General features: G+C 36.1%; 5 protein-coding genes, 1 long non-coding RNA gene and 1 other non-coding gene across 10 annotated transcripts; 4 read left to right on the top strand and 3 right to left on the bottom strand.

The window, feature by feature from the left end:
- Positions 1–19,976: 19,976 nt before the first annotated feature.
- Positions 19,977–20,399, bottom strand: LOC113321311 (60S acidic ribosomal protein P1-like). The gene is made up of 2 exons (XM_026569207.1): positions 20,328–20,399; positions 19,977–20,246 (listed from the first exon to the last, which is right to left on the bottom strand). Exons 1-2 carry the CDS (start codon positions 20,397–20,399, stop codon positions 19,977–19,979), a joined length of 342 nt encoding a protein of 113 aa, XP_026424992.1.
- Positions 20,400–24,805: 4,406 nt separating this feature from the next.
- Positions 24,806–24,878, top strand: TRNAR-UCU. Its single transcript has one exon. It is a non-coding gene; the product is annotated as a tRNA-Arg (tRNA).
- Positions 24,879–25,156: 278 nt separating this feature from the next.
- On the bottom strand, positions 25,157–25,640 carry LOC113320931 (60S acidic ribosomal protein P1-like). Its single transcript, XM_026568833.1, has 2 exons — positions 25,533–25,640; positions 25,157–25,451 (listed from the first exon to the last, which is right to left on the bottom strand). The coding sequence occupies exons 1-2, from the start codon at positions 25,602–25,604 to the stop codon at positions 25,173–25,175; spliced, it is 351 nt and encodes a 116-aa protein (XP_026424618.1). The 5' UTR covers positions 25,605–25,640; the 3' UTR covers positions 25,157–25,172.
- A 926-nt stretch (positions 25,641–26,566) lies between these two features.
- On the top strand, positions 26,567–28,630 carry LOC113323874. The gene is made up of 3 exons (XR_003347889.1): positions 26,567–26,763; positions 27,547–27,806; positions 28,031–28,630. It is a non-coding gene; the product is annotated as an uncharacterized LOC113323874 (long non-coding RNA).
- Positions 28,631–36,431: 7,801 nt separating this feature from the next.
- Positions 36,432–38,744, top strand: LOC113323985 (zinc finger MYM-type protein 1-like). The gene has a single exon (XM_026572330.1). It carries the CDS (start codon positions 36,432–36,434, stop codon positions 38,742–38,744), a length of 2,313 nt encoding a protein of 770 aa, XP_026428115.1.
- Positions 38,745–47,230: 8,486 nt separating this feature from the next.
- LOC113322855 (pleiotropic drug resistance protein 2-like) lies at positions 47,231–53,650 on the top strand. 4 transcript variants are annotated; one of them, XM_026571025.1, is made up of 18 exons: positions 47,231–47,507; positions 47,897–48,053; positions 48,158–48,345; positions 48,477–48,692; positions 49,063–49,153; positions 49,271–49,389; positions 49,501–49,721; positions 49,860–49,987; positions 50,184–50,250; positions 50,618–51,038; positions 51,144–51,476; positions 51,593–51,883; positions 51,966–52,049; positions 52,156–52,289; positions 52,371–52,598; positions 52,710–52,881; positions 52,994–53,248; positions 53,333–53,647. In XM_026571025.1, exons 10-18 carry the CDS (start codon positions 50,970–50,972, stop codon positions 53,603–53,605), a joined length of 1,839 nt encoding a protein of 612 aa, XP_026426810.1. In that variant the 5' UTR covers positions 47,231–47,507; positions 47,897–48,053; positions 48,158–48,345; positions 48,477–48,692; positions 49,063–49,153; positions 49,271–49,389; positions 49,501–49,721; positions 49,860–49,987; positions 50,184–50,250; positions 50,618–50,969; the 3' UTR covers positions 53,606–53,647. The 4 variants fall into 4 exon arrangements, with proteins under 4 accessions (XP_026426810.1, XP_026426812.1, XP_026426813.1 ...); XM_026571027.1 differs by lacking the exon at positions 50,184–50,250 and having other exon boundaries at positions 53,333–53,650; XM_026571028.1 differs by lacking the exon at positions 50,184–50,250 and having other exon boundaries at positions 50,618–50,898.
- A 57-nt stretch (positions 53,651–53,707) lies between these two features.
- Positions 53,708–55,448, bottom strand: LOC113322856 (growth-regulating factor 3-like). Its single transcript, XM_026571029.1, has 4 exons — positions 55,118–55,448; positions 54,836–55,030; positions 54,416–54,746; positions 53,708–54,256 (listed from the first exon to the last, which is right to left on the bottom strand). The coding sequence occupies exons 1-4, from the start codon at positions 55,335–55,337 to the stop codon at positions 53,830–53,832; spliced, it is 1,173 nt and encodes a 390-aa protein (XP_026426814.1). The 5' UTR covers positions 55,338–55,448; the 3' UTR covers positions 53,708–53,829.
- Positions 55,449–72,089: the final 16,641 nt, after the last annotated feature.

Below are 72,089 nucleotides of genomic sequence, written 5' to 3' on the forward strand. Positions count from 1 at the left end.
TATCTATGTCCTAGTCAGAGACATCTATAAATAGGCTAGAAATCAAGACTTATAGTTTTGTCACTAACATTGACAAACATGCTTGAGATAGCAACGCATGCGAGTTCGACCGAGAAATGATTTAACACAAGGTACAACAAAAATGAGGCTCTCTCTCTTACCATTCATAGTAAGTGTTACCGTTTGGTGTGACTAGGACGGGTAGAACCAAAATAATATTCTACCATAAACACTTATTGGGTTTATTCAGTGTCAATATTATATTTATGATGATTTCCTTTACGTCTGGTCAATGTGTAAAAGCGTTAAACTAAATCTGTACGCTTGTTCTGTTAGCTAGATGACGGATTTCAAATTGAAATCAGTATGGTCGCATTGGTGATTTACACCATTTTATGTCGAATTATTTTAAGGGGTGCTTAAATTTTTTTTGACTGGTTGCATTATTCCCATTTAGAGTAATATGATAAGGGTTGTTCCTTTAATTGCGCAAATATAAATTGATTAGTTATTTTTATTTTATACTACCCTTACACCACTCGAGTCTAATTTATTTCAAAATTATAATTATTCTTTGTTTATTGTTTTCCGACATGATGGGACTTAGGATGGCAGCATGGCCATCGCTGAGCATAAACGAGCTAGACGACGGCCTAGGGACCCAAAAATATTTGATGTTCGCATATATCCTAGCTTCGATATTCAAAATTAAATGTTATTTTATCAAGGCAGTTACTTCTAATTGAATTAGAAAGAAACTCAAAACACACTCTCATTGACCGACTCACAAGAGAAGAAGTTCTTCTTATACAGACACGGGACACAGTACATGCTATCATTCACTGCACTCAACCTGTACGGGTATAATGACTAAAAGCACCCAAAATACAGACTCAGGGAAGACCATTCTATAAAAACAATTATTACACCTGACAGACATAGTTATTACAAACACTTGAACAGCTAAAGAAACCATGTATACAGTCACTAGTCCCCCTCAAGATGAAGTGGTTGCAACACCTTCAGCTTGTGTTTTAAGAATTCAAATCTTAGAGTACTTAGGCCTTTAGTGAATATATCTGCTGCCTATTATAAAGTTGGAAAATAAACAATTTACAAATTTTTGGACTGAACTAATTCTCTCACAAAATGAAAATCCAGAGCTAGGTGCTTGATCCTGCTGTGAAAACTGGATTTGAATCCAAGACAATAGAGATTTTGTTGTCACAAGCAATAAATGGAGGAACATAGACAAAAATACAGAGATCTTTGAGAATGTGACAGATCCAAAGAACTTCTGCAGAAGTAGATGCAAGTGACCTATACTCTGCCTCTATACTACTTCTGGACATAGTAGGTTGTTTCTTGGATGACCAAGTGATTATATTTCCACCAAAAAAGATACAATATCCACTCATCGATATTCTATCATCTGGATTACCAGCCTAGTCAGCGTCAGTGTAGCCTTGTAGAGCATTAAAACCTTTAGAGAATTGAAGACCATATCCATGAGTGCCTTTGATATACATGAGTATTCTCTTAGCAGCTTGAAGAAGTGCAGTAGTTGGAGCATGCATGAATTGACAAATATGATTGACTGCAAAACTGATGTCAGGTCTTGTCCATGTGAGGCACTGTAAAGATCCAACTAGAGACCTGTACTATGTAGGATTGATGAGAAGATCTCCATCTAAAGCAGAAAGTTTGAAATTTGCAGGACAAGGAGATGTGCAAGGTTTGATTCCAACAAGATTACACTTCTGAAGGAAATCAATGGAATATTTTGTTTGGCGGAGAAATAAACCTTTGGAGTTTCTGGTAACTTGTAATCCCAGAAAGAAATGTAGAGCTCCAAGATCTTTTACAGGGAAGAGAGTACTTAAATGAAGTATGACCTTGTTGCAGTGAGAAACATCATTGCCAGTAATAATGATGTCATCCACATAAACAAGTATTATAGTAAGCTTGGACCCAAATTTCTGAATAAATAAGGATGGATAACCTAAAGATGGTTTGAAGTCAAGAGATATGAGAGCATCTGCAAGCTTTTCATACCAAGCCCTTGGTGCTTGCTTCAAACCATATAAAGACTTGTTGAGTTTGCATAAATATTCAGGATGATCCTTATCTTCATAACCTGGAAGTTAAACCATATACACATCTTCTTTAAGATCTCCATGTAGAAAAACATTGCTTATGTCAAGCTGCTTAATATCCCAATTAAAATTCACATCCAGAACAAGAACAATTCTAATAGTTGTTGGCTTCACCACAAGACTTAAAGTATCTGTGTAATCAAGACCCTCGAGTTGATGATAACCCTTAGCAACAAGCCTGGCTTTGTGTCTTTCAATAGTACCATCAGCCTTATGTTTCACCTTATAAACCCATTTGCAACCTACTAAATTTTGTGAAGGATGTGGTGGTACTTTGGTCCAAGTATCAGCTTCAAAAAGAGCAGTATGTTTTTCATCCATGGCAACATACCGAACATGATTCTTCTTAGCTTGAGAGTAGCATGTTGGTGTAGGGGGAGTAATAGTTTCCATGTAAGCAGTTGGTAATGCATGCTTAGTAGAGAAAAGAACCTTAGGTTTGTAGATCTTAGTTCTTGCGGTCATAATATGAGTATTAGTAGTCATGGTTCCCTGAGTTGGTGAAGAAATAACAGGAATATAAGTGGAAGAAGGAATGTCTGAGGTAACAGGAGGAGTAGGAAGTGGTGGAGAAGATGGTGCAATGGATGGAGAAGATGATATTATAGATGGAGAGGAATCCAGTAGAGTAAGAGGAATATCAAACTTAGAGAGAACATCACTGAGAGTAGTAGTGGAAGTAAGAAATTTGTAGGAAAGACTTTTTCATGAAAGACAACATGTCTTGAAACATAAACTTTATGAGAAATAGGATCCAAACACCTATAGCCTTTAATTTGAGAGCTATAACCTAGAAAGATGCACTTAGTACTTCTAGGTTGAAGTTTATTGGAGACATAAGGATTAAGCCAAGGAAAACAAAGACAGCCAAAAGACTTTAGAAAGTGATAATCAGGTTGTTTGTTAAACAACTTCTCAAAAGGAGACAGTGAGTGTAGAGATTTTGTGGGAAGTCTATTGATAGTGTAATTAGCAGTATCTAGAGCATCAAACCAATAAGAAAGAGGTAGACTAGCTTGTATAAGAATTTTTTTGGTAATGTCAAGAAAATGTCTGTGTTTGGATTCAACTACACCATTTTGTTCTGGCGTATGGGGACATGTGAGTTCATGAAGAATACCATAATAGGAAAGAAACGAATCAAATTCATGGTTCACAAAGTCACCACCACCATCAGTTCTTATAATTTTGATAGTAGGAGATAGTTGATTTTCAATAGTAGTTTCGAATTAAAGGAAAACAACATGCAATAAAATATGATTTTGCAGTAAGTGGAAAGACCCAATAAAAATTATTGTAATCATCAATAATATTGACATAAAATTTGTAACCATTTACAGAGTTAACTGGAGCAGGACCCCAAACATCAAGATGCAACAACTGTAAAGAAAACATTGAAGCAGAAGATGACAATTGAAAAGGTAGTTTATGAGACCTTCCCAATTGACACTCACTACACATAATAGGCTTTGACATGACATTGTCAAGCTTTATTGTTCTACATATTTTACTAAAAGACTCAAAAAAAGAATGTGCTAATCTTCTATGCCAAACTTCAGATGAAGCAACAACACATGAAAATGATGTTTTGCAAGGAATGTGACTTTGTATTGGATAAAGACTATTTTCACTGGTCTGTTTAAAGATAATCCTCCCAGATCTCAGGTCCTTTATACAAAAAATCAGTGGAGGTAAAAGTTAGAGCACAAGAACTGTCTCTAGCAAACTTATGAACTGAGATGAGATTGTGTGAGGCTTTATGAACATGTAGAATTCTATTTAAGTGGAAATTTGTTGAAGGGAGAGATAAAGTGCTAGAACCATGACCAGAAATAGAATACCTGAAAAAGCGGGGGTCTAACAACCCCACCCAATATTTCGATTAGCAATCTGTATGGACTAACTCCAATATACTTTCTAGAGAATCAACCAGAAAGTCAGACTCAATCTAGATAAAAGTATATCAAAGAGTTAATATCTCAATCTCTCGATTTGATCTTTACTCAAGCAAAAGGAAATCTGTGAGTCTTTATCAAATACTAGAGAGATAAACTTGGATAGTACCAAAGACCAATATCCAAGTGTCAATCAATTTAAATCAACACCAAAGGTTGGATATTCTAATTGATTGATCTTAACGCACAACCAGTGAGATTTCAATTATATAACAAAATATAATGTGGAATAGAAATAACACAGACACCAGAAATTTTGTTAACAAGGAAACTACAAATGCAGAAAAATCCCGGGACCTAGTCAAGATTGAACACCACACTGTATTAAACTGCTACATACACTATCCTACTACAAACTAACTTCGGTCTGGACTGTAGTTGAACCGTAATCAATATCACACTGATTCAAGGTACAGTTGCACTCCTTACGTCTCTGATTCCAGCAGGATAATGCGCACTTGATTCCTTTAGCTGATCTCACCCACAACCAAGAGTTGCTACGACCCAAAGTCGAAGACTTTAATAAACAAATATGTATCACACAGGAAAGTATACGATGATAGATAAACCTGTCTCCCACAGATAGACCTAAAAGTTTTGTTCTGTATTTTAATAAAATCAAGGTGAACAGAAACCAATTGATAATCGGGACTTATATTCCCGGAAGAACAACCTAGAATTATCAATCACCGCACAATAATCTAAATCGTATGGTAGCGAAACTAGATATTGCGGAATCAAAAAAGATGAGACGAAGATGTTTGTGATTTCTTTTTATCTTTCCCTATTGGAGATATAATATCAAGTCAATTATTCAATTGAAATCGTACGATAGAAAATGGCAAGATCATATTGCTCAACTACAAGAGAAGTAGTTTCGTCTAGCTTCACAATCCCAATGAATTCTTTCAGTCGTTAACCTACAGGGTCTCGAGAAGAAACCTAAGGTTAAAGGAGAATTGAATCTAGAAAAACCAACTAGTATCACACAGGAGGTGTGAGGATTAGTTTTTCCAGTTTCTATATGTCTCCTTTATATAGTTTTCAAATCAGGGTTTGCAATCCAAGTTACCTTGGTAACAAAGCATTCAATATTCACCGTTAGATGAAAAACCTAATTTAACCCAGCTAATATCTTTCAACCGTTAGATCGAAACTTAGCTTGTCACACACAAATGAAATGTATTTCATTTAGGTTCGAGTAACCGTACCTAAACGTGTACACTTAGTTGGTTCACAAATAGTTAACCAATGGTTAGCCATATGAGCACTTCCATGTTAACCATATTCATCTTCTTCACATAACAGTTCAAATGACTCATAAGAACTAGTTGAAGAGTTGTTCAATTGCTTAGGTATTAATGAGTAGACACAACTGAAACAAAATCGGTTTGATTCACTTGAATCAATTCATGAACAATATAGCCACGGTTTGCAAAGATTGCATTCCTTATTGATTTATTGTTTAAGTTCATGAACTTCCGATTTGAGAAATATAACCAGCTTGGGTGCGCTTATGGGTACGTGTACCATAGCTACCGGATTTGAGCTTAGAAACTCAGCAGAAATTTTCGGTTCGAAAACTTCCGCGGGTACGCGTACATGTATGCGTACCTAAGTTGATTGGTTTAGTATTTTGCAAACTTACAAACTCAGCAGAAATTTTCAGTTTGAAACTTCCGCTGGTACGCGTATCCAACCTGTCTCCTTCACCAATACTGTATGCACACATATGCACACACTTGGTTTCCGACACATGGATTTATACACTAATATGCGAACACACTATATATGCTTATATCCATAGTTGGTTACGTAATCTCAACTGTACATTTCAATCATAGAAACATTCTTCTATAATGTTATAACAGTCGTTATTCACAACTATCATCGTCAAAGCTATTTTCAAGATTGAAACGTCATCATGACTTTCGTCACGGGTTAAGATGAAAAGTGGTTAAAGCGAAAGCTTACCAACACATATTTCGAGAAACAGATAGGCGAGTAAACTGGGCTCGAAATAACAAATGTGTATGTATGAAACTATCATACTTATACGACTTTGTCTCAAGAATAGGATATAGAGAGGTCGACTTTTGAGTGATAGATAAGTTCAAGTCTCCACATACCTTTTAGTCGTATGAAGTTTCACTGGTTCCTTTAGTAGTTCTTCGTCTTCGTAAGATGATCGCCATGGAGTCTGGCGCTCAACTACACTAAACTGTCCTAAACCGAGACTTATATATAAGTAGTCTAGAAATCAAGACATATTGTTTTGGAAACTAAACTTGACAAACATGCTTGAGATAGCAACTCATGCGAGTTCGACCGAGCAATGCTCTAACAATCTCCCCCTTTGTCAATTTTAGTGGCAAAACTATCAATACATATGGATTACAAACTAAATAAAACTTTGTAGCTTCTCGTCCACATGCTTGATCTCCTTGGTGCTTCAACATTACTCGAAAACTTCGTCTTTTCCAAGTACTCCCGTGATTCCGTAGATGTTCAATTCATCATCATAGTTGTTGAAGATCCGTAGCCATAATAATGAGAAAACAAAAGCTCTCGATCATTGTTATACAGTGTCATAGTATTATTACACGGTATCAAAGTTCTGATATCACAACTGCGACAACAATACTATGGTGATATGTATCGCTCCCCCTTAGTCAATACTTTCATATCAACATGAAAACCACTCCTCTTTACATAATGATCCGTAAAACACGTAAACCATATGTATTTGTAGTGTGAACTACATGTTAATTCTTCCCCTTTTTATCAATAAAATTGGCAAAGATACGAAAATGGGATCCTAATGAAATTTACACGGAGATGCATCAAAACCAAATAAAAGTATATATCAACTTGTTTAGATGCACTTATAAAGCCGAAGCTAAATGCATTCATCAAGGAGTTCATAAGGATACAAGATAACCCCTAAAATATTCCACAGCCGCACTCCCCACAAAGATATGGAAATTAAGCGCAATTCAAAAGAACTCTCCCCCATTGGATGTCATTCCCGAAAGAACAACAAGAGAGACCTTACTTTTACAAGAAAATAAGGATTTATTTGGACAACAAAAACCATAAGGAAATGATTTTGTATCCAAAATTTCTCAATCAAACTAATCACAAGAGAACCCACGATTAATTTAATTTGAACACACAACCAAATTAATCACAAACGAATCTATGATTTGTTTAGTTGGAAATGCTCACATAAGAAAACTTATGGAGCCGCACAGTATATATATAAAATATGGATCAGAGAAGATCAATACTGCGGAATATACAAAGATTCATTCTATCTTCATCACTATTTTCACAATGACATATAATAGACATAATCTTTGTAAACAAAAGATTTTAACTTATCTTCTATCAAAGAATTGACATAATAGGCTTAACTTTTGTTTGTCAAAAGTTCATCGATCCTGTATCAATACATGCCTATCGACATATGAAAGAGATAACTTTTGACATCGTATGGGACAATAATAGTTCACGGACGCAAACACACATATCTCATAACATATTACAATATATAAAACCATAAATATTAAAACTGCAAACATCATCTTCCAAATCACTTTAGAATTTAAATAAATAAATCTAAAAACATTGCAAGATGAAATCGTTGGATATAGCTATGTGTACTCACAATAATGGCTATTCCAAAACCTAATTATCCTTCTTAAACAAAAACAAGAATAAAATTCTTTTTAAGAAGTTTCCTAGACAAAAAGAATCTATCATCTAAAAACCAAAACAAGGCGAAGATACGAACTATCAACAGTTCGCCAATTTGGGATCCTCATGAGTTTTTGAGATCCTTGATCTTGCGATCAACAACATCCTCTGCATCTTCAGAGAGGATATCCTTGTTGGGAAGATCTTTTTCATGATTTTTCATGAGACCAAGGTCATGATTAACCTTTTTCAACTTAGATCTTATCATATCAAGACACTTCTTTGTATCAACAAGTTGTTGAACGTCAAGAACCACATCAGCTGGAATCTTCTCCCCAATATTTGAGTAGGAATCAGGAGATTGAGGAAAAGATCCTTCAACTTCAACAAAGGTTCCTTTCTTTTTATCGAACTCGAAATACACCGCATTATCAACAAAGTCTTCAGGTAAATCCCAAGAACATGAAGAAGAAGCCATTGATAACAGGAAGCCTAGAGTGATATATCTCAACTCAATATGAAGGGTATATAAACGATTTCGAAACGACTTAGGGTTTTACAAAACCGGTTTGTGCGGACACCCAGAAACCGTGTGTGTACCCATAGAAAGTAGGGTCCACAAAACCCTAAACAAAAAGGCTAATTGTGAAAACAGACTGCACAGTACCTGAAAAGAGTTTCCAAGATGCAGTGTAGAGTTTGTTGATGATTTCTTTATATCATTTAGGTTGTCATCCATCTGTTCAAATCTGCAATCTTCACTTGAAACATGATTCTCATCATTCAAACTTCCAGAATAACATACTGGAAACAAATGATTCAAGAAGATAAAGGAGTAGTAGGAGAATACTACAGAACGTTTACTGAAACAGGTTACAGATTCCCCTGGATACACATCATATCAACACATTACTTGCCCCATTTCAAGCTATATACATATGGGGAGGAGCCATCCTTTTATCAAGTGGCAGGATATGTAGAGAAATTCTCATGCATTTTTCCGGGTTGATATTTATGCCATGTACCAGATATATAATCATAGTAATGATGATACTCAGGGTTACTATAGTTATTTCGAATACTTTTTCTTAAGGAGTGACTTTTTCTGACATTTAGAGTCTACATTTAACTCACTAGAAGTCTTGTTATAAACTTCTAATGAGTTGGTATAGGAGCAAGTTCGTATATCATGTGCACATGATTCGATGGGTACAAAACATTTGTCATAACAATTCTTTTCCTCATTCGAATAAAGTTTTTCTAAGAGTATAAAAACACTTTAAAACGCTCTAGATAGAACTTTGTCAATTGATCCATTCTGAAAATATTCCTCAAAAATATTAAGAGTGAATCTAGTGATATTCCATTCCTTCGAGCGTTGACTACATTTTTTTAACCATATTTTCAGAGAAGAACTTTTATTTTTCCCATTGGACTGTTTTTCACCGTCTAGAATTTTAGATGGAATATGATTATTATGAGTGACCATAGGTCTAGAAAATGATAATCTCTGAACAGTCTTTAAGGGAATCTGGTGTGCGTTACAGATGCCATAAGAAAGTTTCCCAAAAAGGTTTCCCATAGGAATAGACTTTTAAGGATCAAAAAAACACAAACTTATGAGGTTTAAAGTGTTTGCCTGCTCTGATACCAATTGAAAAAGCGAGGGTCTAACAACCTCACATAATATTTTGATTAGCAATCTGTATGGACTAACTCCAATATACTTTCTAGAGAATCAACTAGACAGTCAGACTCAATCTAGATAAAAGTATATCAAAGAGTTAATATCTCAATCTCTCGATTTGATCTTTACTCAAGCAAATGGAAATCTGCAAGTCTTTATCAAATACTATAGAGATAAAATTGGATGGTGCCAAAGACCAATATCCAAGTGTCAATCAATTTAAATCAACACCAAAGGTTGGATATTCTAATTGATTGATCTTAACGCACAACCTGCGATATTTCAATTATATAACAAAACATAATGTGGAATAGAAATAACACAGACACCATAAATTTTGTTAACAAGGAAACCGAAAATGCAGAAAAACCCCGGGACCTAGTCCAAATTGAACACCACACTGCATTAAGCCGCTACAGACACTAGCCTACTACAAACTAACTTCGGTCTGGAATGTAGTTGAACCGTAATCAATATCACACTGATTCAAGGTACAGTTGCGCTCTTACGTCTTTGATCCCAGCAGGATACTATACATTTGATTCCCTTAGCTAATCTCACCCACAACCAAGAGTTGCTACGACCCAAAGTCGAAGACTTTAATAAAAAAATCTATATCACACAGAAAAGTATACGATGATAGATAAATTTGTCTCCCACAGATAAACCTAAAAGTTTTGTTCCGTCTTTTGATAAAACCAAGGTGAACAGAAACCAATTGACAACCCGGGCTTATATTCCCGAAGAACAACCTAGAATTATCAATTATCTCACAATAATCTAAATCGTATGGTAGTGAAAATAGATATTGCGGAATCACAAACGATGAGACGAAGATGTTTGTGATTTCTTTTTATCTTTACCCTATCGGAGATATAATCTCAAGTCAATTATTCAATTGAACTCGTACGATAAAAAATGGCAAGATCATATCGCTCAACTACAAGAGAAGTAGTTTTGTCTGGCTTCACAATCCCAACGAAGCCTTTCAGTCGTTAACCTATAGGGTCTCGAGAAGAAACCTAAGGTTAAAGGAGAATCGACTCTAGAAAAACCAACTAGTATCACAAAGGAGTTGTGGGGATTAGTTTTTCCATTTTCTAGATGTCTCCTTTATATATTTTTCAAATCAGGGTTTGCAATCCAAGTTACCTTGGCAACAAAGCATTCAATATTCACCGTTAGATGAAAAACCTGATTTAACCAAGCTAATATCTTTCAACTGTTAGATTGAAACTTAGCTTGTCACACACAAATGAAATGTATTTCATTTAGGTTTGATTAACCGTACCTGAACGTGTACACTTAGTTGGTTCACAAATGGTTAGCCATATGAGTACTTCCATATCAACCATATTCATCTTCTTCACATAACTAGGTCAAATGAATCATAAGAAATAGTTGAAGAGTTGTTCAATTGCTTAGGTCTTTATGAATAGACATAATTGAAACAAAATCGGTTTGATTCACTTGAATCAATTAATGAACAATATAGCCACGGTTTGCAAAGATTGCATTCCTTATTGATTTATTGTTTAAGTTCATGAACTTCTGATTTGAGAAATATAACCAGCTTGGGTACGTGTACCACAGCTACCGGATTTGAGTTTAAAAACCCAACAGAAATTTTCGGTTCGAAAAATTCCGTGGGTACGCGTACATGTATGCGTACCTAAGTTGACTGGTTTAGTATTTTGCAAACTTACAAACTCAGCAGAAATTTTCGGTTCGAAACTTCCGCTGGTACGCGTATCCAACCTGTCTCCTTCACCAATATTGTATGCACACATATGCACACACTTGGTTTCCAGCACATGGATTTATACACTAATATGCGAACACACTATATATTCTTATATCCATAGTTGGTTACGTAATCTCAACTGTACATTTCAATCCTTGAAACATTCTTCTATAATGTTATAACAGTCATTATTCACAACTATCATCGTCAAAGCTATTTTCAAGATTGAAACGTCATCATGACTTTCGTCACGGGTTAAGATGAAAAGTGGTTAAATCGAAAGCTTACCAACACATATTTCGAGAAACAGATAGGCGAGTAAACTGGGCTCGAAATAACAAATGTGTATGTATGAAACTATCATACTTATACGACTTTGTCTCAAGAATAGGAGATAGAGAGGTCGACTTTTGAGTGATCGATAAGTTCAAGTCTCCACATACCTTTTAGTCAGATGAAGTTCGACTGGTTCCTTGAGTAGTTCTTCGTCTTCGTAAGATGATCGCCATGGAGTCTGGAGCTCAACTACACTAAATTGTCCTAAACCGAGACTTATATATAAGTAGTCTAGAAATCAAGACATATAGTGTTGACAACAAAACTTGACAAATATGCTTGAGATAACAACGCATGAAAGTTCCACCGAGCAATGCTCTAACAATACCTTCACCATTTGTTGTAGTGACAATTTCAGTACCGTTATAAGATGTTGAAGAAGAAGTATCCAAATTAATAGCATTACCAGTTAAATGATTTGTGGCTCCTGAGTCCATGTACCAAGGATTTCCCCAAATATGTTTGCAGAGGCAAGCATAACTTGAATTTTTCTTGGTGGATCATTGCCTTGATATTAAAAATTGATACGATTTCAGCATTCACGAGCATCATGTCCATATTTACGGCAGATTTGTCATGTAGGACGATCCCTTGATGATAGGTCTGATGAAGCAGTTCTAGAGACAGATTGAGAAGAATGAGAAGGTAAGAAACCTTGAGATGAACCTCTCCCTGAGAAGAATTTACTTTTACCACGACCTCTGAAGGTATTCGGCTGATAACCACGACTAAAACCTCTACCAGAACCACGAAAGTTACCATATTCAGCAACAACAATGGATTAGTGGATTCTTCATGTAAAGATTTAGATCGTGCAAATAAAAATGGATTCCTCACTGAGAAGTAAATTGTGAAGTTCCACACTAGATACATGAGGAAATGTTATACGAATAAATATAGCAAATGAAGCATATTCAGCAGATAACGCACTAAGAGTAACTACAACTTATCCATCATCTGAAACTTTAGATCCAGCAGCTGCAAGTTGATCTCATAGTAGTTTAATCTCATTTAGAAGAGAATGAATTTACTTATCACCTTGTTTGATAGAGAGAAGTTAGGTGCGCAATTGAATGGAGTGATCTGAAGAAACTCGAGCAAATCGATCAGTAATATACTTCCGCAATTTAAAGGAAGAGGAAACTGAAGCAAGATATGCAATTACTGAGTCGGATATTGTTGAATTGAGCCACAAAATAATAGTTGCATTATCATCCATCCAGTCTGAGTAGAGAGGATTTTCAATGCCATTGATTTGATTTCTTGGAAAGATGTATTGAACAGGACAAGGAAAAGAACCATCAAGATATTTCATGATCTTGAATTTACGAATTACAGGAAGAAGAAGAGATTTCCATGTCAAGAAGTTTTCATCTTTGAGTTTGAGATGAACGATACTAGTTAATTGACCCATTGGAACTTTAGAGATCGAAAAAGCAGTTGGATTTTCCATAGCAGATGATGGAAATTATTGAATCATTCAAGATTTAGAGACAAACAAAAAATAGATCTGAAAAGAAAGTAAATATAAGATCGATCAAAAGAATCAGGAAGAGAAGATGAAGAATCGCAAAACCTGAAATCTGCAAACAAATTGTGAAGAGATCTGTTCAGTAGCGGAAAAACGGTGACCAAGATCCTACCAGAGAAACTCTGTTCAGTAATTGCATATCTTGCTTCAGTTTCCTCTTCCTTTGAATTAGAATGAAACTCAAAACACACTCTCATTGACCGACTCATAAGAGAAGAAGTTCTTCTTATACAGATACAGGATACAATAAAGGTTGTCAATGTCATTAACTGCACTCAACCTGTACGGACATAATGACTAAAAGCACCCAAATTACAGACTCAGGGCAGACCATTCTACAGACACAATTATTACACCTGATAGACATAGTTATTACAAACTGTAATACCCTGTATTTTTATTCACCTTTTTGGGTCGGGTTTCACCCTATAGCTAATTACATTGTTAATTTGGGTTGTTGTTGAGTACCTTAATCTTCCTTATCATAAGTTATGACACTTGAGTAAATATTTATAAATCCTTAGAAAATCCTTTTCCTATCATTTAGTAAAAATGTATGATGGAAATAGTCAACTAACTATGTTTTGACAAGTAAATAAATTTGAGGAAAATCAAAGGAATTGAAACTTGAAATATTAAATGTCAGACTTCTTAATTGAAATTTCAGTTTCTCCCTAAAATTAACTCTAAAAAATATTAAAGTAAAAATTACATAGCAGGCAAGCGAGCAACAAGTTGCGCCGCAAGACCTTTTTGAATTGCAAAACCTATTCTTTTAAAAACAAACTCTCTCGAGTCGGGATCATGACATTACTGTGCATGACTTTCTGAACCCTCGTAAGAAGTCCAACCACCTTTGGATACAAATACCCGAAAGTATCAAAAGCAAAAGGGATAAAAGCATGTCCATTATCGGCACATGCTTTCTCATGTTTTGATATCTTACCTGAAGCTTCCCTCAAAGCTTCTTGTCCAACCGTGAAAGAACCATGTCCAATGCCTACTAATGGTGAAACCCCAGTAAGGTCAACACATGCGTGTTTCCCATTAGCCCACCCAAAAATAAGAACATCCGCCGGCCTGAGTGTCGATCTCCCCTCAAGTGGGTCCGTCAAAAAATTGACAACGACTTCTTTCTTTGCTTGAATTAAAATAAGTAGAATGTGTTATTATTATTATTATGGTAGTATTATTATTGTCATTAGTGTGTATAGTTATAAAAGGAAATAGAGTAAAATAAAGGGAAGGGCTATAAAAAAAATGATAAGGAGTTTGAGAACCAAATGCTAGAAAAAATGAGAAGGAGATGGAACTTGGGTTTGTTTTAGAAAAGAAATCTATGGAGAACTAATAGGAGGTTGTAACTAAAAAGGTAGAATCTGAAACCCTTTCTCTTTTGGTGTTTATCTTTGGTGTTTATTTCGTATGCCTTTGTATTGTTTGGTTTTCTGAAATTTAATTGAATAAATTATATATCTCTTATTGGTGATCTGGCTTCTCCTACTGATTTATAACATGATTAGGTATCTCTTGGTAAAATTTGAGAATTTTCCTACGCAAATTCACCGTTGAATGTTCCTTGTTATTTGGATTGTGATTGCTGAAATTCTGGACCCTTTCGTTTTGTTGTGGTATTGATGTTCTTAGGCAGTCTTAATGATGTTAAAATTATTTTAGGTCTTCACAAAAGTTTTAGATAAATGCATTATATTTCATTGTGCTTTGGGTTTGCTTAATTTGAGACTAATATAAATTTATGGTGAATATTTTGGTAAAATGGTGTTATCTTCCTAGATTTTATAATCATTTGTAAAATCAATATCTTTTGATTGAGCCGTTAGTTTCATGTCAAATTTGGACATGTTATACAGGATGGTGTCAGGAATGTTCACTATCATTTTGAGGTAGATCGGACAAAGTTATCATTACGAAACCTATAAAGTAAAATTCTGTAGTTAGTGTGTTTGCTTAAATGGTTAAAAGAATTACATCGTTAGTTGGATTGTGATCTATTGAATTGTTGATGAAGTGGTTTGGAATATCAAAATGTATATTGTATGATAAAATTATTTTATAAATAATTGGAGATGCTTGTTTGGATGGCGGTGCCCGTACCGAGGATATACGGATAGGTGGGGCACGACCCAAGGATACTCGTGCAACGGTAGTGTGAATTTATAGACGAATGAATATATTTGTTTGAATGGAGGTGCCCGTTCCAAGGATATACGGATAGGTGGGGCACGACCCAAGGATACTCAGGAAACTGTAGTGTGAATTCATAAATGAACGAATATATTTGTTTGAATGGCGGTTCCCGTACCGAGGATACACGGATAGGTGGGGCACGACTCAAGGATACTCGTGCAAGTGAGGTTGGCGGTTCCTTTCCGAGGATACACGGATAGGCGGGGCACGAACCGAGGATACTCGTGCATTTAAGAGGATTTGATATATTGTGAGTTTAATTGATGATTATGTACATAATTAAATCCTTGAAGTTACACCATATACTCTTGTTGTGCGTATTCTATTTGATTGGTTGACATGTTTGCTTATATTTTGAGAAAGGAAATGCATTCTATAGAAAAGATAAAATTTTGGTTCAACCTATAATTAGGCCAGAACTTAATAGAATATACAAATCCTTTCCATATTACAAAGCGATGGTTCTTTGTTTGTCATTGAGTGTTGATATGAATATGTTTCTGTTGTGTTGGCAATGGGAGTTGATCGAGCAGTTGTACTGGAGATGTTCTTTGCATACGACAAGAATGAGGTGTTCTTTACACGTCTGTTTATAAAAGTTCATCTAAAATTTACTTCGGTAATTCTGAAAAATAATATATCCAAAAAAGATGAATGATTTTTTCTGAAGATTTGTTTTACTATATTTCCAAATATGATCATGTAAAATTTTATTATGCATCTTCATCTAGGGAAAGGAAATTCTTTACCCTTCTATCAATTGATATCCAGAACTCTCCCTAACTTTCTATCCTAAGACCCACTCTTGAACACTCTATAATTCGACTTTTGACTATCTCTAAACATTTATACTGCGTTGACTCTAGATGTTTCTTGATATCTTTTAGACTAAGTTACAAACTTGAACTTTACTAGACTCAAAATATTGAGACATATTCAACCTCGATAATAAGGTAACCCAGAAGCTGGGATTCAATGCACTACACTAAGACCTAGTAGGGAGGCGCCATGGTTTGATATGATATGATAGATAATGGAGTCATGCACTTAAAACATTTGAACTATTGATAGATTTACATATTTTTGGTTGATTAACGCGATATTTGTTATAATTTTCCCTCGGCAATGCCATATCATTTATTTTGCTATATTACTGAATAGTTCATAAGTTTCCTCCGATTACATTTGACCAAATGTGTTAGTTTCTTCTTCTAAAATCATGGATTTAATTTAATTTGCTTGGTTAAAGAAAAGATAATTAATTTATCTTTTTTACTAATCATTTTTTTTGATCGGTTCTTTTTAACTAATCATACATAATCATGGATTTAATTAGCTTGAAAAATTTGCATACATAATCATCTTCACTAAATTTTTTACTTGGAGCGTATTTTGTTGCATTTGTTTGTTGCTCCTAAAAATTTATAGCTTCGAAGAGGTACAAAACTTGCCAAGGCCAAGGTGCGATAAGATGTCCTTGGTGCTAGGTATTATAATTACAAAAAATCTAAAATATCACTGCAACAGAAACTAATGGTGAAATATATAAAAAAAAAAAGAAACTAATGGTGAAATACAAAGATTACATAAGAGGTTCATCTTATGGATTAATTTGGAACTCATTCCTAACATCAAAATCTATTCATACACGAAACTAATTTAGTTAAGTAGTTTGATCATTTGTACATAGAAATGAGCGTTTGAATAAGATAACGCGAAGTCGTGTTTGATTACACTGAACTTAAAGGAATAATAATAACAGGAGCATCAAGCGAAGGAAGTAAGTTTTTGTCATTTAAACAAGGTATGGGATATCAAACTTTTGTTTTGAACCAGATCTGTTGGGTATTCAAAAAGACAAGATCACAAAGATTAGACTGAAAGTTTATCATCTCAGTTCTCAGATTTCCACTTTTAATTTTTTATAATGTCAAAATTAAGAAAAGAAGAAGTAAAAGTACTTCTGCTTAATATGTAAACGACAACATGGAAAGTGAAATCGTGGTGCCAACTAAAGTTTGAGAGGAGGAGATAAAGATGGACAAGCATATATAAGCCGCATAACTCTGTAAAATTTGAGATCTTATTATCAACAACACATGTACAATTACTGATACGTGGTTCAGAGACAGACAAAGATCACTGCTTCTTGGATAACGGATTCTACCGGGTTTAATCCCGTGAGAGAATCTAAGGGATGTCCTTCAACGAATCTATCAATTAGTTGAGTCTTTTCCAATTGATATAATCCTGGCCGAGATCCAATCTAATACATCACATGGGTTTAGCAAATTACGGTATAAATTTTCAAAGCTAAATTTTCACATGGGTTTGTACGATCTTTTAGTCCAAATTTTTCATTTGATGTATTTAATCCGTAAATGTTAATTATTTCCAACTTGAGGAGATCTATCTGTGATGTAATTAATACGGTAACAAGGTAATTTATTTATGTATCTTGGGTATTTTTTGAAACAATTATGTTGTACTGAGTTCTAATTAATAATCCATGTAGGGAAAAACATTCTTCTACGAAGCAAAAGTAGTTAGTTTCGTTGAAGGATTGGTATTACATGAATTGATCTAACTGTAACAGGAAAATCGTACACAAGGATAATCAGTCATACTACATTGGATGGCACGGTCAACTAAACCATTATACCTAACTATTATACAAAAATGCTTAACATAAGAAAATAATGCCAGGTGCGAATGATTAACTTTACTTGTGCATGTAGGTACAAAATTCATTTTAGAGTGGTGGATCACACTTCCGATAAATTCTTTGTTCTTTTGGACTTGATAAACAACAGAAGATTTCATGGGCGATATCATGGAGGAGCTCTGTAAAAAGGCAGTGAAAGTGATTTATCCTAATAACTACTACCTTCAACGGTGATAGTGATATGTTTACAATAGAAATATACTGATATATATGCAAAAAAATGTCAAGGGGAATAATTTAGAATACAATTTTGGGTTGATTGATGATATGATGGACCAGACATATTTTTTTGATGTGTTATTTTTCAGGATTCCATATGAAAACTCGGTCAAACAGGTTCATGGTCTTGAAGGTCATTAGATGTATTTTTAATGTACATCTAAAACAACGATCGTTCCTTACCAAGACACAAAATAACGCTTCACGATCAGGACAAAGAGGATGTGGAGGAATATACTAACAAGAAGTTTCTTTTCATTACATCGTCTCCCGGAGTTTATATTTCTTTTACCCATTCTTTTTGTTTATTTTATTTTACATTGTGCAATAAAATATTTAAGATGGTGTGCTCAAATATTTGTTTTCTGAATTTTTTCTCCAAAAGCAACAAACAGACTCGTGCATCTCACGGGTGACAAACTAGTTTAGTTAAAATGTATGATAGAAATAGTCAACTAACTATGTTTTGACAAGTAAATAAATTGGAGGAAAATCAAAGGAATTTTAAAATTAAAATAAATAGAATATGTTATTATTATTATGGTAGTATTATTATTGTCATTAGTGTGTATACAGTTATAAAAGGAAATAGAGTAAAAGAAAGGGAAGAGTTATATAAAAAATGAGAAGGAGTTTGAGAACCAAAGGCTAGAAAAAATGAGAAGGATATGGAGTTTGGGTTTGTTTTAGAAGCGAAATATATGGATAACTAATAGGAGGTTGTAGCAAAAAAGGTAGATTGTGAAACCCTTTCGCTTTTGGTGTTCATCTTTGGTGTTTATTTCGTATGCCTTTGTATTGTTAGGTTTATGAAATTTAATTGAATAAATATATATCTCTTATTGATGATGAGGATTCTCCTATTGATTTATAACATGATTAGGTATCTCTTGTTAAAATTTGAGAATTTTACTACGCAAATTCACCGTTGAATGTTCCTTGTAATTTGGATTGTGATTTTATGAAATTCTGGACAGTTTCGTTTTGTTGTGGTTTTGATGTTCTTAGGAAGTCTTAATGATGTTAAAATTATATGAAGTCTTAACAAAAGTTTTATATAAATATATTATGTTTCATTGTGATTTGGGTTTTCTTAATTTGAAACTAGTATGAATTTATGGTGAATATTTTAGTAAAATGATGTTATCTTCCTAGATTTTGTAATCATTTGTGAAATCAATATCTTTTGATTGAGCCGTTAGTTTAATGTGAAATTTGGATACGTTATACATGACAATGCCAGGAATGTTCATTGAAACTTTGAGGTTGATCGGATAAAGTTATCATTACGAAACCTATAAAGTAAAAATATGCAGTTAGTGTGTTTGCTTAAATGGTTAAAAAAATTACATTGTTAGTTGGTTGTGATCTTATGACTTGTTGATGAAGTGGTTCGGAATATCAAAATGTATATTGTATGATAAAATTATTTTATAAATAATTTGAGATGCTTGTTTGGATGGCGGTGCCCGTACCGAAGATATACGGATAGGTGGGGCACGACCCAAGGATACTCGTGCAACGGTAGTGTGAATTTATAGACGAATGAATATATTTTTTGAATGGCAGTGCCCGTTCCGAGGATATACAGATAGGTGGGTCACGATCCAAGGGTACTCGGGCAACTGTAGTGTGAATTTATAAATGAACTAATATATTTGTTTGCATGGCGGTGCCCGTACCGACAAAAAAAAACATCAGGTAAAAATATGCCCTCTAGTCGAAGAGATTCATAATCATATCGTCGTCATCGCTCTCTTCTTTCTCTTCCTCCTTCTTCTTCTTCTCCTCGGCAGCAGGAGCTTCAACAACTTTTGCACCACCACCTGCGGAAGCAGAAACATCAACGACAGCAGCACCACTACCACCAGTAGCAGTGATCAAGTCTTCAACGTTCTTCTTCTCAGTAAACTTCGAAAATAGGCCAGGCCAGTAAGACTCACATTGGACATTGGCCTTCTTTACCAAAGTTGCAATCTTTTCATCCTGTTGGAAACAGGTTTAATGTCAAACCCAACATTAAGAAGCAACACAGAAGAAAAGAAGCAAAAAGTAAAAATAACTTACAGTGATGGGAATTCCGTCATCGTGAAGAATCATGATGGCGTAAGTGCAAGCGAGTTCTCCACTGGTAGACATCTTTGCAGCAGAGATTAATTTGAAACTAGCTAGAGAGACTCCTCCTGTACTAATTAGTTATGCAAGAGAAACAAGAATTGTTAATCCTTTATATAGAGCCCCGAGAAGAAGAAAAAAAGAATGTTTTCACTAGTTTCCGGTTTCCAAATTTGGGTCTTTTTCGGGAGGGAAAGGGCCTGACTTGTGCCACACGTTTTCCAACCGCCTGTTGGCGATTGCCTAAGTGGTCGTGGGGAGGGATTTGGAATGTGAATGAATGAGGTTTCCATATTTATCGGAAATATCGAATACACCATAGTGATTTTTTCTTTTAGGTCTTCATCTCCCTGGAAAAATCTCTTTTGCTCCTGAGTCGCATATTATTTTTGAAACTCTAACAAATCGATCTCATCTTGTGTAACCCTAAATCCCGATAATCATTGACGAAGTTGTAGTAAATATCCAGTTGGATTAAGTTGTTACATTGATTTCTTGTTGGAGAAACTTGAAGATCCTTCATCTGCTTAAAATCTACATACTACTTAGCATCTCTTTTTGGAGAAGGAGGTGTTATGGATACATATCGAGTCGGGTTCATCTGCTTCTATGATCGATTAAATTCGCAAGTGAAGGAACTGTCTGTTGAAGATTTTAGTCATGTATGATAGAACATGAGCATCAGAGGAAACTAAACAGGTTGAGAGAAAGATCTTTATTGTGTTTATAACTTAGGATGACAAGTCATAGTACATATACAAGATTACAACGAAAAAAAGGGGAAACAAAATATACAAAGATATGTACAATACTATGACATCATACAATATATATGCAGCTAATGAGAAGATATGTATAAGATACGTAGTATCTCATAACACCCCCCTCAGACTCAAGATGGTGCTGAACTCATCCTTCTGGAAATAAAAAACTTTAGTCGAGGAGCAGGATGTGTCTTGGTGAATAAATCCGCCAATTGAAATTCTGAGCTTACATGAGGAAGAGTAATTGTTCCACGCTTAAAGTGATGCCTTGTAAAATGACAGTCAATCTCTATATGCTTAGTTCTTTCATGAAAAACGTCATTATGAGTAATTTGAATTGCAGCTTTGTTGTCACAAAATAGAGGTGTAGGCGTAGAAATGACAACTCCCATGTCGTTGAGTAACCATCGAAGCCATATGATCTCAGAGGTAGTATGATCTAGAGCTCGATATTTTGCTTCAGCACTTGAATGAATAAGAAATGCATTTTTCACGTCCATTTGATGAAGATCCCACTGTCGAACAGCTGCAACTGCAATGAGTGTACGAACAGTTACCATGCGTGGAACAACAGCAAATGTTTCCTCATAGTTTATGTCGTATTCTTGTGTATAGCCCTGAGAAACAACACGAGATTTACATCGTTCAAGACTCCTATCTGACTTGGTTTTGACTTTGTATACCCATTTTCTTCCAACAACGTATTTTCCAGGGGGAAGATCTACCATTTCCCATGTACTAGCTTCTTTATGTGCGGCCAACTCATCTGTCATCGAATCCTGCCAATCAGGTATAGTTGTAGCTTCTCTATAGTTTCTTGGTTCATAAATGGACATAAATGAGCAATGATAGTCAGAGTACTTAGCTGGAGGTCTTCGATTGAGAGGTGGAAATGTATCAGCTTGAGAATCAGGATCTCTTTCCAAGGCAGCATTGTTAGGTGGAGGCATAGAGTGGTCGGACTCAGCTGGAATCTGATGAGTATCATTTGGGTGTGAGACAGTTTCAATACTATACATAGGCACTAGAGATGTATTTGTTCTAATTTCACTAGAAAAAGGATCAGTGTAAATGAAGTTCTCAAAAGAGGAGGATTTACTTTTTGGAAGAGACCAAAATGGAACTTTTTCCCATAAAGTTACATGTCTAGAGACTCGAAGTTTTCTACTGACAGGATCATAGCAGCGATATCCCTTTTGTTCAATACCATAGCCAAGAAACACACAGAGAACATTCTTTTGAGTAAGCTTATTGCGTTCACGCTCAGGAAGGAGAACAAAACATGTTGAACCAAAGATTTTAAGCTCAGAGTAATCAGGTTTCTTACCATAAAGACATCCATAAGGAGAAATACCTCCAATGATAGATGCTGGAACACGATTGATGGTATAAACTGTTGTAAGGACTGACTCTCCCCAGAAATTGGATGGAACTGATGCAGAAACTAATTGAGTCATAGCTGTTTCAATAATATGACGATGTTTGCGTTCTGCAACTCCGTTTTGCTCTGGAGTTTCTGTACAAGATAGTTGTAATAAAGTGCCTTGAGTTTTGAGAAAATCTTTGAAGGGAGTGGATATATATATTCTCCTCCTTGGTCAGCACGAAAGATTTTGATAGTTTTGCCAAACTGAGTTTTTACCATAGTTGAAAAGGTTACATACAAGTTAAGAAATTATGTTCTTGAACTAAACAGATAAACCCAAGTACATCGAGAATAATCATCAATGAAACTCACATGGTAAAATGCACCTCCTTTAGACATCACTGGAGATTTACCCCAGACATCAGAGTGAATAAGAGCAAAAGGTTCATTAGTTTTTGAAGTGATTACATTAAAAGAAATTGCTGGTTGTTTCGCCAGTTTACAAGAGATGCAACTAGGTTCTTTGTCTACTTGTGTATTTCTTAGTAGACCTTTATTGACCATATATGAAAGACGAGAAAATGAAACATGACCTAGTCTAGAATGCCAAGACATGAAAGGAGATGTGGAGTGGGATGTAGTAGTTGAAGGTGCAATATGATTTCTGAGTTTTGATGGAATAATCAGAGTCTGAATAAGATATAATCGACCACTCTACGGCCTATCCCAACTAGCTTCCCTGTTTTGAGATCCTGAATAGCACAACCAATAGGAGAGAAAATAATGCTAAAACCTTGTTCACATAGTTGACCAATTGAGATGAGATTCATTGTAATCTTAGGAACAAGAAGAACATCTGGTACACAAATGTTATTTGAATCTCTAACTACCCCAATGTGACTGGCAGTTACAACAGTTCCATCAGCAGTGTGAATCTTAGGAGCAACAACTGGACAAAGATTGTCATAAACTTTTGAATCATAAGTCATATGATTGGATGCTCCAGATTCTAGATACCATCCAATTGAGAAAATACCTGAAGAAGTAGAGAAGACAGATGCAGCTGCAGAATTGTTACTGACTGAAAGAGCTTGTTTAATCATCTCCTGTATGTCAGCAAGAATAGGTGATGATGTATCAACTGGAACTGTTGATTGAGATGGTGTAGATGACAATGATTCAGCATATGGAACTGGTGTAGTAGATAATCGACTTGAACCATTAAACCTGGTTGTACCATTATCATTCAATCTCCGCATATTCCTGGAGGTTGGAGAAGTACAGTTTCTAGTAGAGTGTCCAAGTTCTTTGCAGTAATTGCACTGGGTGGTAGGAGTATCTTGCGGTATTGCAGCAGGTGGTAAGGTACAGTTCCTTGTTGTGGGACTGGGTTTCTTGCAATTATGACAAGTAAGTTGTGAAGACTCACGCTGTGTTGAAAAATTATTCTTCTGATTGTTGAAATTTGGACGAGATGCGGGCATAGCAAACACTCTTGAGATCTCTGGCTAGATTCGTTTGTGTCTTTCTTCAGTAATCAGCTCGGATAAGGATGCTTCTACAGATGGAAGAGGTGAACGATGAAGAATAGCACCTCTAACTGATTCAAATTCTTCTCGGAGAGCCATCAAGAGTTGAACCATTCTTGTCTCTTATCTATATTTGTCCCATATTTCGAAGTCAGTTGTCCATTTTGGCTCCATAAGTGCAAGTTGATTCCAAATCACAGATATCTCAGAATGAAAATCAGAAATCGATTGATCTAGTGGTTGCTTCATAGAACGAATATCTTTTCCAAGCTTGTATCTTTGAGCAAAGTTAATTTTTGTGTACCTTTTTGCAAGAAAGTCCCAAGCATCTTTAGCAACTTCAAAGCTGGTAAGCTGCATACTGATTGAAGTAATCACTGTGTTGCCAATCCAAGTCAGAATCTTGTGATTATTTATCTCACAGGTTTCAACATCACTCGCCGATGTTACTGCTCCTTTATCTTTGATGATAGAAGTAGATGCTTTGAGTTTTGTTTATGTTCCATCTATGTAGGAAAATGTAGAACTGCAGTAGAGAGTTTCGATGTCGTGGCGGAAAAGCTAAATGTGAATCAATGAAAACCAACTATTCGAACTCTTTTAAGAGTCCCACTCAAGCCTTTAAAACCCCAACCCTTCTAGATCCTAGTGGTGGAGGGACTGCTTCATATCTGGACCATTTGTTTAGAACCCTCCTAGATGGACCCGGTCCTGGAAGAGAATGCTGACTATCCGGTATGTCAATTGTCGTACCAAGATTTGTAGGCAGATGCACCCGTGGCCTAATGGATAAGGCGTCTGACTTCTAATCAGGCGATTGTGGGTTCGAGTCCCACCGGGTGTGCTTAAAGTTTATTTTATTTTTTGAGGTCAGGGACTCGGGAGCTTTTCCTTTTAAGTTATTTTTTTTTATATCCCTCTCTCTGGTTGGACATTCAAGTGCTCGCACATCTCATTAGTTAATATGATTGATTTGAATTTAAATTAGAACGTATACGAGTAGTTTATCTCAAGTTCTAGTAGACGAAATTGCATAATTATTATTACGAATGAAAAACTTCCGTTGCTGTGTCTTTATGAAAACAATTATACTAGACAAAAAAAAACATCATGTAGCTTCCAGGTAACAATATGCCCTCTAGTCGAAGAGATTCATAATCATACCGTCGTCATCGCTCTCTTCTTTCTCTTCCTCCTTCTTCTTCTTCTCCTCGGCAGCAGGAGCTTCAACAGCTTTTGCACCACCACCTGCGGAAGCAGAAACAGCAACGGCAGCAGCACCACTACCAACAGTAGCACTAACGTTGGTGATCAAGTCTTCAACGTTCTTCTTCTCAGTAAACTTCGCAAAGAGGCCAGGCCAGTAAGACTCACATTGGACATTGGCCTTCTTTACCAAAGTTGCAATCTTTTCAGCCTGTTGGAAACAGGTTTAATGTCAAACCCAACATTAAGAAGCAACACAGAAGAAAAGAAGCAAAAAGTAAAAATAACTTACAGTGATGGGAATTCCGTCATCGTGAAGAATCATGATGGCGTAAGTGCAAGCGAGTTCTCCACTGGTAGACATCTTTGCAGCAGAGATTAATTTGAAACTAGCTAAAGAGACTCCTCCTGTACTAATTAGTTATGCAAGAGAAACAAGAATTGTTAATCCTTTATATAGAGCCCTGAGAAGACGAAAAAAAGAATGTTTCCCACTAGTTTCCGGTTTCCAAATTTGGGTCTTTTTCGGGAGGGAAAGGGCCTGACTTGTGCCACACGTTTTCCAACCGCCTGGTAGCGATTGCCTAATTGGTCGTGGGGAGGGATTTGGAATGTGAATGAATGAGGTTTCCATATTTATCGGAAATATCGAATATACCATAGTGATTTCTTCTTTTAGGTCTTCATCTCCCTGGAAAAATCTCTTTTACTCCTGATCGCATATTATTTTTGAAACTCTAACAAATCGATCTCATCTTGTGTAACCCTAAATCCCGATAATCATTGAGGAAGTTGCAGTAAATATCCAGTTGGATTAAGTTGTTACATTGATTTCTTGTTGGAGAAACTTGAAGATCCTTCATTTGCTTAAAATCTACATACTACTTAGCATCTCTTTTTGGAGAAGGAGGTGTTATGGATACAGATCGAATCGGGTTCATCTGCTTCTATGATCGATTAAATTCGCAAGTGAAGGAACTGTCTGTTGAAGATTTTAGTCATGTCTGATAGAACATGAGCATCAGAGGAAACTAAACAGGCTGAGAGAAAGATCTCTATTGCGTTTATAACTTTAGATGATAATTTTCCTTTTCCTGTATTATACCTTCTGATAATTTTCGTATTTATGAAGCATTGAAATGGACGTGCTGAATATATTTATCAATTTTAGACTGTTGTTGAACTTGGTTGTCTTAATGGTTGAATTACTTATGCTACATGTGGCTATATTGCTTTCATCCTTGACTAGACACATATGTCGTCAAGTGTGTATCGTTTGCTATTGCTTTCCTCTTTATCAAATACATATCCTTTTATCGTTAATTTTTGGCAATGTTGTATCTCCTGTTGCTTGTGCATATACTTTTTCCCCTGTTTTCTACTTTAAATCATTCTATAGTATAACTGTTTTATCTACAGTTGGCATTTCAGTATTGGACTTCGACATATGATGAATCGCATATCCATTGCATAGGAAAGGAAAGGAAGAGACATGCGAGCTATTGAAGATCTCATAATCAAAGGTATGCTTAAGAATTGTTTTCAAGGGGAAAGCTACTTTAGCTAAACCATGGGGTTGTTTTCGAATATTTAATCCGTTCATGGATAATTTTATCTTTTTCGAATTTAAGGAGAGTAAGTTTTTGAAGCTCTTGGGGTTTCTGTGGAGTCCATTCTCATGGGTAATAGAAGCTGGCTCAGCTATGGATATTTCTCAAAAATCCACTGTGCATTTAGATCAAATAAAACCCAGCTTGCATATCGTATAATTTATAATCTTATCCTAAACTGTAAACAATTTGATTATGCCTTGAATTTTGAACAGTTTCTTTACATTCTATTCTTTGTGCAACATGGTGAGTTTATTTCCAGTTTGAGCATGGATTAGTTATCTTATCTACCCTATACTGTTTTGTGCTTTTGCAATTTTTAGTTGGTTATCATGGTTTCTGAAGCATTTGAAAATTGTTTAGCTCAAAATTTGGGTCTGGCATCTATATATGATAGTTTAACTAATGACTGTGATTTCTAAAAAACTAAAATCTACCTTACAACGGTAAGAATTTCTTAACACTTGGTCAAGTAAGTTTTATGTACATCTCGCAGTTTGGACACATAAGTGGGCGTCATTAGTAGTAAAATCCATAGGTTTAACTTTAATGGTTGTCTGAATTGGTAATTTCATTTAGTTATTGCTTTGCATAAACATCAAACTCGCTAGACATGCTTGCTGTAGCTCTAGAAGTTCACTTTTGGGGTTTATCTTATTATGCCATTGGTTTTGTTATTTTGTTGTTTTTGGTTAGTGCGGAAGACAAGTTCAGGTTATCGAAGTCATGCAAGTGGAGAAAAAATTGGACGACCTAATGTTCATGAACGACATAGATGTTTAAAGTGAAAGAAAAAAAAAATTGGAACTGTTTCATGATTTAGAGCCTCTGTCTCGATTTCCAGTCGAAGACAATGCCAAAGTGGATGAAAGAGAGAGATTAAGATGTTTGGGAATCTCCAAAAAAAATAAAGAGAATGTTCTGTGGAACAAAGGCAGGAAAAAAATGCAGGAAAGGTACACAATTTGTCCGAACTTTTTTTTTTTTTTCTTCTCTGCAAGTTGTATATGATGAGACATTCTTCTTTCATTGGCTCGAGAAACTTCTAATATTTGACCACAGATTCTACACCATATCCTATCCAAATCCAAGATGGCTACACAAAAATCCTGACTTCAATATTGTTTGTGAAAAAACATTTAGTGAAGATGGCGACATAACTCTTTTTTCGTCTCTGTAGGCATACACAGACAACAACAATTTTGACGGTTGATAAGGAATGCATGTCTTTTTGTAATATTAGAAGGATGGTTTCTTCAAGAGGCTCCTTAGAGATAGTAAGGATGTGAGTCATATGACAAATCAGAGAGGGATGGGTTCCTTGAGATGCAATTGAGAGACAGTAAGAATGTTGATGAATCAGAAGCAGAGGGGTTCTTTAAGAGACTACTCAGAGACATTGAAGAATCATCGTTGTTCTGAAAGTTTAAGATCATTGAAGAGAGGAGTTACTGCAAAACCAATGGCAAAAGCCAGTGCAAGCAACAGTTGGAATTATCACCTCATAAAACTTCTTTTCCAACTATAAACTAAATTTAGATTTTTGTATTTTTGTTAGCAAGAGTTCAATCACCACCTAATCATATGAGATTCCCAGTTTACTCTAGATTTCTATTTTGATGGATTTAAAGTCATAAATAATGAGATTGTGAAAGCTCCTACATATCATTGGTTACAAACTGAGACTGATATATTAGCATTTAGCTTAGCTTAATCATGAGGTTAACAGATAATTTTGAAATTGCACGAGCAATGAGGATTGGATATTTTCAATGGCCGATATTGTTAGCTTGGATTATTTATATCAGTTGCAATAGCTTTCATCTGAATAATAATTTGTTTTTTCCTTAGTTTTCAGAAATTTACATCTCTGCTAGATAGAATTTGCCTTTAATATCCCATACAGGTTGTGAATTTTTAATATCTATTAGTATGTGGGTTACAGGTATCCCACACTATTTGAGCACGACAAGTTGCAGTGAGAAGTGGTAGGAAACAATTGTAGGCCGAAGGACTTTCAACTTAGTGATTTTGTTTTGATTTATTCATTTGAGTGTATATTGTGATCGGAGAATAAACAGTGGATTCACAAATTCCATGAAGAAAATGTCACTAATGGATTAGGAGTCTAATTTAAATTATCATTCATTAAATTATCATTCTTTACGGATTCGAAATTCCACCGAATGAAATCAAGAGAATCCCAGACCACTCAAAACAGACTACATCAGACCTTACATGCTTCGGTAGAGTGTCAATGACACTATTTGCATCTTTAATGAACGAACAAGCCCATCTACTAAGTTTCTTAGTAATATTATTCGTGGTCCACCTTACACCTCCAATATTCATTTAAAGACGGATTATGGTAATGGTAACAAGATGTGATACATGCTATCCCATGGCAATATCTCTCAATTTTGTATCATTATTTTACAATCTAAGGTCGTAAAATAGAGCATCACACAGATATGTGGTGTCTGTTATAACTTGGGTATATTTTGATTTTTTTTTTTTTGAAGCGTGCATATATTTAAAAAGCAACTAAACTGTTATTACACGTTAGAATGTGATTCCTCTGGAGTCTCTTAAAAGAATGTGACTCCGCTTAAAAGAATTTAGCTAATACAAGCCGGGTTCGTCTGGTCCCATATTATTGTTAGGTAGTTTTCGGATTGGTTACCATCTGTCACATAATTTGCTACACCGCCTGCTACTTGGTTTCCTTCCATATTTTGATCTAATCGCAGAGGAAGTTTTACCAAAAGCAGAAACGTATCATATAAAATTTTAAAAATACTAGAATATAAGTGTTTTTAAGATTTTATATGATATGTTTCTGCTTTTGGTAAAAATACTAGAATAGAAGTGTTTTTCTCTTTAGTTACGCTCATTATGCATAGAAGGATGATGGGCTAATTAAAAATTACGGTTTTGGTACAGAAACTGAAACAAGATAATGGGCTAATTAAAAGTTATGATTTTGGTATGGTACAGAAACTGAAACAATTTAGGGGTTTGTATTATGTTCTTTTAAGATCAAAGTCCTTCTTTGACAAGCCCTAATTTAGCAATCTATTTCTCTTCGTTTTTCTTAAACCCAATTTTGATTCTTGGTAATTCCGAATTTGAATTTTTTGTTTGTACGGTGAGTATTTTTATTTTTCTCCATTTAATTTTATCTTAGATTGTTAAGTTATGTTTGAATTTGATTTTGTGTAGGCGTGTTGTTCTTTGCATTAAAAAACATGGAAATTCAATTACGACGCTTTCTTAAACAAGAAGATCTTATCCCACTTCCTCTTCACAGGAATTATAAAGGTTGGTTATTTTTCAAGTTCTATATTTTACTCATGATCCTGTAATTTACATTTTGGTATGATTTCCACATTTTACAATAAGCGTGATTAGATTATTTTTTATTTTTTTATTTTATGTGATGATAACAAATCAGTTTCTCTTGATTAATCCTCTCAACCGAGGTAAGTTTATCAGTTCTCTTTGTATTTAATTAATCTCAAAGAAAAATTTAAGTGATGAACAAATTAGGAATTTGTACATTATGGGTGAAGATTTTTAATCTAATTTTTTCGTTGGTTCAAATTATCTCGGTTTTGCATGGTCTTCTTTTATCTTAAGTTCAATTTGTTCGTGACTCAAGGTTTCTATCCCAGCATGGATATTCTCATCTCCTAATCTGTTCAGTTCAATCTTGGTGACATCTCCTAATGTCTATGCATATACGACACTGGTTTTGATTGAATTAGGAAGAAATGAAATTTCTCCGGCTATCGACAAGCACATTACAAATTTGACGATACCATATGCAATTCAATTTGGTTTCCTTTTCTAAGGTAATGATGTTAGTTATAATGAATTTGGAAAATAATCCGTTTTTAATGTTTATGCAAATTTCAACCTATGTATTACGGAACAGAGGACCATCAGTACAATCTATTTTTAATTAGTATACAATTATTTATTCCATCAAAAAAAAAAACAATTATTTAGATGAATTTATGTCAAAAACGGTAACGTTCATTATTTGCTCCGAAAGAGAATCTATGAACAGTACCGAGGTGATACCTTATCTCTATTACAAGAAGGTTTTGTTCAATATTCATAAGCGTATGCATTGGCGCTATTTCAAATTATATTTACGGCAGTTCAATTACATACTCCGGTTGCACTTAAAGACTCAAATGATTTTCTTGGATAATGGTTAAACTCCCATGAGAGCTTTCCCTTTTGCATTCGTTATTATATGACAGAATAATATCAAAGAGTATCTCACATTAATTGAGAATACTACAGTTTAATGAGAGAATAAAGCTAAGTAAGGAAACAACATAATATCTAATCTATTACACCCCCTTAGTCGGAGTGGGAGAAGAGCAGACGCTCAGACTAGCACGGAAACGAGTAAACAACTGTGGTGGATTGCCCTTGGTAAAGGTATCAGCATATTGATTTTCCGAGGGGATGTGTAAGACATGAATGCCACCAATACAAACACGATCACGTACGGAATGTATATCAATCTCCACATGTTTGGTGCGTTGATGTTGAAACGGATCGCCGGACATATAGACTGCACTGACGTTATCACAGTATACATTAGTGGCACGTCGTAGAGGTAGATGAAGCTCAAGAAGTAAGTTGAGAAGCCAAGTATTACTATCTGCAACTATTGGACTGCATAAGAAATATCTGATCTAGTGAAGGCAGACAGAATAAAGACTGTAGATTGTTCAGTCAAAGTAGTAGGAGCCAGACTAGTAGAGGTGGTAGCGGAAGAAGTGGGAGGCACTGTAGGTCTGCACCTGTGGGGAGGAGTATATGGAATAGGGAAATTGAGGACAATAGACGAAGGGTCTGAGGGAGCTTTAGGCTTAATATTACGTAGATTTTAACTAGTGGATGATCCACTAACTGCAAGAAATAAGTAGAAAGAAATAGAAGATCATAAATCGGAAAAAAATGAGAATGAACTGATAAGCAAGAGAGAAAATCAACATTAACAACGACAAGAATTCATGAGATTCATAACAAAGAAAGGGGACGTTAGAATAAGAAAGTAATCCAAGAAGCACGAAATAGGAAACAACCAAGATTTAGAAGATAGAAGAGACCAACATTCTGAGAAAGATAAACGAAAAGATAAGAGGAATTCATTTTCTAAGAAATTGAAGAAGATGAGAAAGATAAGAAAAGTTCATGTAGAAAAAAAGAAAATAAGCAACGATGTGCATCTTGCAATAGTCGTTCAGTAGATTTAGCAGAGAGAAAAGATTTCTGAAAAAGATAAGAAAAGAAAAGTTCATGTAGAAATATAGAAAAGAAGCAACGATATGCATCTTGAAACAGTCGTTCAGGAGATCTAGCAGAGAAGAAATATGAGCAGAAATTGTAGAGAAAATATATCGAGTTTAGAAAACAACTAATATGGAAAGAAAGAATCATAGACGAGATTGGAAAGAAAAGAGATTGTAGATTTGAGAGAAAAGCACAAAACTGAAGAGAAAAGATCAATATTACCGGAAATTTGAACAGTAAAAAGAGAAATCACAATCCATAAAGCTTCAACAAGAATCTTCAATGAAAAATCTCCAACAGTTAATTCCAGATTATCGGAAACCAGATCTGAGATGCCAAACGAAAACAAAAACGAAGGTGGGTTGCAGCAGCAGAAAATAAAATTGATGATAATGGTGATGGTGTTGGAGGTTGTGGTTGTGATGGTGGTGGTGATGGAAAACCAGGCCTAGAATCTTACCTGAGAGATGCAGACATCTCTCAATCTGATACCATCTTGGATAATGGTTAAACTCCCATGAAAGCTTTCCCTTTTGCATTCGTTATTATATGATAGAATAATATCAAAGAGTATGTCACCTTAATTGAGAATACTACAGTTTAATGAGAGAATAAAGCTAAGTAAGGAAACAACATAATATCTAATCTATTAGATTTCACCTAATTTTAAATGTCTGCACTACGTTCTTGTTTCATTTTGAAGTTCAAGACCCTACCGGATCAAGTATTTTTGTATCCTTCGAATCTGAGGTCAAAGTGATTGTTCGCCACCCAGCAGTGTACATGGTGTTCATGCCAGAGGTGCACTACAAATTCCCAGAAGCACCTGTGTGTATCGTGTGTTTTTTCTCTCTTCTGATCCTGTGAAACTCAAACCTCCATTAATGGAGTTTCTTCATCTTCCGCTTCCACTCATTATAACAATCACTCCCAGTTCATCTTTACCATCATAAAATCAAAATGAAAAACATAAATCTGTAAATAACAACCAAACAACAACAAACAACAACCTGAAAGGGAATTTCGACTTACTCACACTATCTGTACAATTACACCCTGAAAAGGGACTACAATTGAAGAGGCATTTCGACTGTCTCAAACCTCTTTTCTTTTTTGTTTTCTTTATATTTTTTAGGTTTCAGATCTGAATTAGTCAGTTCTTGTTTCAATTCAAATGTCGAATCCAAGATCTCCTGCAGTTCAAATACGTTTTGGTGGTGATTTTGGAAATCAGATTTGGATAAACTTTACTTTAGATTTGCAGAATTGTCTCTGAGATTCTTGTTTCGATTTCTTTAAGTGTTACATTCGATTTTGGTTTTGGGATAGAGTAATGATTCAAGATCTACTGCTGTACATCAATGTTTATGGTAGTGTTTTGCCGAAATTGGGGATAATTTTACTTCATATTTCAAATACAGATCGTCATGTGCTGCTTGTATTTCAGTGATTTTTCATCCAATTGACGAAGACTCGTGTTCAATCTGTGACTTGTCATCACACTGATGACGACTCGGTATTGATTTCAGATAAGTGCTATCACCATCTCCTGTTCTTAATTGATTTCGTATTAGTCGGTGCTCACATGATGGTTTAACGACTCTATTGGTGAAGTTTTGTGCTCATATGTGTGAATTTCTTGTATGGATATGATAGTTAGCCAATTCTATATCCCTGTCTGATTCTTGCCCATATTATGCTGTATGAGACCTCGAGTATGCTCCAGCCATTACTCATAGTACATCAGCATTTTTGTTATACTTCTCGAATGGTGTCGGCGGTTGTTTACGCCTCTTGTCAAGACTTGTGTGCTGGTATTTGCTCACTAACAATTTATGGAGGTTTTGGTATTGGACGCCATACTTCAGATTTCATGGTCTTGTCAAGACTTTGCAGGGAAACTGGTGGTCCGCTGATATGATTAGGAATGTTCTTTGGTGTCTATTACCAGTCTCTTGTTCAGATTTTGGGTGTCTACATACTATAGCTACTGCAAGCATGAAAGTTGAAGATAATTTTGTTTCTTTTATCTCTGCTTAAGGTGTAGCTTCATCTGAAGGAATAAGTGTGCTTCTCTGCTCTTTACGGCGTGTGTCATTGGATGGCTCAGTTTGGGAAATTTTGTTTTGAGTGCTTGGATTGCATAGATCAGCTGTCGAACACCGGCCTTGTTCTACCTTTTGAGAGAAAAACTAATGCCTTAGTGATTAGTTTGAGGGGGAATGTCTCCAGGCATCATAGTAGATTGATTTTCATTTGATACTTACATGGATTTCTGATTCTACTGGTCATACAGGTTTGTCTCAAGCACAAGGTTGTCTTGCAGTCATAGATTAGTGATGGTTCACCAATGATTAGTGATAGCAGTTTATTCTACCATATTCAAGATGTGACTGGTATACATATGTGCACTTGAAGGCAAATTACTGCAGTAATCAGTTTGGGAAGATATTGTGCACGTCAGTTGAAGCTTCTTCAAGAGTGAGTTTATGGTTCAGCTGCTAGTTAGAGTAAGTATATTATTTTGTGCTTAAAGGTGATGGCCGAGTATGATAAAGCTTTACAGGCAATTATACAAGCAAACTGATGCACTATTCGACTGCTCAGTTTGAGGGGGAATGTTAGAGCAAGTATGACTGTGCTGCTGACTCATTTATACTCGACATGTGTTAACCATTCATTGGTTATTGACAGCACATCTCCAGCTCATCCCAGCTGTACTATTGTATCTGTAATCTCTTTTACATTCTTGTAATGAAGCTTATAAATAAGCTTCTCCATCATTGTAATCTTTTGAGTCTTTTTGAATAAATCATTTACCACAATTCACAGATTCCTTCACTGTAATTTTTGGGAAATGATAATTGAGTCTTGCATCTGTTTTTCTGTTTTTGGATTCTTTTTTTTTATTTGATGTACTATTGGGATTGTTCTTTTGTGTGAGCAATATTGGTTTATGTAATTTGAAGCCATCGTATCCATATATAATGTTTGGTGACTGACAGTGGCGAATCTACACTGGGGCCAGTGGGGTCACTGGCCCCCCTAAATTTTCTAAAAATAAAAATCTCGTGTAATATTCACCAGATTTAGCTTCGTGCCCCCTCTATATTAACGCCAAAAATTGGAATAGATATGCTTCTGAAACTAATTTCAGCCCTATTCCTGCGCATAACTCACTTCCATGAACTAAAACTGCCCTAGAATGAAGGAAAATTGGGAGAAAATCTGCTGAAATCACGTTGATTTCCTTATATTTGTGGTTCGTATATGGTTTATATGAACAACTAAACATTAATCAGTCTCCGTCTGCATCAATTCAGTTTCCAAGTAAGGGTTTTTACTCCTACCTCCTAGATACTCTAATTTTTGATATTTTTCTTCTTGAATCACTTAATTTATGTATATTTTCTTACTGATTGATGAAATTTGGGTTTATTATGATGGTGGGTTTTCGATTTTTCTTTTAGGTTTGACGAAATTGATCAATTTTAAGGGAAAAGTGATACTGCAATTTAACAAACAGTCGGTGGGTGTCATTGCTTTGTTTTGCTGTGGTAAGAAAATTAAGTTGATTAGTGATTACTACTTAAAATTGTGTTTCGTGGCTTATAATCATTATGTTAGTGAGTGAAACTTTGTCCTGATTTCTATAATTGTCATCCATTTTTGAGATACCGTGGATGCTGGCTTTGGAAATTAGATATAATGGGTTTTGATTTCAATTTTAGTATCCAATACCTCAACTCCTCAAGATCTGTTAATTAGGGAAGAAATGTGTATCCGATTTGTTTTATCTATTGTTGCTCTTTTTATTAAAACTTGTGTGAATAGTGTTTAATTTATTCCATTGTGTGAATAGATTTATGGATGTGTGTTGGAAGAGTTTAAGCTCAAGTTGATTGACAGTTCCTGTAAAAATCTAAGTTCGATGTTATAGTCATTTCTAAACTACAGCAGAAAATCGCAAATACTTTGGATGTGTGTAGGCATAGGTGTTATGATATATGAGTTTAGTTTTGGATTAACACATTTAGTTGCTTATTTTTCATGGTTCTGTAATTCCATAGTGTTTACAATAACATTTGATTCAATCTTTTTTTCTTCATCTTTAATAATCATATTACTGTAATGTTTTTTGTTTCCTGTTTGTAGTGACTAGTGAGGCTTAATAATCTTAGAGACCAATTGTATTCTTTGTAACTCATTGGTCTCTAATATTGTAGTGAGGCTAATGAAATTTTGTTTGTGGTTTTCAGAAAAAAATGCTTAGGTACTTCCAGAGAAAAAATAGAGACAACAATGCTACAACAGCACCTTCTGTCTCAAACCTGCATTCTACAACGCGAAATCATGTAATTCATGCTGAGAGTTCAAGTGCCCAGAATGTAGCACCGTCCTGCGCAGCTGAAAACGATGTGAATGAAAACTTACTGGCAAGTCTACCTTCGGATCCAGGACTGCGAACTCCAATATTTGATTATGATCCCAATATCAGAGACCGAGTTCGAAGAGCTTACCTACAAAGAGGTCCTTGTCAGCCAAAGAAGCACACCTATCCAACAAGAATATCTGGTGGCAGGCCAAGAAAGTTTTGCGGCTCTTGGTTCAACGAGCATCCAAGTTGGTTGGAATATAGCATTTTGACAGATGCAGTGTTTTGTCTTTGTTGCTATTTGTTTAGAGCTGGTAGTGGTAATTCCTTTGTGGGAAAAGGATTTAGAGGTTGGAGGAAGAAAGAAAGGCTACAACTACATATTGGGGGGCCAAAAAGTGCACATAATAAGGCTTTGAAAAATTGTGAGGTGTTAATGAATAGGAAACAACACATTGATGCAATTATTGAAAAACAGTCGGAGGAAGAGAAAAGGGATAATAGGAGAAGGTTGAGGGCATCGATTAACTGTGTTCGATTTCTTTTACAGCAGGGGCTTGCATTTCGTGGACATGATGAAATTGAAGCTTCTCTCAACAGAGGAAACTTTATAGAGCTCTTAAAATGGTTGGCAGATAATAATGAAGAAATTAAAGCCGTTGTACTAGAGAATGCTCCAGGGAACCAAAAGTTAATAGCATCAGATATTCAAAAAGATATAACCAAGTGCTTCTCTTCTGAAATATTAAGTGAAATTATTAAAGAACTCGGGGATGGATCATTTACTCTCCTCTTAGATGAATCTAAAGATATATCATCAAAGGAACAGTTGGCTATTGTTTTGAGATATGTGCACAAAGGTCATGTAATTGAGCGTTTCGTAGGAATCGAACACGTCACTAGTACAACTGCCAATTCACTTAAAGCAACAGTGGATGATTTCTTTTCTCGACATCGATTGAGCATTTCCAGATTACGAGGGCAAGGTTATGACGGGGCAAGCAATATGCGAGGTGAGTATAATGGTCTAAAGGCACTGATTTTGAAAGATAATGACTGCGCGTATTTTGTCCACTGCTTTGCTCATCAACTGCAGCTAGTTGTTGTGGCTGTGGCAAAAAAACATACATATGTAGAAGAACTTTATGTCGTAATGAGTTACTTGGTGAATGTGGTAGCTGGATCAGCCAAACGTCAAGATATGCTTCGTGAGAAGCAAGCTGAGGCGGTCTTTGAGGCACTATGTAGTGGTGAGATATTAACTGGGCGAGGCCTTAATCAAGAAAGTACTCTTAAACGAGATGGTGACACGCGTTGGGGTTCGCATCACAATACGATAGTAAGCCTGATTAATATATTCTCATCTGTTATAACACTTTTGGAAGATTTAGCAGTGGATTCTGATAAGAAATTTGAAGCTAAGGTTCTCCTAGATTCTTTGCAAAATTTCAATTTTATTTTCAGCTTGCACTTGATGAAAAAGATTCTGGGAATTACAAATGATCTGTCAAAGGCATTGCAGAGAAAAGATCAAGACATTGTCAATGCCATGAAATTAGTTACAGTATGCAGGGAACGACTCCAGATAAGGAGAGATAAGGAATGGGATTCATTGTTGTCAGAAGTATCCTCTTTTTGTGCAAGGCACCGCATCAAAGTTCCTGATATGAATGATGTGTTCCAACGGGAGGGTCGACCAAGGCGTAATGCTCAAGAGGTAAATAATTTGTATCATTATCAAGTTGAGTATTTATACACAGTCATAGATATGCAACTTCAAGAACTAAACAATCGCTTCACCGAGACGAACACTGAATTACTTCTTTCGGTGGCATGCTTAAGTCCAAGAGACTCATTCTCTGGATTTGACAAAGATAAACTGATTCATTTTGCTCGGTTTTACCCAAGAGATTTTTCTCCTACTCAACTTGTGTTACTAGAAGATCAACTACTAAATTACATTGCGGATGTAAGGTCCAGCAATGATTTTTCAGAATTGAATGGAATTACTGATTTCGCAATCAAAATGGTAGAGACTAAAAAGGATGAAGTGTACCCTTTGGTTTACTTACTTCTCACATTAGCATTACTTCTACCAGTTGCTACTGCCACCGTAGAAAGGGTATTTTCTGCTATGAAAATTGTAAAGAATCGCTTGCGTAATCGATTGGGGGGCGAATGGATGAATGACATTTTTATTTGATACATTGAGAGACATTTATTCGATCTGATCGGAGATGATATTTTCATGAAAAGGTTTCAGAATATGTGCAGTCGTCGCGGGCAGACATAGAAGTTGTGTGTTTCCATTGAGTTTTAATTGGTGATTTACCTAGATCAAAACTTTTTTTCTTTACAAGTTTTATATTTAGTAACGTACTTACATTTCGTTTTGAATGAACTTTATGGTATTTAGTTTACTTATGTGCTGATGTTTGGGATTTTTTTCGCTACGATTTTAGTTATGTTCTTCGAGAATAAAATGTGCCCCCAGTAACATTTTGTTCTGGATTCGCCACTGGTGACTGATGCCTCTGTTATGAACCAAAATAAATAAATCTTAAACATTGTCTACTCCAATTTGAATTTTAATCTAACTCATTACATCTCATTCATGAATTTATGGATGCTTTTTCAGAGAACTCACTTCCGCAACAGTTCTGCTCATCCTCAGACACCGCGTACCAAAGATTCCAATAGCTCATTTATTACTGTTGGGTGGTCCGTGTGATTAGTCATCACTAAGGAATAATATGTGGACACTTAGTCATATCTTAATATCTTGGATTGGCAAATCAAATGTCACCACGGTTTAAATCCATGGGATAAACATTGAAGAAGATAACATTCCCCGTAACAACCGTAACACACGGCACGGGTCACACCTTAGTATGTTTACATATTTTAGTAGTAGTATATATCTTCTTTTATATTATTTAGATTGATTTGTTTTATCATGGAAAGCTAAAGTCTTCTGTTCTGCAGATTATGACTGTTGATATAGCAGTATATCAGTGGTGATATTGAGGAAAGCAGTGGTGTATGAGATATCCTCTCCTGATTAACAATGGTGTTAATTCATGTCTTCTTCTATGGATCTAACACAGAAGATTTTGAGTTGGGTTATGCTAGTAACACTGGTGTTAACTATTCCTTTATATACAAGTTTGCAATCGATCAGAACGGTGGTGTTCTATTTAGTTCAATATCATGATCCTACATCAAACCATTTCAATCCACCTTGTTCAGCCTCAACTAAATCTAGTTACAATGGAGAGTTTCAGAAACATAAGGTTATTCTGGGAAAGGGTATCTGTGTACACGCGCAATCCATGGATGATTCAAAATTCAAATTTCGCTTATCAAAAATGAATCCCTATAATCATGGAAAAATATCTAAATCAATTACTCGGTATAGCTGGCTTATCTTGGATATCACATATGCTAATAACAGAAACCCTAAACACAAGTTTTCCCTTCACCTATACCCTATACAACTAGGTTGTAGCAGCTGCCTGTTATCAAGAAACCCTAACAGGGGGTTAGTCCTCGAGTGATTTCGGGGGAGTTGAGTGTATTTTAAATCTCAGGGATTTTGAGAGAGTTTGAGAGAGTGTAGAGAGTTTGAGAGAGTTTTGTGTTTTTGAGTTCAGGGAGTTTGGGGGAGTGTAGGGAGTTTGAGAGAGTTTATTAGAGGGAGTTTGGGGGAGTTTGAGAGAGTTCACTCCTAACTCATTCTCTTTTAAGAAACAATAAACCCTTATTTGCAAATAACATTGATCTTTAATCAAAAGAAAAAAATAAATGAAAACGGTCATATCTCTGTATCAATAGTATGTTATTTTGTGCAACGAGATAATTTTTTTTCCCTTCAATTTAACGGTCTCCATACAATTCTAATTCCCTTTGTTCACGAACATTTTCCCACATATCATCCGTTATACTCTTTCTCCATGCATTATATTCTTGACGTTGTTGTTCTTGAGTTTGTTGTGTCAAAATTTCATCGTCATTTACAAGCGTTGATGGATGGCTATCTTCCTCTTCCTCGACCGGAAACTCATCTGAACGGCATTCTTTTCGTAAGAAGTTGTGTAGGCTTGCACAAGCTGTCATTATCTCCGCTTGCACTTGATACGGAAATGGAGGTTGAGACTTAAAGATCAAGAAACGAGACTTCACAACACTGAACAATCTTTCAACTACATTTCTCAAAGAAGCATGACGCATGTTAAATAACTCTTCAGCCTTTTTCGCATGATTAGCCGTACCAGAAAATTCTTTCAAATGATAACGTTGGCCACGAAATGGTGTTAAACAATATTGTCGGTTTGCAAACCCACTATCCCCGAAGTAATATTTACTTGAATAAAACACAAAAAGAAAACTTCGTCAAGTAGAACCCGAATATAACTTAACCAAAAAACTCAAAACTTCACATTAGATAAAAGTAAAATTACCTTGCGGTATTTTCAGTCCATTTCTTTTTGTCATTGTGTCGTTAAGTATTTTCGAATCATGAGTAGACCCTTCCCATCCACTGAGCACGTATATGAACTCCAAGTCGAAGTTGCAAACCGCTAACACATTTTGAGATGTAATTCCATGTCGATTCCGATAAACGGCTGCATTTATTTTCTCTACCATTGCTGGGATATGTGTACCGTCCCTAGCTCCAATGCAATCCTTAAAGTAAGGATAAAATTGTGTACTCTCACGAATTTTAAATAGAGTTGCACTTGTTGGCTTAGCCATCATCCTCGGAGCTATAGAATTTAAAGCTCGCAACATCCTGTTGAAGTTTTTACTAACTGTCCACCGAGAGAGACCAAATGTGTCACGTATTGTGCAATATCGTGAACTTTAGCCAACAACGATTAAAAATGTACCAAGCATTTCTTCAATAGAAACACATCTTGTATCACATAATGATGTAGTTTCTCTAATGATACAACATAGTTTTAGAAAAATATCAGGGTATATCCTATAACTTCTTCGAAATTCTTCTGGGTCTTGACGCAAAACTCTCCTTATATAGTTATATCCAAACAAAGTAACTGGGCGTCTCATTGGTCTTTCAATACGCTGACTTTGTATGTATTGCAATTGCTTGATTATATCCATCAACCATGAATGCACCGCTGAAAGTATATTAAAAAATATGGATAGTTCAAATTCATTATTGATGCTTACCTCTTCATCATCACTGCTTTCTTCTTCTGTATCAAAGGCTTCATCTTCACTATCAGTAGATAAATCCAAATCAGACATGTTCACCTAAAAAGATGATAAAAGTACTTTTTTTTATTAGAATCATCATTATTTCAAAAGCATAAAAGTATATGTATATAGAAAATAAGCATATAGAATATAAAGTTCATAAATTCAATCATAATAACCATAAAGATGTCAACCCATAAAAATTAGTAGCAATCAATCCATAACAATAAGTTCTCAACTAGGAGAAAAGAAAAATTAAATACTAATAGTTATGAAGAAAAACGATCAAATGTTGTAACTCTAAAAGCCCATTAAACCTAATATAAACTTGCAAAGATGACAGGTTTATGCTTTTAACTTTGAACCACAACTTTCTCTCTTCAGGAGTAAAACGTATGAATAAGTTCTTCTTGTGATTGTTGTCCAGCATTTCAATTACTTTCCGCTTATCTTCCAAAGAAATTGCATTCATGCCATAAACAAGATCCCATACTTGTTTATCTTTCTTATCCTTATCAATTCTGCGCATTTCTTTTTCAATTTTGCGGTCTTCTTTCTCTTTCGCAATAAGAGCATGCATTGAATCAATAGAAGAAGCAATCGATGAACTGTTGGCAATCAATTTCTCTAGATAATCAGACTGCCCAGTAGGATTAGTTGATGTAGAAGAGTCACCAATGTCACACCTTGGTATTTTCTTTGGTGCCGTTTTTCTGACAGGAATTTTCTTTGTGTTCATATCTTGAGTTTCATCTTTATCTTGTTAGCATCATCCCAACCTAATCCAGAAGTACAAGATTTAAACAAATCCTGGTATTGACCAAATCTAGTCTTCAGCCATCTATGTTTCCCTTTATAGTTCTCAAAAGATTTGTCACAACCACATGCTTGGTTAAGTTTTGGAAGTATCTCCTCTTCCACTATTCTCTTAGTAAAACATCCACTAGTGTCTTTCTTCTTCTCAAGTGTAGCTTCTACCAACAGTTCCAATAATTTATCAGTCTCTCGAGTTGTCCATTGTTTGTAATTAGTAGTCACTTCCGTTTCCGGTTCCGTATTCTTATTCTTCCTAACATTCTTTTTCTTCTTGTTGTTTTCAGCAGGTTGGCTGGATTTTTCCATTCTATGGTGTGACATGTTAGCTACATTAGTACTTAGACTAATACTAGAACTTAACAAAGCAAGGATAGTAATAACACCAAACAGTCTAATGTAAACATGATAAAAAAAATGTGATACTAGATTACACAGTACTAACACGCAGAGCTACTTAGCCAAATTTTTAATCAAAGAAAATCCCTTAGCAACTCCTTGCAACAAAAGTACCGTATGAATTGGCTAAAACACGCCAATACGGAATGAAGTACGCCACTATATTGAACTTTGTCATATAGAATAGAAGAGAAGTATGTGTCTAAATAAGAGGACTTAACAAGTGATAGTGATTCTCAATGACACCCATGCAAAGTAGCAATCCAATTAATGCATGATGACATAACAAATTATGAAGATAGCTGTAAAAGAATTTTGTTTCACCGAAACACAGTTTCAGATTGTCCAATCTTTGCAGTACTAATACTTACCTGATCCTCTTGAAATTTTTACGGTACACTTACAACTCAATATTCCACACTCACACTCAAAAATCATTGCATTCCAACGGTTCATTAAAAAGATACATTACTCAGAACCCGCCTACTTTCAATACGTGCATACAGAATTCAGTTCCGGATTTCTCACACTTTGGTGTACCTAAATTGATCATAACTTCATGAAATTTCTACAGTAGGAAACCTTCATATATACAAACATCATACTAAAATTTCAGCTTTGTCCGATAAGCGGAGAATGAGATAAATAGGAATCAGTCCCCTATTCAGGATTTAAACTCATCAGACCATAGTCATATATTGTGCAATCTTTGCAATAGCAAACCTGACCTGATCTGCGTGAAAATTTTACGGTACTTCTATAACAAGTTAAAATACGACATACTCAAATTTCATTATATTCCAACGGTTGAATTTAAAGATATCATTATAACAAAAGCACCGTATGAATTGGCTAAAACACGCCAATACGGAATGAAGTACGCCACTGTATTGAACTTTGGCATATAGAATAGAAGAGAAGTATGTGTTTAAATAAGATGACTTAACAAGTGATAGTGATTCTCAATGACACCCATGCAAAGTAGCAAGCCAATTAATGCATGATGACATAACAAATTATGAAGATATCTGCAAAGGAATTCTGTTTCACCGAAACACAGTTTCAGATTGTCCAATCTTTGCAGTACTAATACTTACCTGATCCTCTTGAAATTTTTACGGTACACTTACAACTCAATATTCCACAACACACTCAAAAATCATTGCATTACACCGGTTCATTAAAAAGATACATTACTCAGAACCCGACTATTTTCAATACGTGCATACAGAATTCAGTTCCGGATTTCTCACACTTTGGTGTACCTAAATTGATCATAACTTCATGAAATTTCTACAGTAGGAAACCTTCATATATAAAAACATCATACTAAAATTTCAGCTTTGTCCGATAAGCGGAGAATGAGATAAATAGGAATCAGTCCCCTATTCAGGATTTAAACTCAGCAGACCATAGTCATATATTGTGCAATCTTTGCAATAGCAAACGTGACCTGATATGCGTGAAAATTTTACGGTACTTCTATAACAAGTTAAAATACGACATACTCAAATTTCATTATATTCCAACGGTTGAATTTAAAGATATCATTATAACAAAAGCACCGTATGAATTGGCTAAAACACGCCAATACGGAATGAAGTACGCCACTGTATTGAACTTTGGAATATAGAATAGAAGAGAAGTATGTGTTTAAATAATATGACTTAACAAGTGATAGTGATTCTCAATGACACCCATGCAAAGTAGCAAGCCAATTAATGCATGATGACATAACAAATTATGAAGATAGCTGCAAAGGAATTCTGTTTCACCGAAACACAGTTTCAGATTGTCCAATCTTTGCAGTACTAATACTTACCTGATTCTCTTTAAATTTTTATGGTACACTTGCAACTCAATATTTCACAACACATTCAAAAATCATTGCATTCCAATGGTTCATTAAAAATATACATTACTCAGAACCCGACTACTTTCAATACGTGCATACAGAATTCAGTTCCGGATTTCTCACACTTTGGTGTACCTAAAGTGATCAGAACTTCATGAAATTTCTACAGTAGTAAACCTTCATATATACAAACATCATACTAAAATTTCAGCTTTGTCCGATAAGCGGAGAATGAGATAAATAGGAATCAGTCCCCTATTCGGGATTTAAACTCAGCAGACCATAGTCATATATTGTGCAAGCTTTGCAATAGCAAACGTGACCTGATCCGCGTGAAAATTTTACTGTACTTCTATAACAAGTTAAACTACGACATACTCGAATTTCATTACATTCCAACGATTGAATTTAAAGATATCATTATAACAAAAGCACCGTATGAATTGGCTAAAACACGCCAATACGGAATCTCCACCGAACAGTACACAAGCCATTAGATCATTTATCTCCTAAGCGGTGGAATCTCCACCGAACAGTTTTGGCTAAACTGTAAACTTTTTATACTCGGCCGTTAGCGGTCGAGTTTCGACTACCAACAATGTAGTCTCTGTCGTTCGGCTGTGACTCTATCGCTAACAATTTTATCATAATGAGGCGACCAATTTTTTAGAATACCTGGCATGGCATATGTGTTGGTTTGCCACCTCCACAGTAACCGACCTAATATTTTAAGTTCAATTCACTTAATTGAATTTCAATATTTGCCTAATAATAATATTAAGTTTGACCTATAGTATTGAAAGGGAATTTTGGATATTTGTCGACTAATACTATCAAGCTTGGTCCCTAGTACTGAAAGGACACTTTAACCATTAACATGAATATGTGAATAAGGATTTTTAACTTTACTTCATGATAATCTTATTTCGTTTTCTTTGAGTGGTACCTAAAAAATTGAAAAGTCTCAAAAAATTGTCCATATCAGCCCCTAATCTAATATCATGGGATTGGAAAAGAATACTTAAACTTAATTTAAAGATAAAGTCGGTTAGTAATAGACAAAGAAATAATTTTAACCGTCGTGGAAAAGTGGATTGCCGATATCTTGTTGTCGGGTAATGCACATATCTTATACTAACACTCCAAGATCTATAAAAGGAAAAATAACTTTTGATTTATGGATGGATATTATATACCGTGTCTGTGAAGTTGATTTCTACCATATGAGCATCTACATTGAACAACGATAAAATTGTCGCTTTCTATAGCCCGGAATTGTTCGTTTGTGAAGTAACAACTATGGAGAGGGCAATTGGCGAAGACTAGTTGGTACGAATATTCTAGGGTGATGGAAGCCCATTGTATGAGTGATTGTTCTTTTAGACGCGGTCTAGTGGAGATTCCCAAGGGTTTCTCATTCCAAAAAAACACCGTCTAAATAGTATTTTCCCCCTCATGTTTCTTATTCTCTGGGCATCCCTATAGGAATACCTTGCGAACGGATAACTGTTATCCGTTTCAAAAAAAGTACAAAACGGGGAACCTATATCAAATACTTGGTGAGTCAGAGTTCATCTTAGCGTTTTTCCGAGAGTGGACGGTAGGATAGCCGGTTCCAGATTCTTTTCCTTCAGTAACGCCTCTAACTTATCTTTAATAGAATATCTCTGGCTTGGGCTTAGGTAAATCCATCTGCTTGATATAAATATTCTAAACTATTAAGTAATCTAAAGAAGCCGAGAAGTTGCCCCATACCAACTCCGAAAGACATTATTAACAGAAGCATCAGAAATCAATAATTAGCCGATTTTATATTTAAAACCTCGTAACTTAGTGGGGTCCACAAAGAAAGAAGGGGTGTTTGCTTAAAATCGTATAACTTATTATATAACGGATAAATATCATTATCCGTTTTGACTTAAAATTTGCATAAATGGGGACATAAAGTAGAAAACGGACAACAGTCGACCTTCTGTTTCTTTTGTCCAAAATAATTGGATAAACATTGTTGGTCCACAATACAAATATAAAACCATCTCTTTAGTTAGGCTCTTTCCAAGCTGACGTGGAAAGTGACTTGGGAACAAATTGGGAAGGACTGTAAGACCTAGTCTTATAAAATTGTTACTCTTAGTTTACGCTGAAAAGTTATCTCTACCGGGTCGTCGTCACTTAATGTGGATGAATAGCACTTCTAAGTTCAAGTTATTCATTTTAAGATAGACGGCTATGGTATTATCCCATCATCCTAGTTCATTTGGATACACATCCAAAAATAACTTTTGATTTTTAGAAGTTAAAAAGTAAGAAATTAATTTGGGTGTAAAATTTCAAAACGACTTCTAAAATCAACATTTGTTTTTACTTCTGATTTTCGCTTCTGATTTCTCCTTCTGGAAAATCAGAAATCCAAGCTATAGCGATCTCATTCTTTCCAAACCGGCAAACCATGAGAACTGAGGGTTTTTGGATGCACTCTTGTAAAAAAAAAATCGAATTTCTAGAAACAAAAAAAGAATTCCTTTGCTTATAACTTCAGATTTCTTTTGCTTGTTTGAGGACGTCCCTAAAACATTCGGACAAGAAAAGAAATCTCATGCTATTGTCTACCACCTCCACCTCTCTTCTCCAATCTCTGAGACGTTTAAGTTTCCGGAGAAACTAATGTTGTACTTCCAGGTATTCGATTGTTCATCTGTACCATCTACAGTCATTTCCATAGTTTGTCTTCCTCGATTCACATTCCAATTTTAGGGTTTCGTCATTCAATACGGTGATACTATGATTTCTACTGTTAGGTTTTGTAGCAGGCCTATATGATTAAGCTCAACTCAATCTGATTTTATGTTTCAAATTGATTTCTACGTTTTCACCAATTTTGTGTTTCTAGTATTTGTATTTTTCATGATAATGATTAAGTACAGAAAACCCAAATTTCCAAATTTTATTGATATATTGTACTACTTAGGCCAAAAACGAGGTTCAAAAACAGGAAAAGCCGACGATTGTTGGGTTTTTATTGCCACTGTTGCCTAAAGATAGAATACTAATACAAAGTTTGCATGCAGGTGATGGTATTGTTGTGAAAGGTCAAGCTTATGGAATTCTTCCATGTTTCGTCAGAGCAAATTATTGAAGAATACAACATTGTTCTTCGTGTTTCTGAATTTTTGTTTGACCCTTTTAGGAGCATATTGTACAGTGGCGCAAGATGTAATCAAGAAGGTAAGTGTTGCCCCAGTAATTCACAGTACAAGAGACTGATATCTTTCTTTATTCCTTTGTAAATGGAATGGCTGACATTTTTCATTTTCATTTACATTATCGAGATTGATCTTGAGGCCCTGTACAAGAGAATGTTCCTTCTCAAGAAAAAGAAATTTGCGGCTGTTGTCACGAGGCTAATCGAGGGACAACCATTTACAGTAGCATGAGTTATGAAATGAAGGTTGATTTTGTAGATGTACTTCTTCAACTTCAAACAATGGAAACTGATAATCTCAAAGCCGACATTTGGGTTAGTATATGTACAACTTTGCAGCATCATAATAAAATAAAACCTTAGCGCATAATTTTCATTTACATCCAAAGTACTTCTGTGCATTAGTCGTTGGGATGTGTGCTAATAGATTTTCTTTTTAACTGAAGCACTTGAGCTTATTACGGGGATGGAATTTTGAAGAACAGACATAAAATGCGGCCCTACACAATTTTAGAAAAGAAGCTCAATTTGCGTCTGCATCTGGATAGTATTATTGGCTGTTGTTCATGATATCGGAAAGCCATTGTTTTCAACTCCGTGAGAGCTTTCTAAGAAAGAAGATTGGGAGAGCAGTTCCTTCTGCAAAAACCAAGTTTACCGCTGTAAGTATCAGCAATTACGTATAGTTAGCAGTAACACTTAAAAAGACTGTAGATAGAAGGAATTTATGGAAGAAACTTGTATGCTCAGTCCCCCATTTTGAAACTAATCCCATTGTAGATTTATCCGTCTGGACTATCTCTTTCTGTATTTTAACATGAGTAGCCAGAGGTGGTGGGGAGTGGTAGAGATGGACTAATAGTTATGAGTTTCACTACAATTAGGATGATTTGAAAAGAAATAAGACATGTTTATCATTTGGCATAAGACAATAAAGAAAAATGGGAAAATGGGTATCAAGATACCCCAAAGTTTAACATAAGATTGACTATTAAGTAAAGATTCAATTGGACTAATGTGGTTGCTCTATAGGTTATGGCATACACTCCTGAAGATACATTAACAACAAGATACAATGGTGCTCACTACTCAGCGGATCGGACTTTGTAGGACAGAGCACATGGTAAATGTGGCTTTTTTGTCTATTTACTTGAATACATCATAATAGCACTGCTTTCCGAACCTTTTTAATTTCACTATGTTCATTTGTGGTGTAATAATCATTTACTTCGGATCATAGATTGAAGGCTGTTAGACAAATGATAATTGCGGGAAAGGTGGAACACAGAAAAGTGGCATTGGACTTGCTTTTGCGCTACCAATGATCTGACTTTGAAGGCATCTCCCGTGCATTGGATGGTATTCTCCTAACCACTATGCTTCCATAAAAGTTATTAACTAGTGGTTTACTTTAAGGTGAACAACATCAAATCTACGGTCATCTCTAACTTAAATTTAACGGGTGTGTAGGTCTTACTGTGACAATTCGATTGTTAGACTCACCGCTCCATGAATTTCTGCCTAAAGGAGATATTGAAAAAATTGTTGGTCAGCCGGATATCGACACTGGTGACCCATGATGAAGCTATCTCAAGACTGTGCTTGGTTTTCGTGATGAATTTATAACCAGCATTTGGGATATGGATGACACAAACCTGTTAACAGCTATTGATGCTGATGGAGGCCTACCAGTGAGTTCTTACTTTATTCTATTTAAAATGTAACCATATAACCATCTTTTTGAATGTTGACAGTTGTGGCCTAAGTCTTAGTGTTTCTTTTTTTTATCAATTGCCTAAATCTTAATCTTTCTATCTTGCGTTTTCAAGCCAAGCCCATGGATCCGCTTCAAGGGAACCTTATTAGCTGTAGCTGCAAGTGATAATACAATAAAATTATTGGCGATGAATGATGTTCTTTTCATACATCACAATTTGCATATGAGACATTAGCTAAGGTTAGTTTTAGTTCGATGAGTACAAGTTTCCGCATCCTCTTAAGTACAAAATCATTGTCGGGGACAGTATTTCTGTCTTTGTTTGCTGTTTTGTTTTATGACTAGATGTTACTATGATAATAGTTTTCTTAAAGAGCTCCTGGGGCTTTTGAAAACCAACTGTAACTTTACGTGAAGTAAATTTTTGTGGTTGAAGCACCGATAGATGGAAGAAGATTACCTTCTCTTTTATAAACAAAACCCGGGAGACAAATTACTAAAAGGTATTGGCAATTAGTCTCCAAAATATACTGTTGAGTTCTTGATGAATTGTTGTTTAGATGTACCGCGGGTAATTAGTCTTCCTAATACCCTGTTTCTTTTCTTTTTCTTGCATTGATTTGAATTATGAATCTTAGTCATTTCTGTAGTTGTATTAAGTAGACTGTTTATCTGCAGTACAATTTTGGTTGTTAAATGCTAGGCCAGTATTCTCCTACAGTCTGGCATATAACCCGTCTCCTGGCTGTTGATGTTTGTTATAGATACTTTAATTTTTCGTCTGTCTTATCTTCTCTTTGTTTGGTTTTTTATTGTGTTTATTTTGTTTGTAATTGTGGTTCACCGTCTCAAATGTGCACTTGATTTTAGGTTTAAGTCTTTGGAATACCACAATTGGATCATCGAAGACCATGAGTCAAAAGACGATGCAGGTCGTCAGCTATCACCCTAAAAGAAATAGAGGAAGCAACCAAGATGGGATGACTATGCTGCTACACTCGAGATGACACCAAGTGGCGGCATATATGGAGATTTCCAGCTCGGCAATGGATGTGGACATGAAAGGCAAAAGACGTTACAAATAAGAAGGCAAAATTGATTTACAGCTTCTGGCGACTCTAAGGCTTTGAACACGTACGAGGACGACGATGGTAAGAAAAGTTCAAAGGATATCAGTCTACAAGATATTGTTGGTTCAAATGTTTCAGAAACAAGAAGAGGGATGGTTTTACCTTTCCAGCCTCTTTCACTTGCATTCAACCATGTCAATTATTACGTCGATATGCCTGCTGTAAGTCATCACATGTTAACCACAAGCTTTGCGCTGAAGATATCTTATATGGCATGTGTAGTTCCAAAAATGTGCATGTCTCATTGTGTGCCTATTGTTAACTAGGAAGTGAAGAACCAAGGAATTGATGAAACCCGTCTCCAGTTGTTAAGAGATGTTAGTGGGGCTTTCAAACCTGGTATACTGACAGCATTAGTTGGTCTTAGTGGTGCTGGAAAAACTACCTTGATGGATGTTCTAGCAGGAAGGAAAACAGGAGGGTACATTGAAGGAACAATTACAATTTCCGGATACCCGAAGAACCAAGCAACATTTGCTCGAGTTAGTGGTTACTGTGAACAGAATGATATCCATTCACCGCATGTTACAGTTTATGAATCTCTTTTGTACTCAGCCTGGCTTCGTCTCTCTGCTGACGTAAAGAAGGAAACACGAAAGGTATGTGCTTCGCATGAATCCCATTTCCGTAATGAGAAGAGGAACTATCACTGGATTGTTTGATCCTCAACACCCTTAGAATGTACTGACTGTATTCATTTCTCGTCACGTTTCAGATGTTTGTTGATGAGGTCCTGAATTTGGTTGAGTTACAGCCACTGAGTAATTCTCTAGTTGGTATGCCAGGAGTAGATGGTCTTTCAACTGAACAGAGAAAGAGACTAACCATAGCTGTAGAGTTGGTTGCTAATCCATCAATCATTTTCATGGATGAGCCAACTTCAGGCCTTGACGCTAGGGCTGCTGCCATTGTGATGCGAACAGTGAGAAATACAGTAGATACAGGGAGAACTGTTGTCTGCACAATCCATCAACCTAGTATTGGCATTTTTGAAGCTTTTGACGAGGTCTGATTTAAGATTTTCTATAATTTCTCCTGGAGTTAGCTGTTACGATGCCCCTTCTGAGTTGACATGGTTGTGCTTGCAGCTTTTATTGATGAAGATTGGAGGGCAAGTCATTTATGCTGGTTCACTTGGCACCCGTTCACACAAGCTTGTAGAATACTTTGTAGTGAGTATCCTTTAAGCATTTTTTTTCCCACCTGCAGTTGACACTAGAAAAGTATACATGTCAGTGTATAAAGATAGTGACTATTTCGGTGCGTGACATTTTGCAGGCGATCCCAGGAGTTCCAAAGATTAGGGATGGATACAATCCTGCTACATGGATGCTCGAAGTTAGTTCTGCTTCTACGGAGGCTCATCTTGATGTAGATTTTGCAGAAATTTATGCCAATTCCAGCCTTTATAAGTAAGTGGGATGGAATATATTTATATGTCAGACTATAAATTTCTTATGTTATATCGAACCGTTATATTTATTGCTTTGCAGGGAAAATCAGGAACGCATCAAAGAGCTAAGCACTCCTACACCAGGTTCCCAAGACCTTCACTTCCCGACAGAGTACTCTCAAGACTATATCACTCAATGCAAAATGTGCTTCTGGAAACAACATTGGTCATATTGGAGAAACCCAAAATATAATGCAAGCAGATTGTTCACAACATTAGTGAATGGTGTTCTGTTTGGTATCATCTTTTGGGGCAAAGGAGACCAAACGTAAGTGTTCCGGCCTTTTATATGGATAGCCGTGGAAATTAGGACTACTACGCGAAGAGTCTAATTCGTGTATGGAGCTTAATTCGTTTTATTTTTTATATATTATTGCAGGTCTAAACAACAAGATCTGCAAAATCTTCTTGGAGCTATGTATGCTGCTTGTCTATTCATTGGTGCGGGTAACGCGAATACTGTTCAGTCTATTGTGTCAGTTGAGAGAACAGTTTTCTATCGCGAAAGAGCTGCAGGAATGTACGCACCATTGCCCTACGCATTTGCACAGGTAAGAGGCTTCCTAAGGATTTTTTCCTGGCTGCTGAACTGCGATTCACGGCCCGAGGCGAACTTGAAGCTTCAATTGTAAGGGAACTAATTTTGAGTATCTTCTTTTGCAGGTGGCTATTGAAGTGATCTATGTTTTCATCCAAAGCTTCATTTACTGTCTTATGGTCTTGGCAATGATTGGATTTCCGTTCACGGCAGTCAAGTTCTTTTACTTCTTATACTTCATGTTCATGTGCTTCATCTACTTCACAATGTACGGTATGATGTGCGTAGTCATGACTCCCGCTCCTGGGATTGCTGCCGTAGCTATGTCCTTTTTCTTAGGTTTCTGGAATCTATTCTCCTGTTTCCTCGTTCCAGTGACGGTAAGTGTTTTACGACTCCCCTGTATATTACCTACTAATATTATTTGTCTACACTACTTCAATCTGGTATTTGGGTATTTGCAGCAAATCCCAATATGGTGGAGGTGGTACTACTGGGCATCACCTCTATCCTGGACTCTCTACGGTCTAGTGACGTCTCAGGTCGGCGACAGGACCAACGAGTTGCAGATTCCAGGGATGCTAGTCAATCCAACAGGACAAAGTTACTTGAAGGATAATCTCTGTTTTGAATATGACTTCCTGAAATGGGTTGTTTTAGCTCACATCGGCTTCGTCCTTGCCTTCTTCCTTGTATTCGCTTATGGAATCAAGTACCTCAACTTCCAAAGAAGATGATGAATTTAACCAAATTCCATATCAATTTATTAAGTTTACACTAAACAAATTCAGGTCCATAGTGCAGCAGCAGAATAAATGAGAATCAAAAGTAATGGCAGGTAAAACAAATCCAACACGAAACGAATTTCTGGAAAAGAACATTCTTTACAGAAGATGAGACACCGTAGCTAAACCAAGGAATTCTAATTGTTTAAAACATCACAAAATTATGATTAATACAATCAGGTGCTCACACTACTAGTTTCAGAAATGGAACCTCGTCGCAGTTCATGCAACACACTAGTTGGTGAAGATGAATTAGTAATAGACGAGGAACGTAATGCCTCGGCAAGTGGTCCTCCTCCCATGGAACTCATTTGATGTGTTCCCCAACCACCACCCCAATTCATTTGACGCCGTTCAGCTCCGCCGCCATTCATTTCTCGGTCGTCTACATTACCGGTGGACAGTTTTAAGCTGAAATCCGATGACGGGTTGTTGTTCCCTGGAGTTGAAATTGAAAGACAGGTCGTCGAAGTTGCTGGACTTGAATTAGATTTCTGGTTCGATCTCGGCCAGTCGTCGAAGAAATGTCTGAGAACCTGGCCATCAGGTTTCGCCTCCCCGGACATGTTATTGTCATGGTTTCCTACTCTGTTCTCTGAAGATCTACGGAGAAAATAATGTCAATGAACATTGCACAACTTACAAAACAGAGTCCTAAAATTGAACACAACCAATCCAATAAACAAATTACAAGCGCGAAACAAAATAGATTTTTAAAAATCAGTGTGTAAAATCAGGCATCTAAGCAAGCTTTTTTAGTACCTCTGATTAAGGTGAAGAAGCTCAATAGAAGGTGACCCGGAAAGACTAAAATTAGAACCGCCAGACATCATTGAAGCCGGTGAAGAAGCAATAGTAGCATTTGCAATCCTTAAGCCACCTCCACCGCCGCCACCATTACCAACACCTGCAGCGGGTGTGGGAATTTCCACAGGCTTTCTTGAACGGTTTCGGCCTCGATGAACATGTCTCTCACAGTATTTCTGACCGGGAACTACATCTCTAGAACACCTCCATTTCTTCCCATCAGTTCTCCTGCATCTCCCTGGCTCTGGGTCCATTGACCCTCTACCCCAATACCCTGATTGCATCACTAAAAAAAAAAAAATCAAATCACAATTAGTACAACTTCAAATAATAGAAATGAACCCTGAAATGAAACAAATCAAGCTGTTTGCTTACTTGCAGCAGGTTGGTAATGTTGGTAAAGTTGTTGATGAGGATAATGACAACATGATGGAGCATTAATAAAGCTCGTCTTAATGGAATGAAGCAACTCAGATGGAATCACAGCACCAGCTAACATATACTTGAAAATCAATGCTTGCAGTTCTAGTTCTTGCCGTTGTGATATACTGAACAACCCACCTCCCAATCCTGTTCAAAAAAAAAAAAAACCCATTTTTCAGAAAAGATTCAAATCTTGCCAGAAGAAACAGAAGAAGAACAAAAGAGAGAACTTACTAGGGAATCTGTTGTAAGGAGATGCAGCAGCAACAGTAGTTAATGAATCAGGAAATGCTGACAAACTACTGATCTTAACAGCAGATGGTTCAGGTACAAACAACGGAAGAGCAGTTTCAGTATGATCAGAATCAACTCCTAGTCTTGGTATCTTAGCTGCAGAACCCTGTTCTAACTGATGTTGTTGGTTTCTCCATTGATTCAGATGATCATATTCCATTTCTGAATGTAAAAACAAAACTAAAGCTGATTCAAGTCTTCACACACTTAGATTTATTGTTTTTCCTGCTTAAAAAGTTTTTCTTGGTTCGGTGAGTTGAGTAAGTGAAGTCAGATTGCTATCAGAGATATTTAAGCTCTCACAATAAAAGTTCTTAAATACAACTTTTTTTTATCTGAATGGAGTTTTCAGATAAGTGTGAGTGTGTTTTATCTTTTTTTTTTTTAAAATCTGTTGTCTGACTGACATGAGTCAGATAAGGGTGTGTGTGTCTAAAAGAAGTAAAGATGAGAGAGGACAGAGGTGGTGGTGCTGACAATGAAAGCCTGCTAAGTTTGTTTTTGGCCAGTGGAGAAGCCTTGGTTTCTGAGCTTTGTTTTATAATCCAGACTCTCAAGACAAGACAGACTCCCACAGTCTGACTTGAGTCAGGTAAGCTGATGTCATTATTTCTCTTGAATTAAATAAACATTGACCGTGGGTCCCACACTACTACACTCCTCCCTGAATTTCATTTTTGATGTATCAGCGGTCCAGATTGAATCAGGACCGAAAGTCTGGGGCCCTGAAATAGGTTGTAGAATGATTGATTTGATTGATATTTGGGAGACATGGAAATGAGTCTTCATGGAGTAACCAAATTCTGTTGGTCTTTTATAGGTAATGTGGGTTTTAAAACGTTGGATTTAAAAGTTGGAAAATGGACGGTCCAGATGTGTAGACCTACTACTACCCACTTTAGTGATTTGATTATTCATTCAGGGGCAAAGTTATATTTTTCACTGTTTGGTTTTTTGTTTGTCTCTATTTTTTGTAGGTCAGTTATACCCTTGGTTCTGTTGTGTATTTACATAAGGAACCTTTTGTTGTTGTTTTTTTACTTTTTCTACTTGCAGCAATTTCTATGTACCTTATTGTACTATTAATTTTTATGCAAAAATCGAGATATTCCATGAAATTAAATTAAATTATATTATCTCTTCATTGATATTTTATAGGTTAAAAAAGAAGACAGAAATTACCTTACAGTACAGGTACTTTTGGGACATCTCAAGTCTCTCGCTATGAATCTAGGTTTGAAGTTGTAGTGTGTCGATTTTGTCATTGGGTTAGTTATTTGTGTCTTGAAAAAGAAAACCAATAGCTGGATTCTTGGTAACCATCTTTTCAACTTTGATGGGTTGTAAGAAGGTGGTGAAAAATTTGCCAAAGCTACTCAACGTAGAAATTACCTTGATGATTAAAATCTAGTAAAAATGTAGGATCCATCCATGTATTTACACAACATGACCCAAATATAACAAAGCTGCTGATTGGGGTCCCAGGTTATTAAAAGGGTACCAAGTAGCATATAGGTCCAAAAAAAAATATCAGTTTGTCTTATATGATACTTTCTCCGTTCCATTATTACATGACCTAACCGAAGTTTGAATAATTCTTAACGCAAGGAATAAAATGAATGTTTTTAATTATTTTTTATAACTATATCATTGTGAATAATATCTTCTAAAATTTAGAAATCATTTATCTCTCAAATTATACTATAGATTTTCGTAAATTTTGCACCGTTGGAAATCATTTTAAAACACATATGTAACGAATATAAACATGAATATCAAATTATACATATTTCTTATGATAACGATAATCCATCAAAGGATAATTTTAGAAATATCCTCTTATTTAATGAGATAGGTCATCTAATAGTGGGACAAGATTTTAAACCAAATAGGTCATCTAATAGTGGGACGGAGAGAATATTTGATACACTCCAAGTAATATGGTATCCCTATCAGCAACGTTGAACATAAAAAGAGTTTTCATGACATCTCCGAAGCTGGAAGTTCATTTAGTGATAGTATTTCAGAGCGGTTTCTAGAAACAAAAATCTTAAACCTCTATCAATGAGATACTCCCTCCGTTCATGTTTATATTCGTTATGGAGTATATATGGTAATTTTGCAATTGGTTATGGAGTATATATGGTAAGGAGAAGAGAATAAATGGTGAAAAATAAAGTGTGAGGGATAAGAAGGTAAAAATACAATGAGATACTCCCTCCGTTCTATTTTACTTGATGTTTTAGGGTTTTTTCTATGTTCCAAAATAGATGAGTGTTTAAGCATTTTCCCCAAATTTTTCCAAATTTACCCTTGCTTTGGAATCATACCGTACCATTAATTTTCATTGAAACCAGTAGATGGATAATTCATCTAATTTTTAAATCCACTCCATGGAGAATATATACCCTATCCCAAGTAAATTACAACGGGATTCGTAATTTACACTAAATACAGGAACTAAAAACCAGGTGCTTTAAATTTTTAGGAAGCTATTAATATCCTCGCGTTTTTAGGGGCCACTCAAAAGGATTTAGGGGCCAACAATAAAACAAAAAAGGTCATCCAAAGGAAAAATGTAGCCAGCCCTTATCTCGCGTAATTCGTAATGGCAAAATTATCCTTATATATTCGGAGGATATGATAACATTTTTATCCTCCGATTGCAATCGAAAGCCAAAATATTACCCAGACTTCCGATTGTAGTCGGTGCAGTATTAGAAAGATTTCTGTTTCATTTTTTCCATTTCTTTTTCATTTTTGAGTTGTTAGAGTTATAGAGAAGAAGGTGAAGGAAAAAAGGGAAAACCCATTTTATCACTACAAAAATGGATGGATATGAAGAAGAAGGTGAGAATCATGGAGAAGAACAAAATGTTGAGGGTTCACGACCGTTTAGAGAAGACGATTTGGGGTATATGTTGAATGATCCAAACTTTTGTGGAGAGGAAAACCTAGACGACCCTTTCATGGAAGAAAATGGAGAATCGCCTGATATTGAAGCTAACGATGCATGTAAAACACAGGTATTGTGTTAAGAAACTCAAATACTCGATTTGCATGCGTTTGTGTGCTTTTGTAAACAAGAAAAACCGATTATTGCATGCATTGAATGCCATGAACTACCCATATTCGGTAGATAATTTCTCGAATAAACTTATGAATATAACACACAGAGTACCAAATATGTATATTCGGTAGTTCCAAGATAGTAGTTTACTGCCGAATATGAGAAAAAACCCCAAACTGGTTTTCCAAAAAAAATCTACATTCGGTAGTTATGTAGAGTTATTTACCCCCGAATGTCCCCAAAAACGAATTTCTCAAAAAATTTCAAAACTCAGTATTCTTATCTTTTACAATCGGTAATAGTTTAACATTATTTGACTGCCGAATATAACAGTGGCCTCAAAATAAAAATTTCCGAAAACTTGAAAATCGGATGTTTATCGATTAAAGTTATCTCCCGATTATTTATATTCGGCTGTTTTACTATATATTTTAGTTTTCGATTATATCATTTTTTGCACTCGGTAAACTGTGTACATTCATTTGCATAAATCGGGTGTTTTGGGTAACCGATAGGATTCCGAATATAGTATATTCGGCAGTTTAACTTATTTAATAACCTCCGATTATTGTATAATAATTTGTTGCTTTCATATGCAGGCCGTTGAAGAGTTTGTTGATGATTTCTATTTGAAGCCCGACACTTCCCTATACTATGCAAACGATTTGGTATACTCATTACTACTTCTTTTTTTTTCAAAATTTATATGTTAAATGGTTATGCTTATTGGATTTTTTTTGTTTTATGCACGTTTAGACATTTGGAAGTAAGAAGGAGGCAAAGGAATGGCTTATGAACAAGGCAAAAGATAACATGTGCGCGGTAGTTCAAAATAATCATGTTAGTGACGCTCGATTTGAAATGATTTGTGAGCGAGGTGGGACGCGAAAGAGTCACGAGGGAAAGAATAGTAAGTACGTACGGAAGACGAATAGGAAATACCGAAGCAATACCAAGAAGATAGGATTCCCATTTAAGATTGTCTTCTATAAGCCCGGTGGTATTAAAGGTAAAGAGTATAAAATGTATAAAGTTGATAACGGTTGTCACAACCATGATGATCTGTTGGATTTAATTGGACATGTAATGGTTGCCAAGTTAAAACCACATCAAATGCAGACGGCGAGGTCTATGCGGATCCAAAAAGCGAGTGCGATCTTAAGTAAAATAAAGGCGGACGACCCCGACAACTTGTCTTCTTTGTCTACAATTAAGTCGGCCCTAGCTACGATCAAAAGGACTGAATGGGATGGTAGAACGGTCATGCAACAATCGGAGTGGTTAGCGGAGTTACACGGCTACACCTTGAGAAGGGAAGAAAAGGATGGTATAGTGGTTCGTATTTTCTTGGCACATTCCGAAATGATCCAATTGGCTCAATGCTTTCATCAAATTTTGTTGATAGATGCTACTTATAAGGCAAACAAGTATAACATGCCGTTGTTGAACATTGTTTGCCATACTTCGGACAAAAACACGTTTACGATTGCATGGGGTTTAATGGATCATGAGAACAATGTGAGTTTCATTTGGATGTTGGAGATGTTGAGGTCCATTTATAACGGTGATAATTTTCCAAGGGTTATTGTAACGGATAACGATCAAGCCTTAATGCATGCAATAGCGGTAGTGTTTCCGGAAGCCCAAAACTTGCAATGTACGTGGCACATTCAATGCAATCTCAAAACCAATTGCCATCATCATTTCCAAGCTAAAAGACCAAGGAAGGGTACCAAGAGGTCAAAGGAAGAGGATGAGCGCATTAGTAAATTAACCGTGGAAGAACGTAAGGAAGAGGATAGGTTATTTGAAGAAAAGTGGAAGGAGAATGGAATTATTTGGAAAATGTTCATAAAAGCATGGGACAAAATCGTTTGGTCGATGACCGAGGAAATTTACGAATGTAACTTGAAGAAATTTGAGGATGAATACGGCACGGACTACACAAAACTGGTTGAATATTGTAAAAAACAATGATTAACGATTAATGAGAGGTTTGTGTTTGCATGGACATATGAATATCGTAACTTCAAGAACGAGGCGACAAGCATTGTGGAGGGGTCTCATGGTCGACTAAAGAAAATACTAATTGGTAGTAAAAATGGAGTTGTGTCGATCCAAGAAGCAATCCATGAATTCACCAATCGTGATCTCGTAAAGATTAGGAAATGTATGCAATTTAGTGTACACCAGTTCCCGATGGAACATATTAAGGAAAAATTGCTTCTAAGGGGAGTTGTTCATAAAGTTTCAAGATGGGCAATAAATCGCATGATGAAACAATTGAAGTTATATAAAACTTATGATGACGAGAATACGGTTTGTGTTTGCAAGGATATGATAGGTATTGGACTCCTGTGTCGTCATAAGTTGGGTAGGTATGTTGAAGTGATTGACATCAATGATATTCATCCATTTTGGAAGCAATTAAATTTCACTCCGAACACCCCGGTAGTTGATGGTCCGTCTTTCTTGGAGTCGGAATTGTGTGCACGAATAGCCGAGTGTTACGCTACATCAAACGGCGCCAAAAAGCAAATATTGATGCATAATTTGGAGGAAGCCCTTCACCCTTGTTTAAGGGAGGTTGATGAACCTATTAAGAAAAATAACACCGGTAGGCCGAACACCGAAGTGTCGAGGACCATCCAAAGAAAAGAGTTGAAGGAGTATTTGTCTAATAAAAGAATATTGTCTAGGCACGAGCGTTCGGAAGCCGAATTTGAAGATGAGCCGGAACCTAAGAAAATAGGTCGTCCAAGAAATGATCAAAGTGGACCAACCACCCGACAAGTAAGGCCAAAGATCTCTACAGAGCCTTCTCAAGTAAGTCAACCCAATGTTGTCGACGAAGTTGTTGAGCAAATGAACGCCTCGCAACAAACCCAACCAATGGAAATTCTTATTATAAAAGAGGACAAAGGTACTCTTCGTTGCCCTAGAGATCTTAATGGAAGACCAAATCGATCCACATATACAATATACAAAGAGTATTTGGAACAACTCCCTCCACTTATCATTCCATTTGTTTTGTCGACTGACGAGGTTGATGGGGATGGAAATTGTGGGTTTCACGTTGCTACGGAACAAATGGGTTACTTTAGAGAGGCGGATATCGAAAATGTCACCCAATGCCAATATTTAAGAAATAAGATGGCGGTACAACTAGTGAAGGACAAGGGTTTTTATATGGAGATGATGAGGTGAGGAGATAGATACGACAAAGAACAAGAGTTCAAAGACTTAGTTGCGCGTGTGAAGTGCCGAAAGGGATTGAAGACAATCGGATCCAAGTATTGGATGACAATGCCTAAATTTGGATATCTCCTAGCGGACGTTTTGAATTGCGTGGTACATTTATTTGTTCCTCCTATGTATGGACTTAGCATGACGTTTGCATCCACAAGAACGTCTTGCGACGAGTCGGTTAAAGATAGAATAATCGTAATGGCATTTGTGAATGAAATGCATTTTATCGGTTTAAGAGTAAAGAAAGATTGTCCGTTACCTCCGTTGAGTAAGTGGCACGATTACTTCCCGATGAACCATTGCAAGGATTGGGTGAAACAATATGAGTCCAACATGGTTGATTGGGATCGCGTTATGGACAACAACTTTCCCGCTGAGTTACTCGAATTGATCCCCTCGGATGATGACGATGTTTGATCGTTTTTTTTTCGAACATGTAATTTGTACAAGTTTTTTGGAAACTTTTTTGTGAAGATATATGATTTAATCGGTCGCAAAAAATACAATGTTGTCTCCCGAATGTAGGAATCGGGCTCTTTGATATACGTTTTGATTCCGAATATTATAATCGGTTGGTAATGATACACGTTTTGATTCTGAATATTATAATCGGTAGAACTCTTAAATATCTATCTACATATTTGGTGGGTATTTCGAGGCACGGCTATAAATTTTTTTTGAAACTATGTAATCGGAACAACAGTATTATAACACTTCAATCCGATTAATCATATTCGGGAATTCCATATTTTATCAAACCGCCGATTAATATTAAAAATTTGAATTTACAGCACTCAAACATCACATGTTATTCTTTTTTCCCAGTCCGAGATGCAACAATCAACACGGCTTCGAAATGTAGAAACGACTCTCCTTTCCACTTGGAATAAGCATCTTGTGCCGCAAACCTGTCCTCTCTGTGCCTAGAAAGAATACGGTTGTACTCGGTGCACAATTTTATAACATGGTGCACCCTTGAAGAAACATGGGATGGTTCATAATTGTGGCGTGGCTTCTTGTACTTACCAACAAAAGGACCCAATGAAACGTTAATCCAAAGTATACGATCGTCATGCTGTTCTTTGGGTAGATCTTTCACAATGTAATAATTTTTTATCCATTCGGTCTCTTCCTCAACTTGTTTTAATCTTTCTCTTTGATGGAATTGTTCTTGACCTCGCTTCTTAGCCTTGATTTCCTCTTCCTCCTCCTTCGTTGCCACTAACGATGGTTTAATTTTTTTTGGGTTGTTTGTTCCTTTTTTGTATTTCTTCTTCCATTGCTGCAATTGATGTAGTTGTTCGCTTGCATCTTCGAAGTATGTTGTCGATTGATGATGAACTTGCCATTGAAAAGGTTTTTCATTCTGATTTTTTACTCAATAATAACTGAGAGGAGTTACCCTCCTTATATAGATTAGAGTTCCAACGGCTCTAATTTTTGAAAATATGGCCGTTGAGGTTTCTGAAAATATGGTCGTTGAGATTTCGTATCACTGATGCACTACAATCGGTTGCTAACGATACACGTATTTCCTCCGAATAGGACATTCGGTAGCGAACTTAAATTTTTATCTACCGATTAGGTGGGTATTTCTAAACACGACTATATTATTCGGAGGCTAATTTTTTTTTGTAAAGTCCCGAATGTACGATGGCCCAAAAATCAGAATTTGGGAAAAACTGATACTTTTCAAATTTTGAACTTGCAATAATCGGAAGTCAACTTAGTTACCCAAACTTCCGAATATGGGTTGTCTAACCTTCTATATTGGACCTTGGAACCACCTAGAGCCATGGCATGGTTTGTTTTGAACTTGTAATATTCAGAGGATAATTTTTTTTCGTAAAGTCCCGAATGTACGATGACCCAAAAATCAGAATTTGGCAAAAACTGATACTTTTCAAATTTGGAACTTGCAATAATCGGAAGTCAACTCAGTTACCCAAACTTCCGAATATGGGTTGTCTAACCTTCTATATTGGCCCTTGGAACCACCTAGAGCCATGGCATGGTTTGTTTTGAACTTGTAATATTCAGAGGATAATTTTTTTTTGTACAGTCCCGAATGTACGATGGCCCAAAAATCAGAATTTGGGAAAAACTGATACTTTTCAAATTTTGAACTTGCAATAATCGGAAGTCAACTCAGTTACCCAAACTTCCGAATATGGGTTGTCTAACCTTCTATATTGGCCCTTGGAACCACCTAGAGCCATGGAATGGTTTGTTTTGAACTTGTAATGTTCGGAGGGATAATTTTTTTTTGTAAAGTCCCGAATGTACGATGGCCCAAAAATCAGAATTTGGGAAAAACTGATAATTTTCAAATTTTAAACTTGCAATAATCGGAAGTCAACTCAGTTACCCAAACTTCTGAATATGGGTTGTCTAACCTTCTATATTGGCCCTTGGAACCACCTAGAGCCATGGCATGGTTTGTTTTGAACTTGTAATGTTCGGAGGATAATTTGTTTTTGTAAAGTCCCGAATGTACGATGGCCCAAAAATCAGAATTTGGGAAAAACTGATACTTTTCAAATTTTAAACTTGCAATAATTGGAAGTCAACTCAGTTACCCAAACTTCCGAATATGGGTTGTCTAACCTTCTATATTGGCCCTTGGAACCACTTAGATCCATGGCATGGTTTGTTTTGAACTTGTAATATTCGGAGGATAATTTTTTTTTGTAAAGTCCCGAATGTACGATGTCCCAAAAATCAGAATTTGGGAAAAACTGATACTTTTCAAATTTTGAACTTGCAATAATCGGAAGTCAACTCAGTTACCCAAACTTCCGAATATGGGTTGTCTAACCTTCTATATTGGCCCTTGGAACCACCTAGAGCCATGTCATGGTTTGTTTTGAACTTGTAATATTCGGAGGATAATTTTTTTTTGTAAAGTCCCGAATGTACGATGGCCCAAAAATCAGAATTTGGGAAAAACTGATACTTTTCAAATTTTGAACTTGCAATAATCGGAAGTCAACTCAGTTACCAAAACTTCCGAGTATGGGTTGTCTAACCTTCTATATTGGCCCTTGGAACCACCTAGAGCCATGGCATGGTTTGTTTTGAACTTGTAATATTCGGAGGATAATTTTTTTTTGTAAAGTCCCGAATGTACGATGGCCCAAAAATCAGAATTTGGGAAAAACTGATACTTTTCAAATTTTGAACTTGCAATAATCGGAAGTAAACTTAGTTACTCAAACTTCCGAATATGGGTTGTCTAACCTTCTATATTGGCCCTTGGAACCACCTAGAGTCATGGCATGGTTTGTTTTGAACTTGTAATATTCGGAGTGTAATTTTTTTTTGTAAAGTCCCGAATGTACGATGGCCCAAAAATCAGAATTTGGGAAAAACTGATACTTTTCAAATTTTGAACTTGCAATAATCGAAAGTGAACTTAGTTACCCAAACTTCCGAATATGGGTTGTCTAACCTTCTATATTGGCCCTTGGAACCACCTAGAGCCATGGCATGGTTTGTTTTGAACTTGTAATATTCGGAGGATAATTTTTTTTTGTAAAGTCCCGAATGTACGATGGCCCAAAAATCAGAATTTGGGAAAAACTGATACTTTTCAAATTTTGAACTTGCAATAATCGGAAGTCAACTCAGTTACCCAAACTTAATATGGGTTGTCTAACCTTCTATATTGGCCCTTGGAACCACCTAGAGACATGGCATGGTTTGTTTTGAACTTGTAATATTCTGAGGATGATTTTTTTTTGTAAAGTCCCGAATGTACGATGGCCCAAAAATCAGAATTTGGGAAAAAAAGATACTTTTCAAATTTTGAACTTGCAATAATCGGAAGTCAACTCAGTTACCCAAACTTCCGAATATGGGTTGTCTAACCTTCTATATTGGCCCTTGGAACCACCTAGAGCCATGGCATGGTTTGTTTTGAACTTGTAATATTCGGAGGATAATTTTTTTTTGTAAAGTCCCGAATGTACGATGACCCAAAAATCAGAATTTGGGAAAAACTGATACTTTTCAAATTTTGAACTTGCAATAATCGGAAGTCAACTCAGTTACCCAAACTTCCGAATATGGGTTGTCTAACCTTCTATATTGGCCCTTGGAACCACCTAGAGCCATGGCATGGTTTGTTTTGAACTTGTAATATTCGGAGGATAATTTTTTTTTCTAAACTCCCGAATGTACGATGGCCCAAAAATCATAATTTGGGAAAAACTGATACTTTTCAAATTTTGAACTTGCAATAATCGGAAGTCAACTCAGTTACCCAAACTTCCGAATATGGGTTGTCTAACCTTCTATATTGGCCCTTGGAACCACCTAGAGCCATGGCATGGTTTGTTTTGAACTTGTAATATTCGGAGGATAATTTTTTTTTGTACAGTCCCGAATGTACGATGGCCCAAAAATCAGAATTTGGGAAAAACTGATACTTTTCAAATTTTGAACTTGCAATAATGGGAAGTCATCTCAGTTACCCAAACTTTCGAATATGGGTTGTCTAACCTTCTATATTGGCCCTTGGAACCACCTAGAGCCATGAAATGGTTTGTTTTGAACTTGTAATATTCGGAGGATATTTTTTTTTTGTAAAGTCCCGAATGTATGATGGCCCAAAAATCAGAATTTGGGAAAAACTGATACTTTTCAAATTTTGAACTTGCAATAATCGGAAGTCAACTCAGTTACCCAAACTTCCGAATATGGGTTGTCTAACCTTCTATATTGGCCCTTGGAACCACCTAGAGCCATGGCATGGTTTGTTTTGAACTTGTAATATTCGAAGGCTAATTTTTTTTTGTAAAGTCTCGAATGTACGATGGCCCAAAAATCAGAATTTGGGAAAAACTGATACTTTTCAAATTTTGAACTTGCAATAATCGGAAGTCAACTCAGTTACCCAAACTTCCGAATATGGGTTGTCTAACCTTCTATATTGTCCCTTGGAACCACCTAGAGCCATGGCATGGTTTGTTTTGAACTTGTAATATTCGGAGGATAATTTTTTTTTGTAAAGTCCCGAATGTACGATGTCCCAAAAATCAGAATTTGGGAAAAACTGATACTTTTCAAATTTTGAACTTGCAATAATCGGAAGTCAACTCAGTTACCCAAACTTCCGAATATGGGTTGTATAACCTTCTATATTGGTCCTTGGAACCACCTAGAGCCATGGCATGGTTTGTTTTGAACTTGTAATATTCGGAGGATAATTTTTTTTTGTAAAGTCCCGAATGTACAATGGCCCAAAAATCAGAATTTGGGAAAAACTGATACTTTTCAAATTTTGAACTTGCAATAATCGGAAGTCAACTCAGTTACCCAAACTTCCGAATATGGGTTGTCTAACCTTCTATATTGGCCCTTGGAACCACCTAGAGTCATGGCATGGTTTGTTTTGAACTTGTAATATTCGGAGGATAATTTTTTTTTGTAAAGTCCCGAATGTACGATGGCCCAAAAATCAGAATTTGGGAAAAACTGATACTTTTCAAATTTTGAACTTGCAATAATCGGAAGTCAACTCAGTTACCCAAACTTCCGAATATGTGTTGTCTAACCTTCTATATTGGCCCTTCTAAAGTCCCGAATGTACAACACAAATCATTGTCATTTATCTGCTCTTCTTTACTTTACGACCGTGACTACCTCCCAGTCATCCACGACCATGGTTTTGAGCACCTTCAGTTGGAGCAGCTTCAGTTGGAGCACCTTCAGCGCTCGATGAAGCTCGAGTTCTTTTACCCGTCTTTGATACTGCCACCTTGGGCGGATGCCTCTTCGTGACTTTATCCCCAAACTGGGCAGCATAATCTTCGTTATCCATATTATCAACTAGGTCTCTAGCCTCTTTGATCTTCTTAGCTGGCATGGGATCTCCGTTATTCAGGCATGCATTTAACATTTTGGAAACACGCTTGAACCTATTCACCTGTTTTTTTATACGTAATGACATAACATCAAATGGTAATTACCTAAGATTTATAGGAATAATATAAAATGAACAAAAATATAAGAACACGCACCAGTCTATCATAACCAGCTGGTTTGTCTTTGATGATACAATTATAACTTGAACCCGCCGCAGTAGTGTTGGATTTTATTTCACGGATAACCAAAGGATGTGATACGTTGTTATACCAACTCATATAGTCTGGAGAATTTTCATCACCTCGGGTGGTTCGTCTACCAGTGTCGATAATGAAGTCATTCCTCTTATCCCAGTTATCAAGAACAGTAGGTGGGCCTGTGTGAACAATCGTGAGATTTTCACTACTGGAAGAGCACAACTCCAACTCCAATTTGTAGTAATCCCCCATTTCCTCCACAGATTGATGTTGTATATACCCGTGTTGTCGCATCACCCTAGAGGGTTTATACATCACATATCCCGTGGGGTGCCACAATGGTCCAAAATAAAGGGACAAGTCCGACCGAACATTTATATGCCCACTGACTCGATCTTCCTTGTATGGATCAAAGCATACGTCTGAGGCCTTCAATTGGTCCAAAATCTCCCTCATGCGAATCAACTGCTGCTCTTTTGTCCTAGAACGGTTGTCTTCAAATATATACTTTGTTCCTCTAGGAGTACCTTTGCACCACCCCGGGTTCTCTCCGGCCAACTTCAGGATAGTGCCTATATACATAAGAAACCAAGTTTTAGTAAATAGATTGTGTATATTCGGTAGTAATTTCCAAACATTATTTCCGATTATATATAATTGGAAATAAAACTAAGTACCTATCCACCGAATAACCAACATTCGGAAATAGATATGGATCATTTACTAACGAATATGCGTCATTTGGAGTTCAGTAACCTATAGTTTTTCTGGCCTGTATATTCGGTTCTAATATCAAAAGAATATTTCTGATTATATATAATCGGAAAACAAAATAAGTACCTAGCCACCGAATAACCAACATTCGGAAAAAGAGATGGATCATTTCCTACCGAATATGCGTCATTTGGAGTTCAATAACCTATAATACTTTGGCCTATATATTCGGCAGTAACTCCCCAAGACTAAACTCCGATTCTAAACAATCGGAAGTAAAACTAAGTAACATGTTCCCGAATATGCAAAGTTTGGAGTTATGAATATGCATCATATGTATTGTCTACCGAATAACTATAGAGTGAGTTATAGAGTTAAAGAAAAAACCTGCAATAGAGCCACGTTCCCGGAAACTTGGCAGGTTCCTAGCCTCGAAGCCTTTCTCAACTCTTCCATCAAGAATGCTAGGCATGTCGTGCCCCAAGAATAGTCACCGACTTCATGGAGAGGATCCAAAAGTTGTATAAGGTTAGCGTCGATCCGGTTTCCAGAAGTATTGGGGAATATGACACATCCCAATACACAAAGGAGATATGCGGTGGCAGCGTGGTTCACTTGCTCATCAGTTAACGTTCCATTCTTTTCCTTCTCCAAGGTGCCTCGGAACATATTCATCAAAGCTGTAATGTTGATCTATCTTGTTCTGTAACTTGCATGCCTCCTAAAATCTGCTGTTGTTGTCTCTTCATCCCAACCTAAGCACTTTTTAGTTAGAGCATAAAGTTGTGCCCAACTTAACTGCTTTGTGTAGTTAAACTTCACAGCTGTGCCTTGGTAGGGAAGGTTAAGAATCTGCACAACATCATCCGGGGTAATCGTCATCTCCCCAAACGGCACATGGAAAGTATCGGTCTCAGGATACATTCTCTCCACGAACGCCGATATGGCCACACGATCATGTTCCAACAATGAATTCTCGGCGGCATTAGTTAACCCCGAGTTGGCAACAATTGACTTGAACCTTTCACATTCACCGGATAAAGGCCACGCAAGCATTTTTGTTGGTGCGGCGGTAGGTTTGAGTAGACGGACCGCATCTTGATGATCCTATTAAAGTACATAAAAAAATCCTTAATACAAATATTACGATATAACACATAGACAATACATTAATAAAAAATAGTAATTTTATTACCTCGGTTTCATATATTTCTCTGGCCCATGAGTCTTTGTATCCAAATAGCAATTTTCCTCCATCCGCCGGTAGCCCAAGGATTGTGCCTGCTAGAATGCCCTTCTTCTTCAAGTGCTGAGGGACAAGATGTGATTCTTTCTTAGCAATATCCTTCTTTACACCATCTTTTCCTTTTTTGGCTTTTTGGGTACCACTTGGTTGTTCTTCTTCTTCTACTCTTGGCACTGGATCAACTGGTTCAATTTCATGGTGGGGTGTAACTTGTGGAGCAGTTGGTTCTGCACTTTGTTGAGCGGCTTGTTCAACACTTGGTTGAAGCCCTTGTTCACTGCCTTGTTGTTCTACACTTTTTTCAGCACTTGGTTGCACTCCTTGTTGACTGCTTTTTTCTTGTAAGCTTTGTTGAGCACTTGAATTATCTTTGGCACTCCTTTCCCTCCTAACACTAGCTGTCACTTTCTTCCTCCTTTCTCGACTTTGTCTAAACAACAAAGAAAGGAACAATATTTACAAACTATACAATCGGAAGACAAAGTATGGAAATATAACCCGAATGTACACATTCGGACGTAAGAAGACACATACTGTTCCCGAATACAAAACAATCGACAGCTAATTAAACATATTTACAACCGAATATGCATCAATTGGAGTTCAGAAGCTCTAAATTTTTCATCCTACACAATCGGAAGACAAAGTACACAACTATAACTCGAATGAACAAATTCGGAAGTAAGAAGACACATATTTTTCCCGAATGAAAAACAATCAGAATATAACTAAACATGTTTACAACCGAATATTCATCAACTGGAGCTCAGAAACTCTAAAATTTTAATCCTACACAATCGGAGGTATAAAACATTATATTGTCTTCCGAATAAATACTGGCCCCAAAATGGGATTTTTCCTATATCAGAAATTTTGAGATTTTTTCAATATATATATATATATATATATATATTCGGTAGTGAGTGTACTTCCGAATACTGTGTGTCTACTTAAATATATTCGGGAGCCAAAAAATTCATTGAACTACCGATTATTACCAGTTTGTGTCTACTTAGATATGGCCAACAATATTCGGCCGATAACCATCAAATATTTCTCCCGAATACTGTCGATGTTCTTGAGAAATGAAGAACACGACTACATTCGGAAGTAAATAAGCATGAATATCGCCCGAATCTGGATAAATAAGCGAAAACCCTAGAAATCTTTTCTCTCGATTCGTCGAATTAAAGCGAAATAAACCCCAAAAATGATAGATTCTTACCTAATTGGGGCCATTTGAAGTTGACGACGTGTTTGACTATCGGAATCGCAACCGCCGACTACATCGACGGGTACTTCTTCTTCGCGTTCTTCTTCATTTGCAGCAACAATTTCTTTATTTCTTGCTAAAATCCTAATCTTTGGATCGATACCCCGAGCAACATTTTTGGTTCTAGGTCTGTGGGTTTCATTTCCCTTATCCATTGTTTTATAAACGAATCAACGATGTTTTGATTTTACGATTCGCGACGATGTTTCGGTTGAACACAAGAACGAGGGAAAGTTTTTTTTTCTTCCACAATCGGAAGATAATATGAAACTGGAAGAAGAAGAGTTGAAATGAGTAGAATTTTTTTTGATTTGGTTTTTATACAGTTTTACCAGAAGGGCATTTATGTAACTTGAATATCATATAGGGTATCCCTTAACTAGAGTCTTTGGCTGGGTATAAATTGATGGCCCCTAAACCCTTTCGGGTGGCTCTAAAAACGCGAGGATTAATATGGGTAGATTTGGAAAAAAATTTACTCTCTAAATTATTTCTTAATATGTGTGAAAAACTCTACAATGTCAAGTAAAATAGAACCAAGAGAGAGCGAAAATGGAATAGAAGGGACAAAAAAAGACAGACATATGAGGGTAAATTATAAATGTCAGATATTGGGGAACGGGACCTATGTTTTGTTTACGGAAGGAGGAGGAGGTTGAAAGAGGGGGTGGTGGTGGTAGGGTGGTGGTGGTGGGTCTATTTCTCCCACATGACTGAACAACCCAACAATTATGGCAACATCTTTTGTTATCATATATCATAAATAATGTAATGTAAATGACCTCTCGCTTCGAGGCTACTGCTCCCCCTCCCCTTCTCTCTTCTATCATCAAATCTCAAATAGGAGTTGAAAATAAAATTATTGTACTTCACCCAACAGCTAGGGGTTGAATTCAAGTCGCTTCCCTTGTGAATTTCCATCATTTATTGCCTTTTTTTTGAATCTTGTCTTTGCTAAAACTACAAATAGTAGTATTAGAATGACATCAATGTCTCACTGTAATAAGCCTGGTATAATCATCCCAAAGATGGATCAGAAATCTGATTCTCATATTTGATGTTAGTAGTCCGATCCGTCAGATAATTTTTTTTTTTTTTTTTTCTCTCAGAGGTAACTCCGATTAGTGGAGCCCCATTGCAATTTCTCTCGTGTTATTAACAAAACAAAACCTAAGACCCACACTTGTGATTATATTAAGCTTCTCGAGTACTGCAACTAATTATTAACGAAATGGACTGTGCCAGTGACACCAAATTCAAAACACCCGAATAATAATAATAATTGAGAATGTAAG

Source organism: Papaver somniferum, chromosome 11, assembly GCF_003573695.1.
Source record: "Papaver somniferum cultivar HN1 chromosome 11, ASM357369v1, whole genome shotgun sequence".
Classification (NCBI taxonomy): Eukaryota; Viridiplantae; Streptophyta; class Magnoliopsida; order Ranunculales; family Papaveraceae; genus Papaver; species Papaver somniferum.

Excerpts from the sequence above, each read along its gene's own strand:
- LOC113321311 (XM_026569207.1), bottom strand. The coding sequence starts at position 20,399 with ATGTCTACCAGTGGAGAACTCGCTTGCACTTACGCCATCATGATTCTT. Across the intron at positions 20,247-20,327 it reads ATGACGGAATTCCCATCACT|GATGAAAAGATTGCAACTTT; the intron begins GTAAGTTATTTT and ends TGTTTCCAACAG.
- LOC113320931 (XM_026568833.1), bottom strand. The coding sequence starts at position 25,604 with ATGTCTACCAGTGGAGAACTCGCTTGCACTTACGCCATCATGATTCTT. Across the intron at positions 25,452-25,532 it reads ATGACGGAATTCCCATCACT|GCTGAAAAGATTGCAACTTT; the intron begins GTAAGTTATTTT and ends TGTTTCCAACAG.
- LOC113323985 (XM_026572330.1), top strand. The coding sequence starts at position 36,432 with ATGCTTAGGTACTTCCAGAGAAAAAATAGAGACAACAATGCTACAACA.
- LOC113322855 (XM_026571027.1), top strand. The coding sequence starts at position 50,970 with ATGGTTTTACCTTTCCAGCCTCTTTCACTTGCATTCAACCATGTCAAT. Across the intron at positions 52,882-52,993 it reads TGCCCTACGCATTTGCACAG|GTGGCTATTGAAGTGATCTA; the intron begins GTAAGAGGCTTC and ends CTTCTTTTGCAG. Across the intron at positions 53,249-53,332 it reads GTTTCCTCGTTCCAGTGACG|CAAATCCCAATATGGTGGAG; the intron begins GTAAGTGTTTTA and ends GGGTATTTGCAG.
- LOC113322856 (XM_026571029.1), bottom strand. The coding sequence starts at position 55,337 with ATGGAATATGATCATCTGAATCAATGGAGAAACCAACAACATCAGTTA. Across the intron at positions 55,031-55,117 it reads TCCTTACAACAGATTCCCTA|GATTGGGAGGTGGGTTGTTC; the intron begins GTAAGTTCTCTC and ends TTTTTTGAACAG. Across the intron at positions 54,257-54,415 it reads CTTCTTCACCTTAATCAGAG|ATCTTCAGAGAACAGAGTAG; the intron begins GTACTAAAAAAG and ends TTTTCTCCGTAG.